At 45.7% G+C, this 71685-nt stretch overlaps 4 protein-coding genes and 2 pseudogenes across 7 annotated transcripts in view; 1 reads left to right on the forward strand and 5 right to left on the reverse strand.

The window, feature by feature from the left end:
* LOC103651612 (CTP synthase) overlaps positions 1-1184 on the forward strand; it is a 5971-nt gene extending 4787 nt beyond the window's left edge. For both annotated transcript variants that reach the window (XM_008677278.4, XM_008677277.4), the window contains 4 exons: positions 1-46; positions 146-226; positions 305-398; positions 504-1184. The exon at positions 1-46 is cut by the window's left edge and continues 3 nt beyond it. In XM_008677278.4, coding sequence (XP_008675500.1) covers positions 1-46; positions 146-226; positions 305-398; positions 504-700 — 418 coding nt within the window. In that variant the 3' untranslated portion in view covers positions 701-1184. The remainder of the gene's footprint in view (positions 47-145; positions 227-304; positions 399-503) is intronic.
* A 147-nt stretch (positions 1185-1331) lies between these two features.
* LOC100278618 (uncharacterized) lies at positions 1332-2184 on the reverse strand. The gene has a single exon (NM_001371662.1). The coding sequence runs from the start codon at positions 2174-2176 to the stop codon at positions 1481-1483; it is 696 nt and encodes a 231-aa protein (NP_001358591.1). The 5' UTR covers positions 2177-2184; the 3' UTR covers positions 1332-1480.
* Positions 2185-7223: 5039 nt separating this feature from the next.
* On the reverse strand, positions 7224-9492 carry LOC100191490 (uncharacterized). 2 transcript variants are annotated; one of them, NR_159728.1, is made up of 2 exons: positions 7924-9492; positions 7224-7780 (listed from the first exon to the last, which is right to left on the reverse strand). NR_159728.1 is itself a non-coding variant. In NM_001367169.1 (1 exon), the coding sequence occupies exon 1, from the start codon at positions 9405-9407 to the stop codon at positions 8292-8294; it is 1116 nt and encodes a 371-aa protein (NP_001354098.1). In that variant the 5' UTR covers positions 9408-9475; the 3' UTR covers positions 8129-8291. The 2 variants fall into 2 exon arrangements, 1 of the variants encoding a protein (NP_001354098.1); NM_001367169.1 differs by lacking the exon at positions 7224-7780 and having other exon boundaries at positions 8129-9475.
* Positions 9493-19309: 9817 nt separating this feature from the next.
* LOC103651613 (E3 ubiquitin-protein ligase AIRP2-like) lies at positions 19310-19872 on the reverse strand (annotated as a pseudogene).
* Positions 19873-22664: 2792 nt separating this feature from the next.
* LOC100278460 (uncharacterized) lies at positions 22665-23302 on the reverse strand. The gene has a single exon (NM_001291681.2). It carries the CDS (start codon positions 23179-23181, stop codon positions 22993-22995), a length of 189 nt encoding a protein of 62 aa, NP_001278610.1. The 5' UTR covers positions 23182-23302; the 3' UTR covers positions 22665-22992.
* Positions 23303-63686: 40384 nt separating this feature from the next.
* The window catches only part of LOC103651614 (pectin acetylesterase pseudogene), a 9809-nt pseudogene continuing 1810 nt past the window's right edge, over positions 63687-71685 (reverse strand). Inside the window, exons 4-15 of the transcript NR_157227.1 lie at positions 71682-71685; positions 71442-71561; positions 71239-71325; positions 67499-68034; positions 67043-67172; positions 66894-66962; positions 66738-66803; positions 65803-66086; positions 65608-65717; positions 65337-65482; positions 65148-65261; positions 63687-63938 (exon numbers count right to left, since the gene is read on the reverse strand). The exon at positions 71682-71685 is cut by the window's right edge and continues 111 nt beyond it. The product of NR_157227.1 is annotated as a pectin acetylesterase pseudogene (transcript). The remainder of the gene's footprint in view (positions 63939-65147; positions 65262-65336; positions 65483-65607; positions 65718-65802; positions 66087-66737; positions 66804-66893; positions 66963-67042; positions 67173-67498; positions 68035-71238; positions 71326-71441; positions 71562-71681) is intronic.

The raw sequence follows: 71685 nt of genomic DNA on the forward strand, positions 1-71685 counted from the left end.
TGGCAATGTCACTTATGTTGATGAAAGGCACCGGCACAGATATGAGGTTTGTTTATTGAAGTTCACCAGTTTCCTAAATGTGCATTTAAATGCTATGTCGTTCCTACACCTTCATGTTCTTTGGACTGAAGTTTTGTCTTCACAGGTGAACCCTGATATGGTTCCAGAGTTCGAAAAAGCTGGGCTTCAGTTTGTTGGCAAAGATGATACTGGAAGGAGGATGGAGGTCTGACTCACACTGAGACTTGCTTTACAATTTTTATTTTCACGAAATTTGCCCCTTAACCAACTTGCTATGTTCTAGATGATTGAAATACCCAACCACCGATATTTTGTTGGCGCACAATTCCATCCTGAGTTCAAGTCAAGACCTTCAAAACCTTCTCCCCTATTTGTGGGTAAGATGCTATCTGACGCTGAAAATTCTGCACTTGTTCACTTCACAAGCATTTGTGCTGTACTTTTCCATAGAATATATCATAACCAATTTTATGTTTCTGCAGGACTAATTGCAGCTGCATCTGGGCAGTTGGATAGGGTGCTGCAAGACCGCTGCAATGGTCATGTTGGTTCAGCTAAACATGTTCTGAGCAATGGCTCATATACATCCGCAGTACACCAAAATGGGAACCCAAAGAAGCTCACCAATGGTCTCTCAAACGGAACATACTATGCCAATGGCAATGGTGTGCATGCTTAGACCATCAGATGGATGGATCAAGGATTTTGCAACTCTTTACTTCAATTATGCGGTTCCTAATGCATCAGTTTTGTCCGTTCGAGGAAGAAAAAGTTCTTGCGCTCGATGCAGACTGTCTGCTGGGAATAGTGCTCGTTCGGTGGTTTTTAGTTAAAGAACTAAGCTGGATCTCTTTGGAAGGCACGAGACTGGTTTCTGTGTTCGTCTCTACCCTATTGTGTAAGCTAAAGGAGCAGATTTGGGACGGAAGAGTTTACAAGTTGTATATCCTCAAAGAAAAGCTGAATATTTTTATTAACTTAAATTAGGTCTTCAGTGAGGTCGAGAGCTGATGCTTAAAAGTGGGCAGCAGTGCAAGTGCAAGAGAGAGTATTTCGAAATCAGGCAACTCTGTATTTTGATTTTGGACATTTTTTTTGTTTCTTGTGCGCAAATAAGTTGATGCACTGTTGCATGATCATATATCAGTTTTGACTTTAGAATCCATCTTGAGCGCTTGCTTCTCATAATTCCTGCGACTTGCATTGTGGCAATCTAAAACCTATTTAAACCGTGATAAATAAGCTAGTTTATTTTTAACTAAGCTGTGATATAAATTAAAAAGAACGAAAGGGGAGGGAGTGTCTGATACGCAAAATCATCCTATATCACAACAATTTCGAGTTTTTTTTGCCGAGTTGATCGAAATTCCTTGCGGTGCAAAAATACACGAGCATAAAACTTTGCCATCAAGAATCTATCTATGAAAACCGAAAGCTCAATCCGTGACCGTGCAACGGCTCAGGGTTCCCACTCTGAGAGAAGCTTGTCAATCAGCTCCACCAGCTTCCCTGTCTCCTCCGGCTGGCGCATCGCCTGCTCCAGCGCCCACGCTTCCTCGATCCTGGCGTCCTGCAGCATCGCGTCCCGCACCGCCTCCCGCAGCTCCCGCGTGGCCTGCAACCCGTCCGTTGCCATCTCCCTGAGCGCAGCCAGCGCGCCCCTGGGGTCCTCAAGGCGGCAGAGCCCCTCGACGGCGTCAGCGTAGGTGGCGGCGTCGGGCCGGCGCGGGGAGTCCGGGCGGCAGAGCCAGCGCAGCACGGAGGAGGCGTCGCGCGCGCGGCGCAGGGAGAGGAGGCTGCCGAGCAGCGGCGACGCCAGCAGGAGCGGCGAGGGCCGGGCCGGGTGATGGCGCAGCGCGGTGAGGAGCGCGAAGGCAGCGGAGAGTGTCGGAAGCGAGGCAAGGTGCGCGGCGAGGGAATCGAGGGGGAGGCCGTCCTGGGAGCCCGGGAGGAGGAGCGCCGCGGAGAGGAGGCGGCCGGCGGCGGGGACGTGGCCCGCGTAGAGGAGGCGCGGGAGGAGCGCGGAGATCGCGTCCAGGTCGGACGGGGAGAGGGGTTGAGGTGGGGGCTTGGATTGCGGCAGCGCGGTAGCGCAGATGCCGCGAAGGACGCCGGCGAGCGGCGGCGCGAGGCGGATGGGCAAGCGGGGCAGCATCGTCTTCTGGGCTCGGCTCACTCAGGAACGATTCTGAGTCTTTTTTTTCTTTCTGCAGGAGGGCGCGCCGCCGTCAAATGGACGAGCGATATCTCAGATCGAGCGAGAGATGGCCAAACTGGCCGCCGGGCCCGGCCCGGGCCCGGTGAAGCACGGCCCGTTTTGGGTCCGGCCCACTATGCACGGTTAGGAAACGGGGTCGAGCCTTCTAAACCCGCAGGCTCGATTCTCTGTCTAAGCCTGGCCCACAGCGGGCTTAAACGGACAGGGCCGACCCATTTAGCACGAAAAAAGCGGGCCGAAAGCGAGCTAAGCGGACCAAAAAGCATGTTTTAGTGCAAAAAAAGCGGGCTCAACGTGATTAAAGATAAACGGGCTGTGCCGGGCTAGCCCACCATACCTAGTTTCTTGTCCGAGCTCGGCCCGCTTATTCGTGCCGGGCCGGCCCGGGCTCGCATAGAACCGGACCGTGCTGGGCTCGGACCGGACCCAAACAGCGGACTTCGTATCGTGCTCACGGGCCTCGTACTTATTGGCCATCTATAGATCGAGCAGACACTATCAGCTTCCCTATTCTTTGTGCAATTAATGAAGGTGGTCTTTGGTTTTTCTAAACTAATAGTCTCTATATATAATTTTATTTTAATATTTAAATTGTTAAATATAGAAATTAAAACTCTATTTTAATTTTCGTATTTAGCAATTTAGGAACTAAAACACTATAAACATAGTCCATACGAGACACTTTATGAAGTCACTTTTAAATTATCTTTTTGAAAATATTTATATAGAAATCATTTTCTATATATTCTCTGATTCGAAAGTTTTTCTATACTTTGTGTATACTTTAAAGCAAGTACAACAGACCAGCTAAACATCTCGTGCTCGGTAAAATAAACAAAACCCTATGAATATGGCCTCGAACAGGCTTGGTATCAACCTCGTCACTTTATCCCGCTCGGTATCGCCTTGTCGTAGCTGACCATCTTTGGCTAGCCCTCCGGACTCGCCATCGCCCGGCTGTGCGGTCTCTCGCCCTCTTGCTCCCTTCTGTGTGCAACCGCTTTAGTTTCCCGCGTCTTTGTTGAGACCTTGTTGTAGGCTCATGAAGTTCCTTGAGATGGCAGCGTTCCTGAACTGCACGGCTGCACCTAGTGCAACGCAGACATCACGAGGGAGACGGTGAGCAGGGCGCAGCCCAGGAGGCCGCGACGACCGCGAACAGCCTGAGGTCACAAGACGTGACACTCAATCCCACGCCAGCCCTCGACGGATGCTTCTGACGTTGGTGGTGCTTCCTCTGTCGCAACCTCCCGATGTTGGTCACGCCTGGCCTCCAGGGCCGGCCCTCAGGCCCCCAAGGTCTACAGGTTCCTGTTTATTCAGTTTATATCCAAATATATATACGTTACAGATAAATCTCTATTCTCGTTCTTTTGTTGGGTCTATTTGATTTTTTTGAAATCATCTTTTTAAGGTCACGCAACAGTCTGCTTAATGACGAATACTAAATATTGATTAACGTGAGCAGGACGGAAGGTATTGTACACTTGTGCTTGTCGCGTTGCTTAATTCTAGTCTACCAGAGGGCCAACTCTAATAACCTATGTTGCTTAATCATTGTTTAGTTTGTTGAACTTTGTTTTCAGAAAATTTGCTCTAATGTATTAAGATTTGGTTTACTGTGTATTTTAAGGTTTAGGTTAGTTTGACAAATTAAAAGTAAAAATACTCGCTCTCAAAAGTCAAAACAAATGCAGAGTTATATTACATAATTTGTATAATTTTACGACTCATAAAATATTATAAAAGTTTCTTCAGTCATATCATTTTCAATAAAATTGTATAAATTATTAATTTTTTATTTTTCAGATATTATTTAAAAGTTAAAAAATATCATATTTAAATCTTCGTATAGATCCTCCATATAGATTTTTGCTTAGGGCCCCCGAAATATCAGGACCGGCCCTAGCCTCTCGGGCTTCCGGCCTCGGCTCCCCTGCACGGCAGTTGCCGCTGGCGAAGAAGAAGGACCACCGACAGTGGAGGGCAAAGCACCGTCCATTCCCGGCCCATGCTGCTCAGTCAAGACGACTGAGGTGGCAAAAACAGTGAGGTTGAAAAACAAAAACCCTATATCAAATAGAGAGTCTGTTGGCACATCATCCTTTAAGCAAGTTGTCTATTTTAAATAGTCATCTCTAAACTATATATTTAGCTAGTATTTATAGATAAACTGTTAGAGTTGCTCTTATAGAGCAATTATTGCTTTTAACGAACATTTATATTTAACTAGCCAATTTAAAAACTGTTGGAACACAATTTTTTAAATAAAATCCCTATTCGTGACAATTAGAAACGATGGCATTTTAAGGCTGTTTGAATCTACTATAGGTAGACAATAGACTGTTTGGATCCATTGGTTAGAGAAAAGGAACTGATTGAGGTCTTGTTTGGAAGTCACACAGTTTTAAGAAACTATTTTTTATCTTTTAAGTAGTAGAGAATTCAATTTCTATAAATTAAGGCATAAACTGGTATGTTTGAAACCACCTCAATTTTTATAAACCAATTTTTTTAAAAAACCGGATGCTTCCAAATAGATTCTAAGATACGACCTTGGAAACTAGAAGTGTGAAAACACCATTCATTCAAAAAGTTAGAATATAATAAATTAGGGATAATTGTGATTATAGTCTTCGCTGCCCTTGCAATTACGATTTTATCCTCTATTTTTTAACTCTGTGATTTTACCCCTCCGTTTTAAGAAGGAAGCTCTGTTATACCCTTGCGCTATTGTGTGCAGTTAACAGCGTTAAATCTAATAGAAAAGACAAAAACATCAATGCAGTTTATTGTTATTTTACCCCTCGTTTCGATGACGTGATAAAAACATGGGTAAAATCATAAATATATAATATAGCGCGAAGTAAAATCATAGTAAATTATATGGGCATTTTTGTCTTTTCACATCGATTTTAGCATAATCAACCACACATAACGGCGCAAGGGTATGACAGAGGATTGTTTTAAAAACGAAGGGTAAAATCACAAAGTTGAAAAATAAAGGGTAAAATCACAACTACAAGGCCTGGAAGGGGTATAATCACAATTGCATGTCTAGAAAAAGGAAAAAGCAAAACAAGTAGAAGTGAGTAGGGTCAACAAGATTACAAGTGTGACGAAGGACATTTTTATGTTATCCAAATTTATCCATTGATTGATTACTTGTTTTTAGAGCTATATTCATTCATTTACGTATAAAAACTCTCTTGCATTTTCTTTTCACTTAAAATTATCTAAAACAAGATCATTTTAGTAACAACATGCATTATAAAAAACGGAAGAAATCTATTGAAAAATTATATCATGAGAATATAAGTTCATTTAAAACTATATTATCAATATCTCTAAGAATATTCGGGACTAGTTATTACATTGAATCGAAGGAAGAGACATGAATCCTTATCCCAGAACAAAAGAATAAAAAAAGGAAAACATTTTTTATTATAAAAATAGGTGTTTGGAATATAAGGACATGTAAATATGTTTTTCTCGCTACTAATAAATAAGGAATTGTTCATCTCTATGTCTACATGTAGGAAAACATTTTACAAGGTTAAAAGATGTTTAATTTTTTTATTTTGTAAAGTAAAACATGCCTTTCTATAGAAAAAAGAAAACTTCATGTCACAAATCAAGTGGTGTACATGATCAAATTCCTGCAATTCTCATTTGACATATGTGTCAACATCTAGAGAACATTATACCCTCCGATCACCAAGACACATTCAAATATTCTGGTAAAAGAGGCTATCATTGAGCCAATTATATGGGGACAAACAACACCTAGGATACCATTGCTAGAGGACCTCCCTCTCCCTAACATAGGAGCCCCTGACAGGTTCGCATCTCATAGGGCCTTTGCTACTTCATCGAGGACATCCACACCAGGGTACTTTCCTCCTTCCTGGATTAGTTAGAGCTCCTCTAAATGTTTCACTTTTTTTCTCTTAGTTTTGAGAAACTTGTGAAAGACGCCTAGAGGGGGTGAATATGCGAAACCTGAAAATTATAAACTTTGAACACAATCTTTGTCCGAGATTAGCGTTTGCAAAAAATGGCTTCTCATCTCATAAACGAGAAATAAGTACCTCCTCTTTGTAGTAATAATAAAAATGTCATGTGTCTCTACTATCTGTAAGCTATCCCAATCAACTTTTGGCATATTTCCTGCAACCTCAAGATCATACCTAAACAAATGTAATCATTTATGAAATACATGACATGATATAGGACACAAGCACATGCTTTCTTCATACTTGTTGTACTATACAGCTGCGCAGGGTGTGGGCAGGGCCTGTCTGGCGCTGGGAAGGTTGTGGCCAGCCTAGCGGCGGCGATCGATTCGTCAATCACAGGTTCGATCCTCCCGTCCATGGCGGCGCAAGCAAACACGATCTCAACGAACACTGAGAATCATGCACAGGGGTAAATGTGTCTCCTCAGGTGCTAACTACATGCAAATGGTTAATGGTTTACAAAAGAATATTATACGGTGGAAGGCAGTATACTCAATTGGAAGATCTTTGTAAACCCATTTTTGCGAGATAAATATTTGTGATGGCATTACTGCGTGTTTAGAGTCCTAAATATGCAATTGTCTCCCAAAATACAGTTCAGTCAGTCCTATCTAATAAGATCTTGCGAACAATGGTCTCAAACATACCGACTGATTGGTTAAGTGTGTCCGTGGCTGCAGGATGACCCGAGCCTGGCTGGTCGGATACCGGCGTTTTGGCGGTACGAGCGGATGCAGTCAATTAGCCTCTAAATGACTTGTTTTGCATCGGCTCGTACAATCCGCGTCTTCCACGTGCAGGTAACCAAATACACGCTTAGTCAAAGTCAATGCACGCAGTAGTCCAGAATAAAGCGATGCGAGCAACCAATCATATGGATAGTGTCTTTCACACTGACACTTGAGATTCCACCAGAGTTGCTGCATAAATGACGTAAAGCAGAAATTGTGTGATAGTATGTCCTTGCAATAAACATGGCATTCTCACCGTGAGCAGTATAGTAATCTCTGCCACTTTCCTCCTGTATTGCTTCTACTACAGCCTCCTTATCAAAGATAGGCCCCTCCTTAAAAGTAGCAGACACCATTTATCAAAGATAGGCCCCTCCTTAAAAGTAGCAGACACCATGTCATCGATGTAGCTCAGACAATTTGTCAAACACATGAAGGGCGCACTAGTGTTAAAGATACTATCAAATACGAGCTCCACGTCAAAGGCAGGGTGCCCGTTGAGGACGCCGGTGTGTGCAGTCGAGGAGCCATCGTTTCCTTGGTTGAACACGGCAAGCACGACATCATGGACCGGCTCGGTGTCAAATACCGACAACGACCTGTCCGAGTCGGTGTCGAAGACGGTGAACTCAGAATCACCGACCATGTCACGGAGACGGTGATATGGTCGGTGATCGAATCAGTGTCGAACACCGGTCCCTTGTCGAGCTCGGCGAGGTCGTCGAAGTTGGTCTCAATGTCCTCGAACACCACATCGTCAAAAACGGGTTCGGCGCTGAGGTTGTCGGTGTCTGAAGACGGGTGCAAGGTCGACGTGGAACAGCTCCCGGTCAAATATGGTTCTCCCGACTGCTCGGATTTGAGTGGAATCGAGAGAGAAATAGGGTAGGGTAGGATGGGAAAATTTTCTCCAAGGAATGGAATGGCTCAATACCATTTGTGATGGTTCCACCGGGACGTGAGCGCACCGCAAGCTGAATCCGCCTTCGGACGGAAGCCGGCGACGGAAGGGGATAAGACCCGATTCTTTTCTTCTCCCCTCCCCATCTCTCTGATGCTGCTCTTGTACCCATCTCCGAGTTGTGGGCCATGGGACACCAGACCAGAAACAAGCCATGTGTTACAGTGAGATACGACGCTAGAAGATTAATACCAGATTAAACGAGTAAATTTCCAAAGAACACCAAATAGGATGAACAAGTAGCTAATACTCAAATGTTATTGTGGTACTGTGAATTTGCTTATTTGAATGATGATGCAACGCTGCCATTCAAAACCGATTTCGCCAGTTGCCACGAACGCTCACGCCACGGTGGCCCTTGTCATCGCAAGCTTCTCGTCGGCTCCGTCTTCAACATCACCATCCTCCTTCCCGGAGGAGTTCAGCCCGGCCGCCACCTCAAGCTCCCTCCACGGCCCGTCGAACATCTCGGGGAACTTCTTGCACAAACCGACAACCACCCGCCTTGCCGCTCGCCCCTTGCCAGCGTCCTTAAGACCGCGCACCAGCACACGCACCGTTCCAAGGTCGGCCACCTTCCGGCGCTTCACTCCCGCGTAGAACACGTCCTCCGCCTCCGACCACCGCCCTGCGCCACAAAGTGCGCCCACCACGCAACTATATGTCGCGCAGTCCGGCACCACGTCCGCCTTCTTCCCGGCCTCCAGGCTGCGGTACACCTCCACCGCCTCATCCAATCTTTTGTGCCGCGCCATCGCCCGCATCAGCGCGTTGTAGGACCCGACATCCGGCCGTAGGCTGGCCTCCTCGCGCATGACGCGGATCACCTCCTTGACCTCATCCACGGTGCCGTTGGTGGACTTGTAGGTGAGCAGGGCGTTGTAGGCAGCGGTGTCGGGGGCGATGCCGTGGTCCTGGACCATGGCGCGCCACATCTCCTCGGCGCGGTGCGGGAGGCGTTGCTTGTAGAAGGAGTCGATGATGGTTGTGAAGAGCTGGAGCGACGGCGGCGCTCCCGACGAAGGCTTCCGGAGGAGGTGGAGCGCGGAGTCGGCGCCGGAGGTGAGGCAGAGCGACTTGGCGAGGATGCTGTCCGTGACGGCGTCCCGCGGGACAGAGGCATGCGCGGCGAGGATTGAGGGCACGAGCCCGGCCAGGCGGCGGCGGCGGAGGAGTGGACCGAGGACCGCGTTCAGGTGCGCGGTATTGGGCGACGTCATGGTGCCGAGCAGAGCGGAGGCGCGGTCGGGGAGGCCCAGCGTGGAGAGGGCCGAGAGCGCGGCGACGGGGTGGGAAGGGAACAGGGGCGCGAGAGTCGCGTCGATGTCGTCGAGGCGGCCAGCGCGGGCGAGCTGGCGAAGACGGGCGATAGGGACGGGGAGCTCGGTTTTCTCTGCCGCTGCCGCGGCGGTGGAGAGGAGCCGGCGGCCGGCGGCGGAGAAGGTTGCGGCGGCCATAGCGGCGGAAGTGCGGAGCGAAACCAGTGGCCCTGTATTAGGGTTTCGAGAAGCCGACTGCAATAGTGATCAGACTTCTTTCGCGGGTTCGGTCAGGCAGGCCTTGAGAATGTGGAGCTGGGTAAAACAGCCCGTTCAGCAAAATTCTCTGCGTGCCCTTCCTGTCCATACATTTTTAGTCCCAATTTTATGTCTGCGTTTCCTATTAACCTCGTCCGATTAATCCACTTTTAAAAATTAAAAGATCTCGTAAACAATAAATTGAAGGATTTGATTACTCAATATTTGATTGAAATAGATTCATAACAATTCTAAAAAATATGAATTTTCTATTTCATAATCATTCCTAATTTCATTCTAAAAATAAAATAAAGAACCTATATTATAATATGGTTTCTGTGATTAATATTTATTACTTTGATTCGTTAGAACAACTTCCATTGAGTCTCTGCACCTCCTTTTCCTTTGGGTTCTAGTTTAAGAACCACTTATTTTTTAAAAAAAAACAGATTTGGCTCAGGATTCCCATTTTCCATTCCAAGGTTTCTCTGAATTTGGAAGTTACCATTTAGCAGGTTTCGATAACAAGGCTCAATAGAATCAAGTTTGTAGCGTCTACCGATTTCTCCATATCCCCGTTTTACTTTCCTTTGAAACCAGGATTCCTGGTATAATTTTTCCATCTCTTAGTTTTTTTTCGAATCATTGAATTCATTATTCGGCGTAGTCTAGCAACTCATCTGTATTTGAGACACCCCGCTTGCTTATTGCAATTCAGAATTGCATTGATTTTATCGTTAATATATTTGCAATTCAATCGGAATGAATATATCCAAAAGTTTTTCTCCCTCCTACCTCCCTCCTTCCTTTTTAGAGTATTCCAAATCATACTATAACGCTTGATATTCATTCTTTTTTCTAAACTGAATTAGAAATTTCATTTGCTATGATTCTATCTTCTCCTCAGTGAACTATTTATCCTTAAATTATTAACAAATAAAAAACTTGGCATTTTCTCTTTATTATATTATTCATATATATTCTTCTTTTCTATGTATTAGATTATTCCTCCAAGCCATATCAAATTGAAAATATCTGAAATCAAATTCAATATACAATTTAGAATATATTTTTATTAAAAATCCATTTGTGAATTAGAGAAATAAAAATAAAGTTCAATAAATTCTATAATCCTATTTAAGAATATCATTTAGTTAAGCATATCGCTAACTTTATCTTTATGAAATTCTAGTATTTTTTCTATCTAAGTGAAACTTCCAATTTAGAACTAGTTAATAATTAAGATATGACATTTTACATATTCCCTATATATATTTTATTTGTTACAATTTTCTATTATGTAAACCCCACTTAGCTCAGAGGTTAGAGCATCGCATTTGTAATATGACGGTCATCGGTTCAAATCTGATAGTGGTCGACTTTTTTCTATCGATGTTCTATGAATAAGAATTTCTCTTTTTCTCCAAATAAAATGGGGAATCCAGAGTCTATTATGTCGTTTCACCTTACAATTTTGCTAGATACAAAGTATACAATTAAATAATATATATATATACAAAAAAATCCAGATGTTGATGAAATTCCATCTTTTGTGTTACTTTAGTAGATTCTACTCTATTTATGCTTTAGTTTAATTCTGTTTGAATTTCAATGTATTCTGTAATATAAATAGAACAAAACTTATTGTGTAAAATGATATATCAATAAAATAAAAAAGGAGTCTTTATGTCTCGTTATCGAGGGCATCGTTAAAAAAACATCATATGGGAGCTTTACTAGGACTCACTAGAAAAGCGCATAAATTCGGAAGTAATCAGAAAAAGAAATTCCATTATGGGAAAAAGAGTAATGTCATATTCATCTTCAAGACAACAGAAATTGTGTTTTCATAATTGTCTGACAGACCGACAATTACTTAGATATGTATATATCACTGGAAAAGCAAAAAGATCCACATGTCAGGTTTCACTACAATTACTTGAAATGTGTTTGGATAACATCCTTTTTCAATTGGTATACAATTTGCCTCCACGCCAAATTTGTTTGGAATCTAAGATTGTTTCAGGAACTTGCAGCTCATGAGACCTATCTGGCAAAGATGGAACAACGAAAACATTAGCTCCCACTTTTGGTTTCAACGGTGATACATGGAAGATGGGGTGAATGCCACATCCCATTGGAAGAGCCAATTCATATGCCACCGCATTGACCTAACAAAATCACTGTGAAAGGCCTAAAAACTTGAATGCCAATTTAGGGTTAATGCGTGAAGCGACATAGGACTGATAGTAAGGTTGAAGTTTGAGGAACACTTTGTCCTGCTGTAAATTTACGATCAGTTCGGCCTTTGTAAGCTTGTATTTTTTCATTCTTTCTTGAGCTCAGTGAAGATGTAATTTAATTTGCTGCAACACATGTTGTCTCTCTTCCATCATTGTCTAAATGTCTGGTATTGTATGCTTCCCAGAGATATCAATACCAAAGTGTAAAGGCTTATGACCATACAACACTTCAAAAGGGGATGTTCCAAGTGCTGAATGGTGACATGTATTGTACCAAAATTCTGCTAATGGCAGCCACAACGACCACTTCTTTGGAAAAGAATGTAGGAAACAACGATGGTACATTTCCATACACTAGTTCACTCGTTCTGTCTGACCATCAGACTGGGGATGGTAAGCACTGCTTAAACATAACTTCGTGCATGCTAAACGAAATAGCTCCTGCCATAATTTACTTGTAAACACTAGATCTCGATCGGATATCATGGCCGCTGGCAACCCAAGTAGCTTGTAGACCTCAAGCAGATACAGTTTGGCCACCAAAAAACTATGAATGGATGGCTCAAGGGCAAGAAGTGAGCATATTTAGAAAATTTGTCCACCACTACTAGTATACAACTTTTTTGGTCTAATTGTGGAAATCTAGTGGCAAAGTCAAGACTAGCAGTGTGACATGCATGATTGGGGACTGGTAATGGTAGAAGAAGGCCTGGATATTTTGCCCAATCCGACTTAGCCCGCTGACATGTGATAGTGGATTGCACAAACTCCTTGACATCTTTCTTCATTCCCGGTCACGTAAAGGTAGCCTTGAGTCTACTGTATATCACTGGAAAGCCCGAGTGTCCACCCACTGGATCGTCGTGCAATGCTGCCATGATAGTGTGCTGCAGTTCAGTGTTTGATCCTAACCATATTCTACCTTTAAATCGAATCACACCATTGACCAGACCGTATTGCTCGTGAATGCCCCATGTAGTCAGTAACTACAATATCCTCTGAGCAACTTGGTCCTTCTCATACCTTGAACCACTTGCAACAGCCAAATAGGAACTATAGTGGACACATTGACTTGATTCAACTGTAACTCGGGTACATCCATTTCCAATCCTGGTCACATTGATAGTGCATCAACTACGCGATTATTAGTCCCTTTCTTATACATAATTTTATATTGCAACCCCATAAGTTTGGTCAGGGTTTTTTGCTGCCACGCAGTGGAAACTCTTTGATCCCCGAGATGAATATGTTGGATTAATGTGGGCTTGGCCCAATTAATATTCAATAATAGTCAATGTTAATTCCAACTCATGTCCTTGGTTCTAGCCTCCATAGATTGCAACCAATATAGAGCCGAGCCCTGAAAATGCATGACTGCCACCTGGATCCACATCTCCATAGGAACAACATAGTATTCAAAATAAGTTTCACATTGACTCTTCCACAAATTGGGATTGGAACCATCAAACAATGGAAAACTTGTTTGGGGTAAATTCACTCCGGACCCTTGAGACCAACCCTATCGACGCGAACTGGCTTGCAAGTGTTTGCCCGAACAACCATGGGGCATAAGGAGGAGGCATGACCATACCTCCCGTTGGTTGAGGAATTCGATTTACATCCATCTCCATGAATGATCGCCGAAAGGGATCGGTTGTTCAGTGCAAAGTAGACCCCAGCGGCACTTATCCAAACGTCGTGTTCGATGTCGTCGACGTTGAAGAACTTGTTCCCACTAGAACAACACCCCGATGAGATGGGTGGTGGAAGTCTCGTAGCCTTCTATGCCATCTTGTCCATCTGGGTGTGTGTGCTTGCCAACACTTCCGTTATCTCCCCAACCTTCTTCTCGATTCCCGGCCTCCACCTCTAAAACTCACCCCGATCGGTCATCAGACCTTGCACGGTGAGATCCATCTACTCCATGGTTGAGTGCATCACATCCATATGTCGTCACGTCTCCTTGTTACCCTCATCGATTTTGGCGATTAGCTGCACCAACGAATCCTCCACCCGTGGACGTGCCATCTCTCTAGCCTTGGCTTGAAACCTGGTGTTGTACGCGTGGTGAGGATCCAGATCGGCTCCGATTACCAACTGTTAACACCACACAATCACACAATCTCGCAAACACTCACATGCTCGGATAGTGGTTGGGTTTATTCTTTCGTGTGTTCCAAGTTCATCATCAGCCAAAAGCCAGCCTTACAATGGATTACCTTTTTCCCTTTTAAACCCCGCTAAGACTCACAATATTCCTTGACTTACAGACAGGTGAGACCCCAGTTACACCCAGCTATCACCATCATACTTCGAATTCAGCTTCCTCTCCCGATGGTTCCTCAGCTTCTGGTCCTCAACAACTCCAGCTTTTCCAAGTGGCTTCTCTTCCCCTGGCTTGGTTGGTTACTGTGGTTTGTCTGGCATGACGGTTCAGTTTATCATTATGACGCATGAGCTGTTGACAATTGTCCACTAAACCAAGCCAACTCAAGTGCCCAAAGTTGACTAGGCCGCCCTCCAAAGACGGCCAATTCGATCACAGTGTCCGACCCTGTGAAATCCAGTCTAGCTGATAGGGGCGAAGCCAGGTTACCTTTTTGTGGTGCACAGGACCAGGGTAAAATAAAATCTTGTTAATATACTAGTACGATGCACATGTGTTGCGACGGCATATAAATTATTTAATAAAATGTTTGTGCACAACGATTACATGAAAGCAAACAACACATATATTATCATCGACTTCAATATCTCATAAATTTCACAAATTGTGCCAACAACCAATCTCTACTATAAAGCATCAATTTACACATGCTTTTGGTGGAACTCTAAAGTCATCTTCACAATCAGAATATCATAACCTAAAGTCCAATTCTTATGGTGACTGACAATATAAATCTACAAAAGAGAATCAAATGCAGGTACAATCTCAAGAAGAATATGGTCCTTGAAGATGACATAAGCAAAGCTGTTTTTTTTAACATATCTTACCTTTATGTAGAGAAAAATACATAATATAAAGCTTCCATAAACAAGAGCAGAGTATATCTCCCCAAGTGATCATACGCTATTGGAGGGTTAAATATACCGAACCTGACACAAAAGTTTCTTCGTGTTAGCATGTTTAATTGTGGACAAATGACACATCGACATACACAATTTAAGAGCGCCAACACCCCAATTTGGAAAGGAAATTGGAGGGATAAAGTAAAGTCGATTAGTTCATATGCTTATATATAACAAAAGGATACATAGAAATGCAAGCAAAGTTGAGAATATCAAAAGGATAGAAAAACTACAAGCGCATACACAAGGATTATCAGTTTGATGACCATAAGATCAAAGGTTCCAGAACCTTATTTTGTTCTATTTATAGGACTGATGAATAGCCAAGATGTGTGGCAGAGCGTTGATAGAAGGTAAATCACAGGATGCCAGCATTTATTCATTTCATGCATGCCCTTCAACATCTCCTGAAGAGGAAGAGAAATGGAACCAAGTTAAAATTACACGAACAACAGGTTGACTATAACGAAAAAGGATAGTCTTACCACCACAAACCAAGGTTAAGTTATCAAGGTCCAATATAGTATACTCAATTGATCTTCCATGTTTATCTAGCTGCTAGTACTTATTCAATTATTATTTCTCTTCATTAAGTTCTTTTAGTCTTTCCTCTAAGTGAGAGCACCTAGAGGGGGGGGGGTGAATAGGTGATCCTGTAAAAACTTGAAACTTAATGCCACAAAACTTGATTAGGAGTTAGCACCATAAAGCCAAATGGCTAGAGAGGAGTTCTTTCACAACACAATAACCACAAGAAGATCAACACAAATAGGCACAGTGGTTTATCCCGTGGTTCGGCCAAGACCAACACTTGCCTACTCCATGTTGTGGCGTCCCAACGGACCAGGGTTGCACTCAACCCCTCTCAAGCGGTCCAAAGACCCACTTGAATACCACGGTGTTTTGCTTTGTTTCACTATATCCCGCTTGCGAGGAATCTCCAAAAGTTGGAGCCTCTCGCCCTTACAATTTGATGTTCACAAAGAAGCACGGAAATAAGGACGGGATGAGCAACGCACACAAGACACAAAATCAGAGCACACACACGCGCACAAGTCACAACTCAAGCTCACAACACAACCCAAAGAGTTCTCTACTCAAATGGAGCTCTAGTTGCTATCACAAAGAATCAAATGCGTGGAATTGGAGTCTTGGTGCTTAGGAATGCTTAGAGAATGCTTTGGTGTTCTCCTCCATGCGCCTAGGGGGCCCTTTTATAGCCCCAAGGCAGCTAGGAGCCGTTGAGAGCATTCCAGGAAGGCAATTCTTGCCTTCTGTCGTCTGGCGCACCGGACAGTCCGGTGCACCACCGGACACTGTCCGGTGCGGATTTCTTTCCTGTTTTGGCGCAGCCGACCGTTGACGATTTGGAGTCGTTGGCGCACCGGACACTGTCCGGTGCACACCGGACAGTCCGGTGCCCCCTTCAGACTGTTGGCCTGGCCACGCGTCACGCGCGGATTGCGCGGCCGACCGTTGGCTCGGCCGACCGTTGGCTCACCGGACAGTCCGGTGCACCATCGGATAGTCCGGTGATTTATAGTCGTACGCCGCCGACGAAACCCGAGAGCAGCCAGTTCGCCAGAGCCAGCCTGGCGCACCGGACACTGTCCGGTGCTCCCAGACTGAACTGTCTTTGGCTGAACAAAGCCATCTCTTTTCCAAATTGATTTCTCCTATTTCCAGTACTTAGACACAATACATTAGTCCTTAAAACAAAGTACTAAGTCTTAGAAACATACCTTTATGTTGATTTTCACTTCTTGAGTCCTTGGCATAATTTAACACTTAGGCACTTGTGTTGGACACTTAATCACCAAAATACTTAGAAATAGCCCAAGGGCACATTTCCCTTTCACTAAGTAGTGGAGACAATTTGATCAATCTGTTTCCCTTTGTTGGCTTCTTGTAAGTAAGGAATTGTGTCTCAACATGCTACTTTGATATTTGTTAAGATATATTAAGAATTATGGAGATTCAAAGTTTCAAACTACTTGTTTTGGTCATTATTTTCAAGCTCTCCTTCCGCCTATCTTCAAATATGTGTGCCACCAATCTCTTTGGGATGATATAGTTGTTCAGAATCTTTCATCACTTCATCAGGGTAAAGGATGCAATCTACTATTGACAAATGTGTCCACGTAATATCTGAACAGATTGAATACATGGATAAGTAAATGGTGAGTACTTGTTACCTTTCCTTGCTAGACAATGTAGTATGGATTACAACGAGAGAAACCGGTACTGGGAGTGAACTTTTAACAAGAATGAAACATTAGACTCACCCATGGAGTTCAACAAGTCTGTTAGTAAGCTCGTACACATAAGAGTAATAAAAGTACATACGAGATGCCAAGACATCATTCAACAGTTCTCCACTTTAGATTCTTCAGGTGAGTAATGCTCACACTTGCACATGTTTTAGCCTTAATACAAAAGCAGTCAAAATATTATTTTACACATCAAACATAAGGAAAATCAGCGTTTTAGATGTACCTCATCGTATTTCTTCTAATCAATAAGAAAAATCAGTACAAGCAGGTAGCAATATATTTCAATCTCAAGGATACCATGTTTGATTGAAATCAAAGCCACAACATCAACATCCATCTTAGTATCGTCTTCCTGAAAGAAACTACAAGTGAACATTAGGAGTTATAAATGTGATATTTTTTTCTAAAGTGGATACATGATAGAAATTGAGGAAATGAGTTTGTGTCCTTATCAAGTCAAATTTGGGTATTGTTTATTCTCTATATATGAAGCCACTTAGATCATCCCAAGATGGTCTGTTTTAAGATAAACTTAAATCTTACAGGACATACAGAAGCAATAGACTTTGCCACTGGAACGACCTTGTCATCAATATAACTAACAAAACAATTGCAGACAGGACACCCTGCAATTAAGCATTTGAAAGAAGCACTCAGATTAGTGGGGACAAGGATGGCATGGAACTAAATCACATTGTTACAATGCTCCAAATAAACATACCAGACTTGGGCATATTACAACAATTTGCTTCTCCAGCAAAACTCCAACGAATAACCCTAACACCTTTAGGAAAAAATAACTTTATGCAAAAATGAATAGTCACGACAACAATTACCATTTATATTATACCCCATATACCAAATGTATGATCTTAAAATGGGTTAGTAATGATCGTACTGAACAAACAGAATTGCATGGATGTGACCTATATTTAATGTGGTCTTAATCACCTATATTTTACACAGCAAAATATATAGTGTTTTGTGATTCAAAAAGACCAGCTTCCATTCAAAAAGTTTTGTTTCTCACCCTGCTCAGGCTTTGTACAGTCTTTTTTGTTTGCTCTCCTTTTTTGTTTTGTTTGTGCAATTGTTTCTTTAGTTCTAACAAACTTTTATTATAGTGCTATACTGTATTTACAGTTCAAAAATGTTTGGTTGGTTCAAGAACTAATGAAATCTCTCACTTCACTTCTTCCTGTTGATTAAGAAAAATAACTCACGACATAGCATACAGGTCTTATCTGTGGAATTTCACAAACAACAAAAAAATAAAGATAGAAGAAAATCTTGGTTGTCAATATTATATCTTAGGAAAAGGTCTTGAGTGTTGAGCTTCTTCTGCAGTCACCAAATGTAAATTGATCTACATTCTAAGTTTCAAGATTAGAGAAATGGATGAATGATACTGCAGGCTATAGTCATGATAGGTCAAGTATCTACTTTAAATGTCCAAATCGCCTCTGCAAAACCCAACAAGGGTAATCCAGACCAGGAGTATTTCACAGGTTGGACATGTTCAAGGGTGTGGAATACAAGTTCACCACCACGAGGTGGTTGAGGAAGAGCATGATAACCACAAACAATCTGTAGAGGTTCATTATTGTGTGCCTAAAAACGATAATGTATATGAACAATAAGAATTCAAGCCATCTTAAGGTATTTGAGAGGCATGAATATCTAAAATGACCGGCACCGGTTTGTCCTCCAAAGTACTACTATAAATTTTTTTGTACACTTGTACTGACGGTTATCATGGGTAAAACAAAAAAAAAACACAGGGCAACTCTTAACTAAATGCTCATACTTTAATGGTCTAATACAACTTATTTTAGCAGTGTATTATCTTGATTTGTCCTGCAGAGATATGGTGCTTTGTATTTGTTGGCAGCTTCTTCAATTACTACTGGAATGTCCATGAGCTGGAGGTCTGTGGCTGTTTGTCTATGTTTAGGTTATCTCCATCAGCTTTTCTATCCTACATACCATGTCTCCTAAAAATGCTCCAAACCGACCACATACATTGAAACTGCTTCATTAAAAAAACATGACACCAATATTTTTTAAAAAGACAACACTTCATAATTTTACTAAAAGCAAATTTGTCATGTTTCTCGGTCCATAGTTTCAACACGAGAAGTACTTGACTATAATTCTGCTTCAGAACCCATGAGAAATAGTACTTTTCTGCTGTCCATAAGCTAACATGACCAAATTTGTTTAAATGTGGAGCCTACAAAAAATCAAACTTTCTGCATTATTTTAAGCTAAGAGAAAAGAGCTATTACTAATACTCAAAGCACAGCATGCAGAGCCCACACTCGAGCTCCCACTTTGTGTCCACTTCTGATAAATGCTCATCCCTGCTCCTAAATTTTTTCAGGCACAATTTCCTTTGTTTCATGTCATCCAGCTCGGTGATGCCACTTAGAAGATGCAGCAGCGACGGGAAAACAATGTCTGCCATAGCGTAACGCAGTCAGAATCGACACTTATGGGCAATTATTCAAGGAAGAAAGTGGGTGGGTTACCATAAAACTCCATGATGATGGCCTCCATCTCCCAATCAGGAAGCGCCGACGAGCCATTTGCGCACACCTATCGGAGAAACAACAACTCTACAGCCAGCTCATGGAGTGAAAACCTAATCGAGCACGACCACGAGCTAGGGTGCAAGGTGATACCTTGTATAGCATAATCTTCAGGAGGTCGAACACGCCCGTGAGCTTGTGCCTTGCAGTCGGTACAGTGCAGGAGGAAATGAGTGACGACGTTGTACGCCACCCACATCTGGATGACCGAACCATCATAGTCCCTAAGGAATTTAGGCCCCCTGCTCACACAAACAATCCCGAAACAAAAAATGCGCACACATCATCCATTCACGCTGTTGGACCTCATGGACAGGGGCAGTGGCGGTGTTATCGACACCGCACCATCATGTAGGCTGGCATGACTCTCGCTGGACAGATGTGCGGTGGTCAGTGCCTGATCCAGACTTCTCCTCACCGCATCGTCGCGGTCTTCCTTCCCATGCCTCGAAAGCATCGCGGCGCGCGCGACGAGGGAGGAGCTCGGTGGCGCCTCGGTTCGGGCGATACAGGGGCGAGGGCTATGCGCCTGTGGGGGAGGGAACACGCAGCGGGGCATCAGGAGGCGGGCGTGGTGGGCGGGGGGCATAGAGGTAGGAGAGCGGGACGGGGGCACGGACGCCGATCTGGGGGATGGGGGCACGATATTGCCGCGCGGGAGGGCGAGCTTGACGCGGGGACGCTAAGATTGCCGCGGGGGAGGGAGATTGCCGCGGGGGAGGGTGAGCTTGCCGCGGGGGACGCCAAGATTGCCGCGGGGGACGCCGAGATTGCCGCTGGGGAGGGCGAGCGCCGAGATTGCCGTGGGGGAGGGCGAGGGGGAGCGTTTGCCGAGGGCGCGCTGCTGCGATGTCAGGCGAAGGCGTGGTGGATGCCCCCGCTACGTACATATGGTGCAGCAGAGATACCTTAAATTTATCATGTATTTCCCTTTAAATTGTATACTTTTTTTGTGTTTGATAGAGTGTGCACTAGTGTTATTTTTGAGCTGGCTTCATCCTTGCTAGTAGACTTCCAATGTCGTCTAGGTTGACTTTAGCTCATTTAGAGTCGATTATTTCCAAATCGTTTTTGGATCTATTTCAGCCTGGAAAACTTGAAGAACAGATTTCGGATTTGTTTTTACTAGGATAAAACCACCTATCTCTGATTTACGAATCGTAAATAAATATTTGAATCGTGATCTATTACCACTCCCATTTGTAAGCCCATTTGTAAACCGATGTCTCCGCCACGTAAGTGTCGACAAATCCTTCAAGCGAGAGGGATTGAGGGAACGACGACTTGATAGGATCATAAAACCTTGGGCTTAAGAGAGACGACAACGGGACGCTTGAACGAGACTCCTCGCTGCTGGTACAGCTACAGCATATCGGTTATCGGGGCCATGCTCACGCACGACCTGTCCGCCTCACTAGGCTGTCATGTTTGCCCGTTGGTGTCTCGCATAATGGAGGAGATGGAGATGGGGAGGAGAATAGACAGGGGTTAACTTCCTGATGATGGCTGGCCGCCCATCATTAGTTGAGCAAAAAGAAAAAAACGAGAGGATATGCTTCTTTTTACGTTTGGCAGTCGTCTGGACTGGACCAGAGAGAAGGGAAGCGCAGCTGCAGACCAGAGAGGCGCGCTCGGCTCGACCGCATGATGGAGGTTTCACGTGCTCTCTCTGCCTTTTGGCCTTTCGTGTCTGGTGTTGCATGGACCCAACCCTGACGGCTTCACTACAGGTACAAGGGTAGTAATGGTTTGTTACACGCTTCAACTCCCCCTCCCTCGTCTCGACACGAGCTGCCAGATCATAACTGTATTCTTTGTTGCCTGGCTTGAGAAGGAAACGAAGCTTAAGTACTCTTCTCCATCAAACCACTGAAATGAAAAGAAAAAAAAAGGAGGGGGGAGGGCAGGAAAGGTCTGGGTCAAGCTGAACCAGACCGTCCAAAGGAGGAGAGGGACAGGTCAGTGCAGCAAGCAAAAAAGAGAGGCCCCCATATGGCTCCATGCCTTTTAACAGCGATCATGTGCTGCTCCTGCTCGCCCGCCAGTACACGCAGCGACTCATCGCGGTCATGTTTATTTATTTTTGCCAGGATTGCTTTGCTAAGAATTTCTTTGGAACTCGCACTGAAATGAGATCGGCATTTCTGCCGCTGTCGCATTCAGTTTAATAAAATACGACGATGATATAAAAAGGAACTCGGCAAGGTTGGGCTTGGGCATCACGATTCATTCATGGTGTGAGCTTCTGTTTGCACGGATACGTCTAACGACTAGGGATGAAAGTGGTAATCCGAACTGTTAGAACAAATTTAATATTTTAAAATAGATATGTATAAAATTTGATGTTGATCTTTTCTTATGTTATCAAGCACATTAGTACAAATATGGATAAAATATTATATAAGTTGTTTTATGTATTATTTGCTCTCTACAACACAAAAAGTTGAAAAAATTACCGAATTTGTTTCCGAATCCATACCAAAGTTTATATCTATTATTTGAGAAAATGTAGGATGAATTTGAGGTTTACCTTTTATGAATCTTAACAAACTGGATGTTAAAAATAAGAATACAAATTTGTATTGTATATTCTATATCTTATTTATTCGCAATCAAAGAAAAAACTGATTACCGAATAAATACCGTTTCCGACCGTTTTCATCCCTACTAACGACCCTCATAAATGAGATGAGATGCCCAAATCTTCGCCAGCGAAGGAAGAGCATTAAACTACACACGCCCCAAGGTTCATTCTCCTGCCTGAGAGCAGATCGAGAAAACACACCTGAAGGAGATATACTCCTATTTTAACCAGTCACTCTTTTCAGATGGTCAATGATTTATTTGATTTTTTAAATCCTGGCTACATCCACAGAAGAACGGAAACGGACCTGCGTCGATGCAACGCGACGCGGATCCCTAGTAGAATCAAATCTAACGCGTCACAGACAGCGACGCGAAATTCGCAGCGAGCGATGGAGCGATGTATAACGATAAATCAAGCGCAGAGAAAGACGAGACTAGCAGCAACGCATATCTCAAATGGGACCAATATCAGTAGCAAATATCAACCAGACAGAATCACCACTCACGATCACGACGAGATAGCAGAGTACTATCTACAAGGGGGGGATGAGATCACACAACCGACACCGCGACATGGTATAGAAACCCTCCCTGCACCAAGGAAACCAGATCCGACCAAAATGCGACGACGACACGACAGCACCGAACAAATCTCACTACTACTAGTACTACTGGATAGCACTCCAATAAATAGATCTAGGCGGCGGCGGCGGCGGCGGGGGAAGTACTGCTAGGTAGCCTGCAGGCACGAGGCCCCATCGGCTCAGTGGCGGACGGCGGCGAAGAGGAAGGCGGCGGCGGAGGCGACGAGAGCCGCGGCGAAGGGCGACGACGCCGCGACGGCGGCGGAGACGGGGCTGGGCGCGGGCGCCTCGGCCGCGGCGGCCACCGAGAAGGAGACGGCCGCCAGAACGGCGGCAACGGCGAGGGCCTTCGATCCGACTCCGGCCATTGCTTGCTTCGCTTCGACGGGTTGTGGATTGTGGTGTGGCGGCGGCGAGATGGTTCCAGAAGGCTGATGCGTTGCTGTGCAGAATAATAGTGGCGAGCACGAGATCTATGCTGGTGCCTGGTGGTGGGGAAAGGTGTGGAGGGGCGAGTATTTATAGAGGACAGGGGTTGGAGTCGCGGGCTAACGGGTATGGCTCGCTGGTGACAGCTGGTATTGGTATAGAGCTTTAGGCCAACTCCAGTAACTGTATGTGGATGTATAACAATGTTTTCATAGTAGATACATTATTTGTATTTGTAGAGATGGGTTAAAAAGTGTGATAAGAAGTGGGATAAAGAGTCTGCTGTAGATAGTATTTACGAATCTAAGGCCTTCTTTGGAATGCGGTAATTTTTTTAAAATTTCTAGTGTTTTTTTGTGAAGATGAGATGATTCCTGTAAATTTAATGTATAATTTTAGTGAAATTCCTGCGTTCAAAGTAGGTCTAAAAGTATATATTTAGAGTTTAGTTCAAATAACGTCACCCACTGCGAATTTACTAGAATCAATTATATTTTTAAAAAATAGATAAATAATACACATTCGTGAAATACAAAGTTGCCAAATGAAAAGGCCCATGCATGAGAGTCAAAGTTCAAAGACTACTCGATGTCAAATTTATCGAACCAATCAACTATCCAACATGACTCGTTAATGTAATGATGGTCAAGAAAAAGAAGCCAACAAGCAAGATCTCTAACACCTACATCAATAAGGTGGACAAAAAACAGCTACACCATACCTAATTAATTAAGAAGAAAAAGAATGAAAATGTGATAGTCATCAAAGCCAACAAGGGAAATGGGACCAAATGCATCTGGGTGTCAAAGGAGATTATCTCAATCATTAAAATCATAAATAAGGTTTGGGCCTCGAAATGGAAGTGAGAAGTTCGAAGGACTTCGAGGAATTTAGAGACTTGGCAAATAGTGATGTATATCATGTGATACATCACATCGGATCAAGAAAATTAACAAGTGGGTTAGTGAACACTTTGGACCCAAATTCCCCACCTATGATTAAGGTAACTAGTTTTATTGCTTCCTTGTCTTTAGATACACGTATCTATTTTTTTAATATCTAGCTTACCTTTCATGCCTAGTTCTACATGTGGTAATTATCTTCATCAGCATGCATACTAGGTATATAGTAGAAATGCTTGTCTTTAATTCATACTTCTTGAGCAAACCTACATGGTTTAAAAATATGAAATAAAGCACGACACATAACTTAATTAAAATTCCTAGATAAATGACACTATCGAATGTTTCTAATGTTATATCTTTAAATTGGTGTCATTTTGGCTTATATGTGCCAAAAGTACGGATTATAGATAATTTACCCCTCTTGATCTTAAAATCAATGTGCATGTATCCTACAAGTATTCAAAACTTATATGCACACCTTTAGGGGAGGTTACTATATAATCTAAGTCTTTGAGACTAACACCGTTTTTCAAAGCCTATTATGTGTGTAGTAGTCTAATTGAAGGAAAATGGAGTCCCCGGAAAAAGACAATAAGCTTCCACTGCAAATCTTCAAGTGGTTTCATTCCACGATTGGTATCACTTTCATATCTTCTCCAATTGATGAATAGGCCGATTTATTTCTATCTTATGCCCCCAATGTTGCCTCATATGCATATGTTGTTAAAATATATCTTTTAACTATGCATAGTTTTTCTAGGGAGTTAATCTATTTTCATCATATCTTGTTTCCTCATGTATTCATGAGCTTTTTCTTAAAAGAGGGTCTCCAATAGGGGGAGTATGTCTTCTTTCATACAAAGGGGGAGAATACTCTTCCGTAGAGGGAGAACTTTCTTTTAGGGAGTAATTCTTTTTAGAGGGCAAGTACTCAATTGCTTTCTATATGCTTATCATGTCTTCCTTTTCGGTGTTTGATTCCAAAGGGGGAGAATTTTATGGACCAAAGCAAACCAAAGTAATCAAATACCAAAAACCACTATTTTTTGATCTTACAAGTGGTTTCTTATGATGGATTCTATTCCAAATAGGGGGTATGTGGATTGTGGAGTTAGGGGAGCCTTAAGTCCATAATCACATTAGGGACTAGTTGCATTTGCAAGTAACGTGCTTAATTCTAAATTCATCACATATCCTATTGAATAATTATACGATTTTCAGATTAAATTCCGAATATAAATCATGACCAAATTAGAAGAACTGAAGTAAAAAGTCAAATCAGATGATGCGTACTGATCAGACATACTGATAGATGGCGCGGGCCCGAATCAGTAGGGTCGACGACGTCGAAGCAGCGGGGTTGAAGATCAGCGGAATCAGTGAGCAGTTACGTGAGGACGCTTCCCAAAAACCTTATTCGCCCTCTCCCAGTGTAGGATCTCGAAGGCGAAGGGTTCCGGAGACCTGCTCTTCCGATCGTAGATGCACGTCGGTGGTCGGGATGAAAGCAACTGAAGGCGGCTCAGTTGTGAAGACAGGCGAAAGCGAAAACTGGGATGATCTGGATGCTGGCAAAAGGGAGCCACGCTCCCGCAAGGCGAGGGACCGAATTTCGGCGGACATTCACGCGTATGTCGTGTGCCCGCGTCCTTCGCCCTGCCCCGCCCTGGCAAGGCGAGCGAACGCGCGCGTGTGGCTCTCCACACACTCTCCTCTCATCCATGACTTGGTGAGTGAGTGTGACCTCCATATTTAAACTAGTTCCACTCCACTTGGACTAGCAATATGGTAATATTGGTTCCACCATTCCCTAGCCATACACATATATGGGCTTTTGAGATTTTCCTGGGATTTAATTGAATTTCTCAATTGGGCCTAGCCCATAAATCCTAACATATCCTACATTTGGTATGATAAATATCTTGCTTATGCATATGCATCAATAACAAGTAGATTGCATATTTTAACTCAAGTATTTGATTATTTGCTTGTTTTGGTTGTGTTGTCATCAATCACCAAAAAGGGGGGAAATTATAAGGAAAATGGACCATGGCACATTTGATTTTGGTGTTCGATGATGAACATAACCTTGTGGAATAATATTTTATGAGTGTTTGTGTTTTATAGTCCACAGGATACAAAGTGGATTGGACTAAGGCTCCGAGGGTGCAACACCTCAAAACAAGACCTAAAAGACACTTAGAAGATCAACAAGTATCAAGCATAAGGACAAGACATAAGACCAAAAGAGACCAAAGAAAAAATTGAAGAAATCAATAAAATGACAGTCAGTTAGTATACTGGTGGCTCACCGGACTGTTTGGTGAAACCGCTGCACTGTCCGGTGTGTGCCGGAGTGTCCACCGTGCGCTCGTGCCGTGGTACAAACAAGCATGTGTGAACGAACGGACGGTCATGTGTCGTCAAGTTATCAGAGGGAACGCGCCGACGCCGATGCTTGGCTTTGGCTTTGGACCCGTACGTGATTTTTTTGCTGGCGCAGTCGCGTTTGCTTCGTTGCCAAGGGAAGGGAAGGGGATCCCAAAGGGGAGCGCACTCGGCGGACCGGGGGAAAAGGCAGCAGGCAGAGCCGCAGAGGTGCGGCTGCGCGCGTGCCACCACACCACAAGCGTTCCGGCCGCGCCCAAGGAGTAAAGGAGGTAGCACCACCAACGGAAACGGATCGGTACGCGCGCGCGCTGCAGTCCCAGTCCCTGTCTCACAAATAAAAGAGGACTGCGTGCTCCTCCTCGTACATTTATTTGGCCTTGTTTGTGAAGTGCACTCCCATCCACACAAACGGCTCGGAGGCCCACTCCACACATGTGCTGGTCGTCACACATGGCACCCCGCCCCGCCCCTTCCGTCCGAAAACGACCCGTCGATGCATGATGCGTATCATGCACTATTTCGCATGCGATTCCCTCGTTCGTTCGGTTACGCTGTTCCCTTCTCAAGCATTGGCAGACTGGGGAAGGCAGCGACGTTTACATGAAGTATAGTAGTCTAAAGTCTGTTGGAGAAAGAAATCAGATGAAAACCTACACAGGGAAGGGACAGGCACAGGCACAGGCACAGGCAGGCATTGCCGCGAGGCGAGATATATACGGCTACCTACTACTAGCCCATCCGTGTAATTTAACGCACGCCAGCAAGCAAGCGAGCATAAAGCTTGCAACACACGACACATCAGCAATAATGGTATTCCATTCCTTAGCTAACTTGACTAGGACCCGATTAAAGAACTGGCCGGGGTTCATTTCTGGTACTATAGGTACACTACACCTTTCCAGCTCCCATCCATCACTGTGTATATATATATATACCAATTAATAATTCAATCCAGCTCCGTCCATACATACATGCATCTGCTGCATATGTATGTATGTATGTATCGGGTAGCTGTAGCTAGTCTGCTAGTGTGGTGGTAGTTGCAACTTTGGTGTCACTGCTAGCTGTCAAGCCAAACCCTAGCTACGACCCGGCCGCCCGGCCTGCACGGCCAGCTCGTCCCCCTCTCTCTCTCTCACGTCTCACCTACTAATAATCAGTAATCACCCAGTTAATTACACCACGCAACGCAACCAATCATTTCACACCACCCCCACACAAGAAGAAGCTAGGCCCAAGTCAAGCCAACTACATACAGTACACCTCCCAATCATGCACTGCTCAATAAGCGTCCGTCCGTCCGTCCGTCCGTCTAAATGCCGCGCACCACTAGCTAGCTACTTTCTCTGTTAATTAGTCGGGCACCACTTTCTAGTCGTGGGGCGATAGTTTCACTTTCCAACAGACTCTACTTTAGTTTCCAGCCTAAAAACGTCTTACAATATTTGAGATCAACCATGTGCGTGGTGGCCACAGAACAGAAGCTTCTGCAGATCCTTTCAGTTAAACTAGACATAGGTCAGTACTCTACTCCAGTAGTACAATTACTGAGCTGGGCCGTGATATCCTGTCGCTCACAGAATTTAATCCTTGCGCCTAACCGGCGGCCCTGATCAGTGCTTTAACTATCTATATCTATACTACTCTATTAAAAACATAAAATGGGCACCTGGGGCTACCATAACTTTACTCTCCTCACGCTCAACGCGCACAAAAAAAAGTGCAAAGTGTGTTAGAAATATAGGCATTTTCCATATCATTTTAATTCCATACATTAACATTATGATGATGACATATAAAATATGTTTAATCATAGAAATTGCAATCTCAAATATATCCATAACAATATGGATCATGAGAACATAAAGCATATGAATCATATAAATATAATAAGCATATAAACATGGAACATGTATTATTATGGAACAACTGAAAATAAACAGATAGCAACATAAACAGCATGACTGTAAAATTAAAACAAACAGATTTAACATATTACTAGTATGAACAGACATCAGACATGTCACGATATAATACGATAGAACAGTTTGGATAAATTCATGGCTATATATGAAACATCAAAGATGAACATATGCAACATATATAATCTGCATAACGTAAAACAGTAAAGAACTGAATTGATCATACCCTCTCATGCGCTCCGAGGATCCTGATCCTTGTCCAACTTCCTTTGTCATCCGTACGAGATAAAGACGCCAGGAACCAGCGATGAAGACAACGACGGACGTTGGGCAGTCGCGTAGACGCTCCCCAAAAACCTAATTACCGATCCCCCGTTGCAAGGTCTCGAACGGCACCGGCTTCGGAGGCACCTGCCCTCTCGCTTCTCTGTGCGCGTAGAGCTACGAGATGGAAACACCCACACTTGCGGCTGAACTGTGATTCTGAAGGTTCTGCTCCCGTGTACCAAGTGCCAGGGGTTCTCCTCTATTTAACCTCTCGCAGAGGGAAGCTGAAGGAGAAGAGTCGCATGCGGCGCACCAAGGGACGGACAGCAGAAGGGTCTCGCATGCGGCTGACGAAGAGACGGGCAACTCCCGGAGTTGAAACTCCCGCGATTAATGAGTGCTAAAAATTAACACAACCACGCCCGCTCGCGCGCCTGCCTGCCTCACCTCGCCACGCCCGACCCGATCCTGGCCCGGCCGGCGGCGGCGGCGGCGGCGCGCGCGCGTGTGGCATGCCCTTGTCCATTTCTTGACTTCTCAAATTAAGTGGAATAATTCCCACCATATAAGTCAAGCCAAAAGATCCTTGGACTTCCAATATGGTACTATTGGTATTCCCCACCATTACACACCATAGAGTTTATTGAATAAATGGGCCAAGCCCATAAAAGATCCAACAATCCCCACCAAACTCTAGGGTTTGTAATGATGAAGTATCAGAATCACAATCCTTTGATATACCAGTGTTTCGATGGAGACTGTTAAGTTGAACATCCATCTAGAATAAGAGTTTCACTCATTCACAACTGAACAATGGACTAAGCCTTGAATTGACAGTTTTGTGCGAAGTGAGATTCACTCAAATCCTTTGCTGATACTAGGCCGCAAAAGGGTATTCCCGCTGTTTAGAAGCATATAAGTCACACTTCAGTGCCTTTCATGAGTATTTAGGGATTACCCAAGTCCCATAGACTGTGACCAGCAGTCTGACTCATATAGGTGTACTCCTCAGAGGATGTTCTGTAGGACAACATCTCATCTTTATAAGACTCTTGGAATACATTAAGGTAAATACCATCCTGCCTTACAGATAGGAAAGATGTGCATCAGAAATGAGTTAAAGAAGGGATCTTTCCTCACAATCTACTCCTAGCTTGTTTCTCCACTCTACTTCACGGGATCTCCGATCACATAGAGCAGGTTACCACTAGAGTAGATTTCACATGGGTCTCATACCCATTTCTCTCGATGCACTTTCTATCACATTGCGTGACAGACCCTTAGTGAATTGATCTGCCAGATTATTCGATGTGTGGACATAATCCACTGTAATAACTCCGGAGTTTTTTAGCTTTCTGACAGATTTCAATCTCCTCTTAACATGCCTTGTAGACTTCATGTTATTCCTAGAACTGTTAACCTGTGTAATCACCGTTTGGTTGTCACAGTTCATGGAAATAGCCGGTATCGGTTTTTCAACTACCGGTAAATCCAATAGGAAATCACGAAGCCACTCAGCCTCAGCCCCAGCAGTGTCTAATGCTGCGAGTTCTGCTTCCATTGTAGACTTCGTTAAGATAGTCTGCTTGCAAGACTTCCAGGAAACAGCGCCACCTTCAAACAAAAACACATATCTGCTTGTGGCATAAAGCTCATCAGCATCAGAGATCCAGTTGGCATCACAATAGCCTTCCAACACTTTTGGGTTTCCAGTATAATGAATACCGTATGTCATAGTACCTTTCAAGTACCGCAACACTCTCTCAAGAGCACGCCAGTGATCATCTCCTAGTTTCGACACAAACCGACTCAGCTTACTCACAGCATAAGAGATGTCTGGCCTTGTTGCACTTGCAAGGTACATGAGCGAGCCAATGATCTGGGAGTATGTCAATTGATCCCTTGCTATTCTCCGATTCTTTCTCAATAGCACACTAGGATCATAAGGTGTTGGAGTAGGATCACAATCACTAAAACCAAAGCGACTCAATACCTTTTCCACATAATGGGATTGTAACAAAGTTACCCCACCATCAGCTTCTCTAACAAGCTTGATGTTTAGAATGACATCAACCTCTCCCAAATCTTTCATCTCGAAATTGCTCGATAGAAGATATTTAACCTCCTCAATTACATTGAGATTTGATCCAAAGATCAAGATGTCATCAACATAAAGGCACAGCATAACAGACTCACCCCCACCATACCGATAATATACACACGTGTCAGATTCATTTACAGCAAAACCAGCGGCTGTAAGAGTATTATCAAACTTTTCATGCCATTGCTTAGGTGCTTGTTTTAGGCCATACAATGATTTTATCAACCTGCACACCTTGTTCTCTTGACCATCCGCAATGAACCCTTCTGGCTGATCCATATAGATCTCCTCATCCAACTCTCCATTTAGGAAAGCTGTCTTAACATCCATCTGATGAATGATAAGACCATAAGAGGCTGACACGGCTATTAATGTGCGAATCGTAGTCAATCGAGCCACTGGTGAGTAGGTATCAAAGAAATCTCCACCCTCTTTTTGGGTATATCCTTTGGCCACAAGCCTTGCCTTGTACCTCTCAATTGTACCATCAGGCCTAAGCTTTTTCTTGAAGATCCATTTGCAGCCTATAGGTTGACAACCATAAGGACGGTCAACGACCTCCCAAGTTCCATTAGACATAATAGATTCCATCTCACTCCTTACTGCTTCCTTCCATAAGTCAGCATCAGGAGAGGAATATGCCTCACTAATGGTAGTTGGTGTGTCTTCCACAAGGTACACTATAAAGTCATTACCAAAGGATTTTGCAACCCTCTGTCTCTTGTTCTTTCGAGTGACTATAGTGTCATCCTCCTCAGGGATGTGCACATGAGAATCCTCAGCATGATCTATAGGAATAGACAGTTCATGCTCATGGAGAATTATAGTCTCATGACTTGTATCACTAGGTGTATTCTTCATGGGAAACTCATTCTCAAAAAATGTTGCGTCTCTTGATTCCATGATAGTATCAACATACATATCAGGCACATCAGATTTTATAATTAAGAACCTATACCCAGTGCTGTGAAAAGAGTACCCTAGGAATATACAATCAACAGTTTTAGGCCCAAGTTTACGCTTTTTGTTGATTGGCACATTCACTTTAGCCAAGCAACCCCAAGTGCGCAAATATGAGAGATTTAATCTTCTCTTTTCCCATTCCTCGAATGGTGTGATCTCTTTGTTCTTTGTTGGAACTCTGTTCAGGACATGACACGCTGTCAAAATCGCCTCACCCCACCATGCCTTGGATAAACCCGCTGTACTCAACATGGCATTCACCAAATATGTTAGAGTGTGGTTTTTCCTTTCAGCAATCCCATTGGATTGTGGTGAGAATGGCGGTGTCCTCTCATGAATAATACCATGTTCCACGCAGAACTCATCGAACACATTAGAGAAATATTCTCCACCTCGATCAGACCTTAACCGTTTTATTTTCCTCTCAAGTTGGTTCTCAACTTCAGCTTTATAAGTCTTAAAATAATCGAACGCTTCATCTTTTGTTTTTAAGAGATACACATAGCAAAATCTAGTGGAGTCATCTATAAAAGTGAGAAAGTATCTTTTACCACCTTTGGTCAAAATTCCATTCATCTCGCACAAATCAGAATGAACAAGTTCTAGAGGTGCCAAACTCCTCGCCTCAGCAGCCTTGTGAGGCTTGCGGGGTTATTTTGATTCAACACACACATGGCACTTAGACTTTTTGACCAAGTTAAATTTAGGAATTAGATTTATATTTGCTAACCGCATAAGACAGCCAAAGCTTGTATGACAAAAACGTGAATGCCAAAAATCTGACTCATCAGAAAAATGAACAGAATTCACCATTTTATTACACACATCATGCAGTGATAAGCGGAACAAGCCTCCGCAGTCATATCCTTTACCAACAAAAGTACCATGTTTAGACACAACACATTTATTAGACTCAAGAACAACTTTGTATCCATCTCGACATAGCATAGAAGCGCTAACGAGATTCTTCTTGATAGAGGGCACATGCTGCACGCTCTTCAATGGCACCGTCTTTCCCGAAGTAAACTTCAGAATGACCGTACCAACACCAAGAACATGAGCACGCGACCCATTTCCCATTAACAAGGCGCCAGACCTCTCGACCTGGTAGGAAGAGAACATAGAGACATCAGCACACACATGAATGTTTGCACCACTATCCATCCACCACTCAGGTGAATTACAAACTGAGAGAACAAATGGTAAAGAATTACCATACCCAGATGTTCCATCTCTAGTTTCAGTGGTTACAACATTAGCTAATTTCTTGTCCTGTGTGAACTTGTGATCAGGGCACTCTCTAGCCAAGTGTTGATCACTGCCACAGACAAAACATCCTCCCTTTCCTTGTTATTGTTGTTCTTCTTTTTAAACTGTGCTGTTTGAACAGGTTTATTTGTATTCTCTTGTTTGTTCTGGTTTTTCTTCTTGTTAAACTTGCGGAAGTTTCTCTTCTGCACCACATTAGCAGTAGAGGTCTCCACACCTTTTCCATTGTCCTTTGTTCTAGCCCTTTCCTCAACATCAAGAGTACCAATGAGCTCTTCCACATTGAATTCTTGTCTCTTATGTTTGAGAGAGGTAGCAAAGTCCTTCCAAGAAGGTGGCAACTTGGCGATTATACCGCCAGCCACAAACTTGTCAGGCAAAGGACAAGGAAAAAGCTCGAGTTCCTTAGCTAGTGCCTGAAACTCATGAGCCTGTTCCACTACAGATCGGTTCCCAACCATCTTGTAGTCATATAGCTGCTCCATGAGATACAACTCGCTACCAGCGTCAGTAACTCCAAACTTTCCAACAAGTGCATCCCACAGCTCTTTCCCTGTGGGAAGGATGATATAGCTTTTCTGGAATTTTGTGTCAAGTGCGCTAATCACTGCTCCTCGAAAGAGGTTGTCATCAGCCTTAAACTTAGCCTCATCCTCAGGAGGTAAGTGAAAGGGAAATGTGCCCTTGGGCCATTTCTAAGTATTTTGGTGATTGAGTGCCAACACAAGTGCTTAAGTGTAAATCTATGTCAATTGATGGACAAAGTGTAAATCAAGTCTAAAGGTATGTTTCTAGACTTAGTACATTGTTTTGAGAACTAATGTATTGTGTCTAAGTGCTGGAAACAGGAGAAATCAAATTGGAAAAGAGATGGCTTTGTTCAGCCAAAGTCTGCTCAGTCTGGGTGCACCGGAGTGTCCGGTGGTGCACCGGAGTGTCCGGTGCGCCAGGCTGGCTCTGGCGAACTTGCTGCTCTCGGGACTTCGACGGCGGTGTACGGCTATAAATCACCGGACTGTCCGGTGAGCCATTCACAGGTGAACTCGTCGCTCTCGGGAGATGATTAACGGCGTACGGCTATAAGTCACCGGACTGTCCGGTGGTGCACCGGACTGTCCGGTGAGCCAACGGTCGGCCGCGCGATCCGCGCGGGACACGTGGCCGAGCCAACGGCTAGAAGGGGGCACCGGACTGTCCGGTGTGCACCGAACAGTGTCCGGTGCGCCAACGGCTCTGAATCTTCAACGGTCGGCTTCGCCAAATAAGGAAAGAGATCCGCACCGGACTGTCCGGTGCGCCAGGCGATAGAAGGCAAGAATTGCCTTCCTGGAATGCTCTCAACGGCTCCTAGCTGCCTTGGGGCTATAAAAGGGACCCCTAGGCGCATGGAGGAGCACACCAAGCATTCTCTAAGCATTCCTAAGCACCAAGACTTCGATTCCGCGCATTTGATTCTTTGTGATAGTAACTAGAGCTCTAGTTGAGTTGAGAACTCGTCGGGTTGTGTTGTGAGCTCTTGTTGCGACTTGTGTGCGTGTTGTCACTCTGATTTTGTGTCTTGTGTGTGTTGCTCATCCCTCCCTTACTCCGTGCTTCTTTGTGAACATCAAAGTGTAAGGGCGAGGGACTCCAAGTTGTGGAGATTCCTCGCGAGCGGGATAAAGTAAGCAAAGCAAAACACCGTGGTATTCAAGTGGGTCTTTGGACCGCTTGAGAGGGGTTGATTGCAACCCTTGTCCGTTGGGACGCCACAACGTGGAGTAGGCAAGTTTTGTACTTGGTCGAACCACGGGATAAACCACTGTGTCTATCTGTGTTGATCCTCTTGTGGTTGTTGTGTTTTGCAAGAACTCCTCTCTAGCCACTTGGCCTTATTGTGCTAACGCTTAATCAAGTTTTTGTGTCTTTAAGTTTTCAAGTTTTACAGGATCACCTATTCACCCCCCCTCTAGGTGCTCTCAATTGGTATCAGAGCCGTTCTCTTCAAGAAAGGGACTAACCGCCCGAAGAGATGGATCCTAAGGGCAAGGGGATTGTGATCAACGATAAGGAGAAGGAGTCCTTCGTCAACGAGCCGAAGGATGACAAGCCTACCGACTCGGGCTCGGGCCACAAACGTAAAGATGGGAAGAAGAAGAAGACAAGGCGCATCAAGGAAATCGTCTACTACGACGACAGCGATGAGTCCTCTTCTTCCCAAAAGGACGACGACAACGACTACGAGAAAAAGAAGACGGTTAACTCAAACTTCTCTTTCGATTATTCTCGTATTCCGCATAGTTCAAATGCACATTTGCTTTCCATCCCTCTTGGCAAACCTCCACACTTTGATGGGGAGGACTACGGATTTTGGAGTCACAAAATGAGTAGTCACTTGTTCTCTCTCCATCCAAGCATATGGGAGATTGTTGAGAGTGGAATGAAATTTGATAGTACTGATAGTCCTATGTTTATAAATGAACAAATCCATAAAAATGCACAAGCTACTACTGTCCTTTTAGCATCTTTGTGCAGGGAAGAATACAATAAGGTGAGCGGCTTGGACAATGACAATAAGCTACTCACCTGGTTCACCAGATTGCCTCCGCTGTCCATTGATTCGTGGAGAAGTCTCAGGGACAAGTTCCTTCTCAACTTCCAAGGGTACCGCCCAGACACCGACGCTTTGGCCGAGCTCTCGCTTTGCAAACAGCTGGAAAAGGAGACCCTGCGGGAGTATTACCGTAAATTCTTAACGCTCAAGTCACAGCTGCCCTCCGTCGATGATCAGATCGCTATCCACTATGCCATCAGTGGCCTTCGGGCCGGCGTCCTCTACAGCCACTGTATCAGAGATCCACCCAAGAACCTTCAGGAGCTATATCAGCTCTTTGAAAAATATGCCAAATCCGAAGAGCTTCACCAGCGCAAAGTTGAGTCACAGCGGAAGCCCAAAGATGCCCCGCAGTCCAGCCGCACATGGACGAGGACTCCGCAACCAGACTCCGGTCGAGATGGCCGCAGTCAACAGCAAGTGCACAACATCCCAAACCAGCAGCCTGCTGCTGACCCCCCTCGTCGCCAGGAATATCCCCCCCAAGGTCGCGGAAACGGAACTCGTGGCAGGGGCCGAGGGCGCGCGCAGCCGCCGCGCCGGTTCTACTGCCTTTTCCACGGCGAAGACTGCGCCCACCAAACCAAAGACTGCCCCGAAACGAAGGCCACCAGAGACAGAATGGCGCGGGCGCAGCCAGCCGACAATCCCAGAATTGTCGCGCATAATTACCAGCCACCCCCTCCACCATATATCCACGCTCCCGCTCCGCATCCACCGCACCACGCTTACCAACACCATCAGGAAGTACAAATCGTACCTCCTCCACCCCCACCACCACACCAGCAACACCAAAACATCCCCCATGCCCCAAAGCAGGAAGACTTCGCCGATCAACCATATCGCGGAGTCATTCACATGATAACAGGGGGGTCCAGCACTGACTTCGACACCAAGCGGCAGAAGCGGGACCACTACCGCAGCATCAACCATGTCGCGGTCACCGGCCCAGTCGTGCAGACGAAGTGGTCCCACATACCGCTAACCTTCGATGCACGAGACGTCGACCTGCGCAGCGCCCCCCACATCGACGCTATGGTCATCAATTGCAGCGTGGCAGGCTGGGACCTACACAAAGTCCTAGTCGACAACGACAGCCAGGCGGACATCATCTTCCTCCACGCCTTCGACCGCATGGGTATAAGCCACAGCCTGCTCAAGCCTTCGGACAATCCGTTGTATGGCTTCGGCGGCAAAGGCACCTTTCCCGTTGGCAAAATAGAGCTTCCCCTCTCCTTCGGTGTAGCACCCAATGCCCGAAGTGAGCAAGTAACCTTCGACATTGTCGACATGGTATACCCGTACAACGCCATCATGGGCCGGGGTTCCATCAATAAGTTCGAAGCTGCCATCCACGGACTGTACCTATGTATGAAGATACCAGGTCCGCTAGGCGCTATCACGATCTACGGCAACTAGCAGACGGCGCGCAACATAGAGCGGGACTTCGTGCCTGGTCAGAGGAACGTACACTGTCTCACGACCCAGCGCGAGGTCCCCGCGCCTGCCAGCCCAACCGACAAGCAGCACGAGAGGGCACAGTTGCAGAGCCAAGACGGAACCAAGACTGTTCCCCTTGATCAGGCCACGCCCAAGCAGACAGTCACTATCAGCGAAGACCTTACGTCACACGAAGAAGAGAAGCTTCTCTGCTGCCTGGCCAAGAATAAAGATGTCTTCGCCTGGTCCGCCCTAGACCTGGTCGGAGTCAGCCGATCCATAATTGAGCACAGCTTGGGAATTGACCCTTCGGTGCGACCAAAAAAGCAAAGGCTCCGCAAAATGTCCGACGAAAAGACAGAGGCCGCCAAGGCGGAAGTGCACCGCCTCCTAGAAGCTAAATTCATCGAGCCAGTGGCTTACCCCACGTGGCTCTCCAATGTCGTAATGGTGCAGAAAAAAGCGGGAAATGGCGAATGTGCATAGACTTCACCAGTCTCAATAAGGCCTGCCCGAAAGACAATTTCCCGTTGCCGCGGATCGACAAAATAGTCGATAGCGCGACCGGATGCGAGGTCATGTCACTCCTCGACTGCTTCTCCGGCTATCACCAGATATACATGAAGGAGGAAGACAAGTCTAGCACCAGCTTTATAACACCCTTCGGCACTTATTGCTTCATCAGGATGCCGGAGGGACTCAAGAATGCGGGGTCCACCTTCTCCAGACTCACCAAAATAGTACTCGAAGGGCAGGTCGGTAGAAACATATTTACATATGTGGACGACATCATCGTCGCCAGCAAGAATAAGGAGGACCACCTCGCCGACCTCGCCGAAACATTCGCGAACATGCGAGATGCACGACTCCGCCTGAACCCGGAAAAGTGCGTCTTCGGTGTTCGCCAGGGCAAGATATTGGGTTACCTGGTGTCACACCGCGGCATCGAGGCCAACCCAACCAAGATCCAGGCCATCGTCGACATGTCGCCTCCGCAGTCCGTCAGGGACGTCCAGCGTCTGGCAGGCAGATTGGCCGCTCTCAACAGATTCATCTCCAGGTCCGCCGAGCGAAGTCTCCCCTTCCTCAAAACACTTCGTGGTGCGAAAGACTTCGCTTGGGGGCCGGAGCAAGCAGCGGCCTTCGCCTCATTAAAACAGTACTTATCGGAGCTGGCCATCCTCACAAGCCCCGACTCCTCGCTCCCCCTATTGCTCTATGTCGCGGCTTCGCCGCACGCGGTCAGCGCGGCACTAGTGCAGGAGCAAACTGTTGAAGGCACAGTCAGACAGTGCCCTATTTACTATGTCTCCGAAGTCCTGACACCGTCCAAATGCAACATGACAGAGCTGGAGAAGATCGCCTACGCAGTTGTTATGTCCTGGCGCAAACTGCGCCATTACTTTGAAGCATTCAAGGTCCGAGTCACCTCTGACAGAGGGCTCGGCGAACTATTCAGAAACCCGGAGGCATCGGTGAGGATTGCCAAGTGGGCAGCCAAACTCTCCGGCTACCACATCAGCTTCGAGCCCAGGACAGCCATCAAGTCGCAAGTCCTGGCAGACTTCATCGTCGACTGGACTGGGCCAGTAGCACAGCCGGACCCGTCCACAGAAAAGGTCTGGACCATCCATTGCGACGGCGCATGGTGCCATGCGGGGGCAGGCGTCGCTGCAATCGTCACCTCACCAACCGGAGTCAAACACAGATATGCAGCACGCCTCAGCTTCGCTCTGGAGTCCGACAGATGCACAAACAACATCGCAGAGTATGAAGCGGTTATCCTCGGCCTCCGCAAGCTAAGGGCCCTCGGAGTCACCACATGTATCATCAAGACAGACTCCAAGATAGTTGCCGGCCAGATCGAGAAAGACTATGCAGCAAAGGACCCCGCGCTCATGCAATACCTCGCGGCTATCCGAAGTCTCGAGAGACAGTTCAAGGGATTCACCTTGCAGCATGTGGATAGGGCCAAGAACGAGGAGGCCGACGCATTGGCCAAGGCTGCCGCCAGGGGCGAGCCCTTGCCCTCCGACGTGTTCTTTCACACCATCGGCACGTCTGCCGTCCGGAGCCCCGAAGGGCTCCAAATAACTAATGATAGCGAGGGCCACCGTATAGTCAACCTAATCATGACCGAAGACTGGCGGGCACCAATAACCCTGTTCCTACAGGGGTACTATCATCCAACTGACGACAGTGAGGCAAAGCGCCTCAGACATCGAAGCCGGGACTTCGCACTGATTGAGGGCCAATTATACAAGAAAGGGGTCAGTCAGCCAATGCTTAAATGCGTCACCGAAACCGAAGGCATGCACATCCTACGCGAAGTCCACAGTGGCACGTGCGGCTCGCACGCAGGGCCAAGGGCCCTGGCTGCCAAGGTGATCCGACAAGGGTTTTACTGGCCCGCAATGATCTGCGCCGCAAATCGGGTCACAAGGTCCTGCGAAGCCTGCCAGAAGTTCTCTCCTCGGTCAGGCAACCCCTCGCAATATACAAAACTGATTGCCCATACTTGGCCTCTCCAGCGCTGGGGCCTAGACATCGTCGGGCCCCTGCCCACCGCTCAGGGGAACCTTAAGTTCGCCTTCGTAGCCGTCGAATACTTCACCAAATGGATTGAAGCAAGGGCTGTTTCCACAATCACATCAAAGACTGCCCAAAAATTCTTCTGGCAGAACATCGTTTGCCGCTTCGGAGTACTGTCCGAGCTAACAGTTGACAACGGCAAGCAGTTCGACAGCCAAGATTTCAAGGATTTTTGTTTCTCCATCGGCACCAAGCTTGCCTTCGCTTCAGTCTATCATCCGCAGTCCAACGGGGTCGTGGAGCGTGCCAATGGGAAAATATTCACAGCTGTCAAAAAGATGCTCCTCGATGAAAAAAAGGCAGATGGACCGATTTATTACCGGAGGCAGTCTGGGCGCTAAACACAACTGAGTGCAGGGCGACCGGGTTCACTCCTTTCCGCCTTCTATACGGATCGGAGGCAATGACCCCGCAAGAAATAAAGCATGGGTCCCCGCGTACAGTTCCGTCAGCCGTCCCCGACGTGGACGAGCCAACTTCAAAAGATCTCATTGACGGAGACCGGGTCTTCGCCCTACAGGCCCTAAACAAATACCAAGCCCAGACCAAAGCATGGCGCGACCACGCAGTCATCCCGAGGGAGTTCAGCGAGGGGGACCTCGTACTCGTCCGAACAGCTCGGACGGAGTCCAAGGGCAAGTTGGAGCCCAAGTGGGAGGGCCCTTTCATAGTCAAGTCAAAAGCTTCCCCCAGCGCTTACAGGCTCACAACGCCAAATGGCGAGGACCTGGAGCACTCCTGGAACATCGACAACCTTCGCAAATTTTTTGTTTGACCCATTTAGGGCTGATTTCGCCCTTGTAATTCGCTGCAAATAATCTTGTACCGGCCCGCACTCTTTTCCTCCCGGGGGGTGAGGTTTTTAACGAGGCGGAGCCATGTAATATATGTGAGAAAAATCCCCCGCAAAAACATGTGTCGAAAAAAGACCGCGACAACGGTCTTCGGCATTCGACCAATTCGAAGTCACCGCGAGGCTAAGCGCTAGCCACCCTCGCGTGCGACAAATCCGCGCAGAAGTCGCCTAAGGGTGCAGCCGGACCAAGCACAACAAGTGCAAAAAAATCCGATGTCTATCGCGAAGACTATCCGCGCAGAAGTCGCCTAAGGGTGCAGCCGGACTAAGCACAACAAGTGCGAGAAAATCCGATGTCTATCGCGAAGACTATCCGCGCAGAAGTCGCCTAAGGGTGCAGCCGGACTAAGCACAACAAGTGCGAGAAAATCCGATGTCTATCGCGAAGACTATCCGCGCAGAAGTCGCCTAAGGGTGCAGCCGGACTAAGCACAACAAGTGCGAGAAAATCCGATGTCTATCGCGAAGACTATCTGCGCAGAAGTCGCCTAAGGGTGCAGCCGGACCAAGCACAACAAGTGCGAAAAAATCCGATGTCTATCGCGAAGACTATCCGCGCAGAAGTCGCCTAAGGGTGCAGCCGGACTAGCACAACAAGTGCGAAAAAAAAACCCGAAGTCTATCGCAAAGACTCCGCGCAGAAGCCGCCTAAGGGCGCAGCCGAACTAGCACAACAAAAGCAGAAACGATAGCATCAAACCATCCGTGCTAAGAACGACTATAATCACAACAGCACAGCATAACCAACCATACCAGACAAAGGCACACAATGTCCTCGCAGGCACAGGCACGCGAGGGCACACAACTTCATCGTACAAACCCCCACACATATACAAGCGAGGGCACCACACTCTACATCGGCTCAACCTTAGGAATAAGTCCCATCTCTCTATAATTAAATAACATTATCCTAAGCTCCTCACCCGCAAAAAGACTTCGCAGTTCCCTTTCCCCTGTACTCGCAGCGGCCGGCAAAGACAACAGTTCCTGACGACCAGCCCTACTCACACGAAGCCGAGCCCCCTCCTCCGCGCTAACCCTACGTTTTGCAACCGCCCTTCGTCGCCGGCGCCCGGTGCTAGGACCTGACACGTCTGGCGCGTCCGCGGCGTGTAGCGAAGCCTCCGCCGCAGCCACGTCCAAGGCCGCAAAATAATCCAAGTCCTCCTCCGACGACTCCTCAGTCCACTCAACCGAGCTCCCAGAGTCAGTAAAATCAAAAAACTCAGCTACAGACCCACCATATTCATTCCCACCTTCCGCGGTCGAAGCCGCCAAAAACTCAGTAGTAGCGGTTGCGTGCGCAGGCCCAAAATCTTGAACCTGCGCAGCAACCAAAGTTCAGCACAGCATCCAAAAATTCCCCAACCCTAAACACCTACTACGCCACCTGCGAAGACCCTGACGCTGCGGGAGCCTCTGTCGTTGGCTCCGCCGCCACCGCCGCGGGATCTTCGGCACTCGGCACAGCAGCTGCGGGGGCATCAGGGCGCCTTCGGCCACCTTCGGGGGCAGGTCTTCGCCGGCCACAGCGGATGTGGGGGCAGCCGTCGCGATCGCTGCGGTCTCCGGGGTTGGCTCCAGGGTGACCCCAGTCACAGCCTCCGCGAGGGTCGGCTCCGGGTCTGGCAGCGCACTGTTCAGAGCCCCGAAGTCGTCCACCCGCTCGCCGCGCTCCGCCTAGGACAAGACACATAGATTCAGCAAACACACGCACAGCCTGCATACAGCAAACGCCAAACAAACAAACAACGTTACCTGAGCCCTCGCAGTCTCGGCCCGCTCCCTGACCACCTCACGACCGTACAGACCCCACATCCGGTCATAAAGGGCCCCGGCGGATTCCTTCACAACGGGGTCTTCGACCTTATAGATATCTCGCTCAAATTCTTCATCCGCCTGGTCGAAGGCCTCGAAGTGCCGGCACCCTTCGCGGGAGAGAGCGTTCATCGCCCCCTCGCAGGTGACCAGGGAGGCGTACGACATCAACCCCCCCGCGACGGCTGGAAGTTCCAGCAGCTCCTCCTGCACCCACTGCAGACAGCGAAGCCCGGGCTCTCGGTCCGGCACCTCGAAGTCACCGGTCCGCGCACCCAGCTCACGATATGTACCCATAAGCTGCGTGCGCGTCCGTTCGGCCTCCGCATGCATCGCGGCCTCGGCCTCCTTCGTGCGGCTCTCCAGGGCGGTGAGCCGCTCTTGCAGATGTTCGGCGAGCTCCTTGGCAAGATTGTCCTCCGCCCGCGCCAGCTTGGCCTCCGCCTGCGCAGCCTGCCCCTTGGCGACGGCCTCGTTGGCTTCCCTCCTCTCCGCCGCCAGCTGGCGCCGGAGGTCGGCCTTCTCCCTATCCAGGGCGGCCACCCTGTCCGTCAGCTTACGGCACTTGCTGTCGGAGGCCGACTTCTCACGGACAGCGTCAGCATGTTGTGTCCGAAGTCTCTCGACTTCGGCAGACACAGCTGCCGTGATGGCCCCCGATGCAGTACGGCTGGCGAAGTCAGCCACCTGCAGAGCACACGTAAGGCCATTGACGTAAAAAAAGAAAAGGAAGGGGGGGAGAGACTATAGCTCAGCGGACCTGACTCAACGCCTCCGTCGCCTGACTCAGCGCCTCCGTCACTCCCTTCAACCGGCGGGTCGCCACGCCCGCCTCGTCCCTGACCAGCGCGAGGGCCGACACCTCGCCTTCGGTGCCAAGCGCCTCGCCCCTCGCCTTCGGCACCATGACGGCCGTCGCGATCGCCGCGCCAGGCGCAGCTATAGCAAGCTGGCCCTCGCCCGGCCCTGCAACGCGTCAACAAATTTTAAAAAAAAATATAATAACAATAATAGGCCAGCGACTTACCACCAAGATAGTCGTCCACAGTAATATCGGTGCCGAAGTCGGCAACACGTTTGCCCGACAACGGCAACGCTTGGGCCGCCTTCGAAGCCTCCGCCACTCCGCTGGCCGGCGGCACCACCTTCGTTGACTTGGAGCCTCCGGCGCCCGCCGTCGCCTCCGGCGCCTTGCTAGGAGCAGCGGCGCCCGCCTTCGCCGCCAGCGGCGGCTTGCCTCCGCCGGAGGCCGCAGCCTTCGGAGCCCCCCGCTGCCTCTTCGGCCTAGCTTCATGCAGCCGGACAGTCGCCTGGCGTTTTTGCGCCACACCTTGGCGATCCTTGTCCATCACTGCCCACACAACAGCACCGATATTTCGCCCGTAAGGAAAAACTCTCCACCGATGAACCATACGAGATGTAAAACAGTCCTCCTCAGCCGCGCAGGGGATAGGAACATTTCTAGGCCAGCAGCCCCCGGTAACCCTCAGCATCCGAGCTGAAGACTCCCGGAGCTCGAGCGAAGACATCCTTTCCCCCGGGGCCGCACACGTCCTCATCAACTCTCTAGCAAAACTGTCAGACACCCCAAGTCCTCCCATCGCAGTACCTAATTTTCTCTTTTTCGAGGAAGGGGCGGCCGCCGGCGCAGGGTCGTCTCCAGTCTCCACCGCCGGTTTCTTCCCACGGCGGTCCGCTTCGTCTTGACCGGGATAGCCGTCGTACGGCAATTGATTTAATTCGAAGACCCTGTTCAAACGGTCATTTGACCCACGGATATCAAAGCTGCGCTGGCCCTCCGTCCTCGGCACGTAACGTCCCACGAGCCGCACCGCCAAGTCCTCCGCATCACGCACAAAGGCGGCCGGGTCACGGTTTCGCAAATTCAGTGCGAAGGCAGGACTTCGCACCACCCTTCCTCCGTGAAAAGGCATCTGGCGAGGGCACACTTCGCCCAACGCCCAGCCATGCGCCAAGGGCTAGACCTCGTACGCCACGAACTCTTCAACCAAATCACGCCCACTGCTCTGACCGGCGGCGCACCGAAGGGCCCCTTCGTCTGCATCCTCTTCTGCCACTTCAAAGGGCGGATACGCAGAGTAATAATGAGAGCACATCTCAGACACGGGGAGTCCCTCATGGTCTTCGACAGCACCCTCAGCAACGTAAAACCAAAATTCATTCCAATTGCCCCACTTGTTGCGGGCGCACGGAACCAACTCCACTACTGGCATTATGGTCTTGCCGGTCTTCGGCGTGAATGTGCATGACCCAAACTGGGCAACTCCGTCCCCAACCATCCTCTTCTGCCAATGCAAACAATAATTCTTCGCAAAAACCTCAACCGACGGCTGTCCGCCGTACGAAGTCGTCGCCCAGACATACTTCGCCAGCGCCACCATGGCATTCGGTGTCAGCTGATGTATTTGAACGTTGAATCTACGCAGGACTTCACCAACAAACCGGTGCGCAGGCAAGCGGAGACCGGCGGCGAAGAACGCCTCGAAAACGACCAACTCACCCTCCGGCTCGGGGACTTCCTCCGTCCCCGGAGCACGAGCAACTCCGCCGCCAAAGTAGCCCAACCGCTGCATATCTTCAACGCGGGCTGACGTCATCCGTGACACACCAAAATCAACAGAGTCGCCGGCGCGCAACTCCTCCACCATCAAGCTACTCAACGTCTCCTCAGACGAGGCGGCCGCCGGCGGTGTGGTGTCGGCGGAAGAAGAGGACGGCATTGCTACGTACCGTCGGCGGCGGCGGGCGGTCTGCTTCACTCGAGCCAGATCTCCGGCGATCAAGAGCACGGCGGGCAGACGAGCAGCAAGACGGCGGGCGGCTAGGGTTTTCGCGGAGCGCGGAAGGCAAAGTTCAAAAAGCACCGACCCCCGCCCCCCTTTTATAGACAGGGCGCGGCTCTTCGGGAAACCCGCAATCCGACAGGGCGCGGCGCTTCGGGAAACCCGCAATCCAACAGTACGCCGTCCATCAACGGTCACATCGAAAACCCCCGCGGAACCACTTCGAGCGAGGGCAGCGTCTCCGCCATCTAGCGACGTCTTCGGCACCAGGTGACTTCGTCGAACTGGTCCCTCGGAGGGCAAATGTTGGGGCGAAGGCAAAGACGCCACCCTTCGCTCGTCGACTTTCGCTGCAGTCGCTGGTCTGACAGACAAAACGGGCAGGGACACCCTTCGCTTCATTCAGCACCAGACGAAGGCCTGCGGTGACGTCTCCCCGCAGCACGGCCTCGTCCTGCTCTAAGGCCCACGTGTGATCTGGCCCATTGTAACGGGCCCCGCGTGGCCGCCTTTGTGTTACGGGCCTAGCTTGTAAAGACATTCTTGTAATTACAGCTTGTAACCCTGCTTTATGGGAATATTCTGGGGATAAACTAGGTGTCTGAGGGCACATGCGTCCTTAACACAAGGCGCTGGGCACTCAGATACCTATAAATACCCCCGCACAGTGCCCGTGAGAGGCTAGATCAACAGAGCTATTGCCCCCGTGCACGTAACCCTGTTGTCACCACCGTTCACCCTTGTTGGCCTCCTTGCTGCTGAGAGCAAGTTCCAACAGGTGCCAAACTCCTCGCCTCAGCAGCCTTGTGAGGCTTGCGGGGTTATTTTGATTCAACACACACATGGCACTTAGACTTTTTGACCAAGTTAAATTTAGGAATTAGATTTATATTTGCTAACCGCATAAGACAGCCAAAGCTTGTATGACAAAAACGTGAATGCCAAAAATCTGACTCATCAGAAAAATGAACAGAATTCACCATTTTATTACACACATCATGCAGTGATAAGCGGAACAAGCCTCCGCAGTCATATCCTTTACCAACAAAAGTACCATGTTTAGACACAACACATTTATTAGACTCAAGAACAACTTTGTATCCATCTCGACATAGCATAGAAGCGCTAACGAGATTCTTCTTGATAGAGGGCACATGCTGCACGCTCTTCAATGGCACCGTCTTTCCCGAAGTAAACTTCAGAATGACCGTACCAACACCAAGAACATGAGCACACGACCCATTTCCCATTAACAAGGCGCCAGACCTCTCGACCTGGTAGGAAGAGAACATAGAGACATCAGCACACACATGAATGTTTGCACCACTATCCATCCACCACTCAGGTGAATTACAAACTGAGAGAACAAATGGTAAAGAATTACCATACCCAGATGTTCCATCTCTAGTTTCAGTGGTTACAACATTAGCTAATTTCTTGTCCTGTGTGAACTTGTGATCAGGGCACTCTCTAGCCAAGTGTTGATCACTGACACAGACAAAACATCCTCCCTTTCCTTGTTATTGTTGTTCTTCTTTTTAAACTGTGCTGTTTGAACAGGTTTATTTGTATTCTCTTGTTTGTTCTGGTTTTTCTTCTTGTTAAACTTGCGGAAGTTTCTCTTCTGCACCACATTAGCAGTAGAGGTCTCCACACCTTTTCCATTGTCCTTTGTTCTAGCCCTTTCCTCAACATCAAGAGTACCAATGAGCTCTTCCACATTGAACTCTTGTCTCTTATGTTTGAGAGAGGTAGCAAAGTCCTTCCAAGAAGGTGGCAACTTGGCGATTATACCGCCAGCCACAAACTTGTCAGGCAAAAGACAAGGAAAAAGCTCGAGTTCCTTAGCTAGTGCCTGAAACTCATGAGCCTGTTCCACTACAGATCGGTTCTCAACCATCTTGTAGTCATATAGCTGCTCCATGAGATACAGCTCGCTACCAGCGTCAGTAACTCCAAACTTTCCAACAAGTGCATCCCACAGCTCTTTCCCTGTGGGAAGGATGATATAGCTTTTCTGGAATTTTGTGTCAAGTGCGCTAATCACTGCTCCTCGAAAGAGGTTGTCATCAGCCTTAAACTTAGCCTCATCCTCAGGAGGTAAGTGAAAGGGAAATGTGCCCTTGGGCCATTTCTAAGTATTTTGGTGATTGAGTGCCAACACAAGTGCTTAAGTGTAAATCTATGTCAATTGATGGACAAAGTGTAAATCAAGTCTAAAGGTATGTTTCTAGACTTAGTACATTGTTTTGAGAACTAATGTATTGTGTCTAAGTGCTGGAAACAGGAGAAATCAAATTGGAAAAGAGATGGCTTTGTTCAGCCAAAGTCTGCTCAGTCTGGGTGCACCGGAGTGTCCGGTGGTGCACCGGAGTGTCCGGTGCGCCAGGCTGGCTCTGGCGAACTTGCTGCTCTCGGGACTTCGACGGCGGTGTACGGCTATAAATCACCGGACTGTCCGGTGAGCCATTCATAGGTGAACTCGTCGCTCTCGGGAGATGATTAACGGCGTACGGCTATAAGTCACCGGACTGTCCGGTGGTGCACCGGACTGTCCGGTGAGCCAACGGTCGGCCGCGCGATCCGCGTGGGACACGTGGCCGAGCCAACGGCTAGAAGGGGGCATCGGACTGTCCGGTGTGCACCGGACAGTGTCCGGTGCGCCAACGGCTCTGAATCTTCAACGGTCGGCTTCGCCAAATAAGGAAAGAGATCCGCACCGGACTGTCCGGTGCGCCAGGCGACAGAAGGCAAGAATTGCCTTCCTGGAATGCTCTCAACGGCTCCTAGCTACCTTGGGGCTATAAAAGGGACCCCTAGGCGCATGGAGGAGCACACCAAGCATTCTCTAAGCATTCCTAAGCACCAAGACTTCGATTCCGCGCATTTGATTCTTTGTGATAGTAACTAGAGCTCTAGTTGAGTTGAGAACTCGTCGGGTTGTGTTGTGAGCTCTTGTTGCGACTTGTGTGCGTGTTGTCACTCTGATTTTGTGTCTTGTGTGTGTTGCTCATCCCTCCCTTACTCCGTGCTTCTTTGTGAACATCAAAGTGTAAGGGCGAGGGACTCCAAGTTGTGGAGATTCCTCGCGAGCGGGATAAAGTAAGCAAAGCAAAACACCGTGGTATTCAAGTGGGTCTTTGGACCGCTTGAGAGGGGTTGATTGCAACCCTCGTCCGTTGGGACGCCACAACGTGGAGTAGGCAAGTTTTGTACTTGGCTGAACCACGGGATAAACCACTGTGTCTATCTGTGTTGATCCTCTTGTGGTTGTTGTGTTTTGCAAGAACTCCTCTCTAGCCACTTGGCCTTATTGTGCTAACGCTTAATCAAGTTTTTGTGTCTTTAAGTTTTCAAGTTTTACAGGATCACCTATTCACCCCCCCTCTAGGTGCTCTCAATTGGTATCAGAGCCGTTCTCTTCAAGAAAGGGACTAACCGCCCGAAGAGATGGATCCTAAGGGCAAGGGGATTGTGATCAACGATAAGGAGAAGGAGTCCTTCGTCAATGAGCCGAAGGATGACAAGCCTACCGACTCGGGCTCGGGCCACAAACGTAAAGATGGGAAGAAGAAGAAGACAAGGCGCATCAAGGAAATCGTCTACTACGACGACATCAATGAGTCCTCTTCTTCCCAAAAGGACGACGACAACGACTACGAGAAAAAGAAGACGGTTAACTCAAACTTCTCTTTCGATTATTCTCGTATTCTGCATAGTTCAAATGCACATTTGCTTTCCATCCCTCTTGGCAAACCTCCACACTTTGATGGGGAGGACTACGGATTTTGGAGTCACAAAATGAGTAGTCACTTGTTCTCTCTCCATCCAAGCATATGGGAGATTGTTGAGAGTGGAATGAAATTTGATAGTACTGATAGTCCTATGTTTATAAATGAACAAATCCATAAAAATGCACAAGCTACTACTGTCCTTTTAGCATCTTTGTGCAGGGAAGAATACAATAAGGTGAGCGGCTTGGACAATGCCAAGCAGATCTGGGACACCCTCAGGATCTCACATGAGGGGAACGACGTCACTATGCTCACCAAGATGGAGTTGGTGGAGGGCGAGCTTGGGAGATTTGCAATGATAAGGGGAGAGGAGCCAACCCAAACATACAACCGGCTCAAGACCCTCATCAACAAAATAAGGAGCTACGGAAGCACGCGATGGACGGACCACGACGTCGTTTGCCTAATGCTAAGGTCTTTTACTGTCCTTGATCCACATCTTGTGAACAATATTCGTGAAAATCCTAGGTACACCAAGATGTCACCCGAAGAAGTACTTGGGAAGTTTGTGAGCGAGAGAATGATGATCAAGGAGGCGAGATACGTGGACGACGCGTTGAACGGTCCAATCCATGAGCCTCAACCCATTGCTCTCAAGGCAACAAGGAGCAAGGAGGCGCTACCTAGCAAGGTGGCGCAAGTTGAGGCGGCCGGGCTCAATGATGAAGAGATGGCCCTCATCATCAAGCGCTTCAAGACGGCGCTAAAGGGACGCAAGGGGCAGCCTAACAAGAACAAGACGAAAGGGAAGCGCTCATGCTTCAAATGTGGTAAGGTTGGTCATTTTATCGCTAACTGTCCCGATAATGATAGTGACCAGGAACAAGGGAACAAGAGGGAAAAGAAGAAAGTTTACAAGAAGGCTAAGGGCGAGGCACACCTTGGCAAGGAGTGGGACTCGGATTGTTCGTCGTCCGACTCTGACAACGAAGGACTCGCCGCCACCGCCTTCAACAAATCGGCCCTCTTCCTCAACGAGCGTCACACATGCCTCATGGCGAAGGAGAAGAAGGTATGTACTTGGAATACTACTTATGCTTCTTCAAGTGAGAATGAGTCTAGTGATGATGATGAAATAGATTATTCATGTTTATTCAAGGGCCTAGATAGAACCAAGGTTGATAAAATTAATGAATTAATTGATGCCTTGAATGATAAGAATAAGTTATTAGAAAAGCAAGAGGATCTTTTGTATGAAGAACATGATAAGTTTGTAGAGGCACAAAAATCCCTTGCTTTAGAAATTAAAAGGAATGAAATGCTTTCTAGTGAATTGTCTACATGCCATGACTCTATTTCTAGCTTAAAGAGCATAAATGATGATTTGAATGCTAAGTTAGAAATAGCAAATAAATCAACATCTTGTGTAGAACATATTACAATTTGTAATAGGTGTAAAGATTTTGATGTTGATGCTTGTAGTGAACACCTAGTTTCAATTTCTAAATTGAATGATGAATTGGCTAGTCTTAATGCCCAACTTAAGACTAGCAAGAGTGAAATTAATAAAATAAAATTTGCAAGGGATGCCTACACGATTGGTAGACATCCCTCAATTAAGGATGGTCTTGGCTTCAAGAGGGAAGTCAAGAACTTAACAAGCCATAAGGCTTCCATCTCCACCAAGGAGAAAGGGAAGGCCCCTATGGCTAATAGTGCTCAAAAGAACCATGCTTTCATGTATCATGATAGGAGACAATCTAGGAATGTTAATAGAAGTTATGATGCTTTTAATTGTCATGCTATGATTGCTTCTAGTTCTTCCTATATGCATGGTAGAGATATGTCTAGGAGAAATGTCATTCATCATATGCCTAGGAGAAATATTGTTCATGTTCCTAGGAAAGTAATTAATGAACCTTCTACAATTTTTCATACTTGCAATGCTTCCTTTGCTATTTGTAGAAAGGATAAGAAGGTAATTGCTAGGAAGTTAGGGGCAAGATGCAAGGGAGATAAAACTTGCATTTGGGTCCCTAAGACCATTGTGACTAACCTTGTAGGACCCAACAAGAGTTGGGTACCTAAAACCCAAGCCTAAATTTGCCTTGCAGGTTTATGCATCCGGGGGTTCAAGCTGGATTATCGACAGCGGATGCACAAACCACATGACGGGGGAGAAGAAGATGTTCACCTCCTACGTCAAGAACAAGGATTCCCAAGATTCAATCATATTCGGTGATGGGAACCAAGGCAAGGTGAAAGGGTTAGGGAAGATTGCTATTTCATCCGAGCACTCTATTTCTAATGTGTTTTTAGTTGAGTCACTTGGATATAATTTGTTATCCGTAAGTCAATTATGCAATATGGGATATAACTGTTTATTCACAAATGTAGATGTGTCTGTCTTTAGAAGGTGTGATGGTTCACTAGCTTTTAAGGGTGTACTAGACGACAAACTTTATTTAGTTTACTTTGCAAAAGAGGAGGCCGGTCTAGATGCATGCTTAATTGCTAAGACTTGCATGGGCTGGCTGTGGCATCGCCATTTAGCACATGTGGGGATGAAGAACCTTCACAAGCTTCTAAAGGGAGAACACGTGATAGGTCTAACTAACGTGCATTTCGAAAAAGATAGACCTTGTGCAGCTTGTCAAGCAGGTAAACAGGTGGGAAGTTCTCATCATACCAAAAATGTGATGACCACATCAAGACCGTTGGAGATGCTTCATATGGACCTCTTCGGACCCGTCGCCTATCTAAGTATAGGAGGAAGTAAGTATGGTCTTGTTATAGTTGATGATTTTTCCTGCTTCACTTGGGTATTCTTTTTGCAGGATAAATCTGAAACCCAAGGGACCCTCAAGCGCTTCCTAAGGAGAGCTCAAAATGAGTTTGAGCTCAAGGTGAAGAAGATAAGGAGCGATAACGGGTCCGAGTTCAAGAACCTTCAAGTGGAGGAGTATCTTGAGGAGGAAGGGATCAAGCACGAGTTCTCCGCTCCCTACACACCACAGCAAAATGGTGTGGTAGAGAGGAAGAACAGGACGCTCATAGACATGGCGAGGACGATGCTTGGAGAGTTCAAGACCCCCGAGCGGTTTTGGTCGGAAGCCGTGAACACGGCTTGCCACGCCATCAACCGGGTCTACCTTCACCGCCTCCTCAAGAAGACTTCGTATGAGCTTCTAACCGGTAACAAACCCAATGTATCTTACTTTCGTGTATTTGGGAGCAAATGTTACATTCTAGTGAAGAAAGGTAGAAATTCTAAGTTTGCTCCCAAAGCTGTAGAAGGGTTTTTGTTAGGTTATGACTCAAATACAAAGGTGTATATGGTCTTCAACAAATCATCGGGTTTGGTTGAAGTCTCTAGCGACGTTGTATTTGATGAGACTAATGGCTCTCCAAGAGAGCAAGTTGTTGATCTTGATGATGTAGATGAAGAAGACGTTCCAACGGCTGCAATACGCACCATGGCGATTGGCGATGTGCGACCACAGGAACAATTGGAGCAAGATCAACCTTCTTCCTCAACAATGGTGCATTCCCCAACTCAAGACGATGAACAGGTTCATCAAAAGGAGGCGTGTGATCAAGGGGGAGCACAAGATGATCATGTGATGGAGGAAGAAGCACAACCGACACCTCCAACCCAAGTTCGAGCGACGATTCAAACGAATCATCCCGTCGACCAAATTTTGGGTGACATTAGCAAGGGAGTAACTACTCGTTCTAGATTAGTAATTTTTTGTGAGCATTACTCCTTTGTCTCTTCTATTGAGCCTTTCAGGGTAGAAGAGGCCTTGCTAGATCCGGACTGGGTGTTGGCCATGCAGGAGGAGCTCAATAATTTCAAGAGAAATGAAGTTTGGACACTGGTGCCTCGTCCCAAGCAAAATGTTGTGGGAACCAAGTGGGTGTTCCGCAACAAACAAGACGAGCACGGGGTGGTGACAAGGAACAAGGCTCGACTTGTGGCAAAAGGTTATGCCCAAGTCGCAGGTTTGGACTTTGAGGAGACTTCTGCTCCTGTGGCTAGGCTAGAGTCCATTCGTATTTTGCTAGCATATGCCGCTCATCATTCTTTCAGGTTGTTTCAAATGGATGTGAAGAGCGCTTTCCTCAACGGGCCAATCAAGGAGGAGGTGTACGTGGAGCAACCCCCTGGCTTCGAGGATGAACGGTACCCCAACCACGTATGTAAGCTCTCTAAGGCGCTCTATGGACTTAAGCAAGCCCCAAGAGCATGGTATGAATGCCTTAAAGACTTTTTAATTGCTAATGCTTTCAAGGTTGGGAAAGCCGATCCGACTTTATTCACTAAGACTTGCGATGGTGATCTTTTTGTGTGCCAAATTTATGTCGATGACATAATATTTGGTTCTACTAACCAAAAGTCTTGTGAAGAGTTTAGCAGGGTGATGACTCAGAAGTTTGAGATGTCGATGATGGGCGAGTTGAACTACTTCCTTGGGTTCCAAGTGAAGCAACTCAAGGACGGCACCTTCATCTCCCAAACGAAGTACACGCAAGCCTTGCTAAAGCGGTTTGGGATGAAGGACGCCAAGCCCGCAAAGACTCCAATGGGAACCGACGGACACACCAACCTCAACAAAGGAGGTAAGTCCGTTGATCAAAAGGCATACCGGTCTATGATAGGGTCTTTACTTTATTTATGTGCTAGTAGAACGGATATTATGCTTAGTGTATGCATGTGTGCCAGATTTCAATCCGATCCAAGGGAGTGTCACTTAGTGGCCGTGAAGCGAATTCTTAGATATTTAGTCGCTACGCCTTGCTTCAGGATCTGGTATCCAAAGGGGTCTACCTTTGATTTGATTGGATATTCAGATTCCGACTATGCTGGATGTAAGGTCGATAGGAAGAGTACATCGGGGACGTGCCAATTCTTAGGAAGGTCCCTGGTGTCATGGAATTCTAAGAAACAAACTTCCATTGCCCTATCCACTGCTGAGGCCGAGTATGTTGCCGCAGGACAGTGTTGCGCGCAACTACTCTGGATGAGGCAAACCCTCCGGGACTTTGGCTACAATCTGAGTAAAGTCCCACTCCTATGTGACAATTAGAGTGCTATCCGCATAGCGGAAAATCCTGTTGAGCACAGCCGCACAAAGCACATTGACATCTGGCATCACTTTTTAAGAGACCACCAGCAAAAGGGAGATATCGAAGTGTTTTATGTTAGCACCGAGAACCAGCTAGCCGATATCTTTACCAAGCCTTTAGATGAGAAGACCTTTTGCATGCTGCGTAGTGAGCTAAATGTCTTAGATTCGCGGAACTTAGATTGATTTGTCGCATACATGTGTATTATGCTTTGATCATGTTCCTTATGCATTTTGTTGTTTCCTTGTGGTGCTCAAGTTGTACAAACACTCCCCGGACCTCACAAGTCCTTTTGCAAGTGATGCACATATTTAGGGGGAGATGTGCTACAACTTGACCCTTTGAGACTAACCGTGTGCTTGAGTTTGCTTGATTTAGTCTCAAAGGCGGTTTGAAAGGGAAAGGGTGGACTTGGACCATGAAAGACTTCCACTGCACTCCGATGAGAGGGTAACTTATTCCAAGTTCATCTCATGTACTCTTATTGCCTTGGTACTCTTATTTGAAGATTTTGGTGAGGCAATGGGGTTCGAGGGCCAAGATTGATCCCGTTTTGGTGCTTGATGCCAAAGGGGGAGAAAATAAGGCCAAAGCAATAAATGGATCAGCGACCACTTGAGAAATTTTGAAAATAGTAGAATAGAGCTTTTGGTTTGTCAAAACTCTCTTATTGTCTCTCTTGTCAAAAGTTGGCCTCTTCTGGGGAGAATGGTTGTTTATGGGAAAAAGGGGGAGTTTCTCTTGTCAAAAGTTGGCCTCTTGTGGGGAGAATGGTTGTTTATGGGAAAAAGGGGGAGTTTTTGAAATCTTTGATCAATTTCTCTTGGAACAACTCTCTTTATGTCTCTACAATTGTGTTTGAATTAGAGATAGGAGATTGAGGTTGATTTGCAAAAACAAAACCAAGTGGTGGCAAAGAATGATCCATATATGCCAATTTTGAATCAAAACAATTTTGAGTTCTCATTTGTATTGATGTTGCACTTCTTTTAGTTGCTTTTTGTTGTGTTGGCATAAATCACCAAAAAGGGGGAGATTGAAAGGGAAATGTGCCCTTGGGCCATTTCTAAGTATTTTGGTGATTGAGTGCCAACACAAGTGCTTAAGTGTAAATCTATGCCAATTGATGGACAAAGTGCAAATCAAGTCTAAAGGTATGTTTCTAGACTTAGTACACTGTTTTGAGAACTAATGTATTGTGTCTAAGTGCTGGAAACAGGAGAAATCAAATTGGAAAAGAGATGGCTTTGTTCAGCCAAAGTCTGCTCAGTCTGGGTGCACCGGACAGTGTCCGGTGCGCCAGGCTGGCTCTGGCGAACTTGCTGCTCTCGGGACTTCGACGACGGTGTATGGCTATAAATCACCGGACTGTCCGGTGGTGCACCGGACTGTCCGGTGAGCCATTCACAGGCGAACTCGTCGCTCTCGGGAGATGATTAACGGCGTACGGCTATAAGTCACCGGACTGTCCGGTGAGCCAACGGTCGGCCGAGCGATCCACGCGGGACACGTGGCCGAGCCAACGGCTAGAAGGGGGCACCGGACTGTCCGGTGTGCACCGGACAGTGTCCGGTGCGCCAACGACTCTGAATCTTCAACGGTCGGCTTCGCCAAATAAGGAAAGAGATCCGCACCAGACAGTGTCCGGTGGTGCACCGGACTGTCCGGTGCGCCAGGCGACAGAAGGCAAGAATTGCCTTCCTGGAATGCTTTCAACGGCTCCTAGCTGCCTTGGGGCTATAAAAGGGACCCCTAGGCGCATGGAGGAGCACACCAAGCATTCTCTAAGCATTCCTAAGCACCAAGAGTTTGATTCCGCGCATTTGATTCTTTGTGATAGTAACTAGAGCTCTAGTTGAGTTGAGAACTCGTCGGGTTGTGTTGTGAGCTCTTGTTGCGACTTGTATGCGTGTTGTCACTCTGATTTTGTGTCTTGTGTGTGTTGCTCATCCCTCCATTACTCCGTGCTTCTTTGTGAACATCAAAGTGTAAGGGCGAGAGACTCCAAGTTGTGGAGATTCCTCGCGAGCGGGATAAAGTAAGCAAAGCAAAACACCGTGGTATTCAAGTGGGTCTTTGGACCGCTTGAGAGGGGTTGATTGCAACCCTCGTCCGTTGGGACGCCACAACGTGGAGTAGGCAAGTTTTGTACTTGGCCGAACCACGGGATAAACCACTGTGTCTATCTGTGTTGATCCTCTTGTGGTTGTTGTGTTTTGCAAGAACTCCTCTCTAGCCACTTGGCATTATTGTGCTAACGCTTAATCAAGTTTTTGTGTCTTTAAGTTTTCAAGTTTTACAGGATCACCTATTCACCCCCCCTCTAGGTGCTCTCAGTAAGTTGGCAGGCTTGCCCTCAGCGGCATAATAACATGACATTGCAGTTAGCCACAATTCCATTTTAGCTTTCCAAATCAAGAAGTTTTTACCATCAAAAGGATCAGGCTTGAGCACAACAGCAAAACCTCTGACAAAAAATGCCTAACATTAGGTTTTTGGTTTGTTAGAAATATAGGCATTTTCCATATTATTTTAATTCCATAAATTAATATGATGATGATGACATATAAAATATGTTTAATCATAGAAATTGCAATCTCAAATATATCCATAACAATATGGATCATGAGAACATAAAGCATATGAATCATATAATTATAATAAGCATATAAACATGGAACATGTATTATTATGGAACAACTGAAAATAAACAGATAGCAACATAAACAACATGACTGTAACATTAAAACAAACAGATTTAACATATTACTAGTATGAACAGACATCAGACATGTCACGATATAATACGATAGAACAGTTTGGATAAATTCATGGCTATATATGAAACAACAGAGATGAACATATGCAACATATATAATCTGCATAACGTAAAACAGTAAAGAACTGAATTGATCATACCCTCCCATGCGCTCCGAGGATCCTGATCCTTGTCCAACTTCCTTTGTCATCCGTACGAGATGAAGACGCCAGGAACCAGCGATGAAGACAACGACGGACGTTGGGCAGTCGCGTAGACGCTCCCCAAAAACCTAATTACCGATCCCCCGTTGCAAGGTCTCGAATGGCACCGGCTTCGGAGGCACCTGCCCTCTCGCTTCTCTGTGCGCGCAGAGCTAAGACATGGAAACACCCACACTTGCGGCTGAACTGTGATTCTGAAGGTTCTGCTCCCGTGTACCAAGTGCCAGGGGTTCTCCTCTATTTAAGGGAAGCTGAAGGAGAAGAGTCGCATGCGACACGCCAAGGGACAGACAACAGAAGGGTCTCGCATGCGGCTGACGAAGAGACGGGCAACTCCTGGAGTTGAAACTCCTGCGGTTAATGAGTGCTAAAAATTAACACAAACACACCACGCCCGCTCACCGCCTGCCACGCCACGCCCGGCCCGAGCCCGGCTGGCGGCGGCGGCGCGCGCACGTGTGTGGCACGCCCTTGTTCGTTTCTTGACTTCTCAAATTAAGTGAAATAATTCCCACCATATAAGTCAAGCCAAAAGACCCTTGGACTTCTAATATAGTACTATTGGTATTCTCCATCATTACACACCATAGAGTTTATTGAATAAATGAGCCAAGTCCATAAAAGATCTAACAAAGTGAGCACTCGAACCCATAACCCATGCTCTAAAAAATTGAGCCTAACTACTATACCACATGTACTTTAGTGTTTAGAAACAAATAATATTTATATTTATAATCTAGACGCCCCTTCATCAACTCTTCCGCTTCGTGGTAACGCACGAGCACATAGCTAGTATATATATATATACTCTATAGAACAAACTCTATAGAACAAGAGTTGTCAGTGGTAAAGTGACAAACAGAAAGAAGACTCTGAGTGATGTTGGAGGCAACAAGAACATTTTTGAGGCGAAAGGGGCTGGGAAGGACCGCATCACCTACTGAGGTGATGGGGAAGACCGACCCATCGCCGATGACGATGGAAGAATGGAAGAGGGATGAGGTGGGTGAGTGGCGGATAAAGTACCAGTATCAGAGGTGGGTGGTAGGAAGCTCTAGAGTCAGCCACCCAATCTGAGACCGAGGTGGGTGGAGCGAGAGTCATGCTGAAAAACCTAGCAAGCGACTGTGCGTCCCATGAGTGCACATGAGAGGTGGGTGGGGGAGGAAGGTGACCCGACTAGAAGTGAGGCGGTGTCGGGGTCGTCGAAAGTGCCGAGGGGGGGGGGGTGTGGAGCAGCATAGAAGGTAATACAATAGAAGAACCACCACAGCGGCTAAACTACCACACGCCTGATGTTCTGAACCAACTCTTATATGTATGGCTGAACTAAACGATGGTGCTGACTGTTTGTACGTACTACTGTATCGTATCCCTTCTAGGCATAGTTGCAGTTGCCAGGCTGCCCCCAAGGCCCCAACGCAATGCAACAACAGAGTTGCTGAACCAACAAGGAACGCACCCTCTACTACTGCAAGCATGTCCATGACGCGGGATGAAAAACTCATGCTGCACATGATTCCATGCAGAATGAGTTCATTCTCCAGACCAAACACGCCATTAGCAATCCCTCCAGCTAGGTTATATAGGAACACGAGAAAGCAGAGCACGGTTGTAGCTGTAGGTGTAAAGATGGCGACATGGCGTGGCGTCGTACTTTGGGACCTACCAGCCGAGCCAAGCTTGTGCCCGAGTCACGAAATTATATATATATATATATATATATATATATATATATATATATATATATATATATATATATATATATATATATATATATATATATATATATATATATATACACGGCGACACTAAAATGCACCTGGGTGCATTCTCTATATTGAATGCACCCAGGGTGCAATAACACCCCGAGCATGCCTCCCCATAAGAGCACGCCTTTAGCCCTCCTGTACGTGCGCCTCCCTGCCCCCCCCCCCCCCCGCCGTGAGTATCCTTTAATTGCAAACTTAAGTCTCTGTTTTTACTCCTTGATTACCATTGCATGCTGTGTTGTTACTCCAGTTGCAACGTTTGTTGCTTGTTGATTGCAACTATGGGTATCCGCTAATTGCAAACTCATGATTGCGTGTTGTTCTACAGGATGCAAACATACTTGATGTGTTTGTCCCCAGGGTACGACAAACATTTGATACAAGGGAAGAAGCCTACCTCTTTTACCTTGACTATGCAAAGTTGGCTGGTTTTAGTGTCAGGACAAAGAGGTGTAATTGCAACTGCTGGTGTGGTGTGATTGCAACCCCGCATTAGGTGTGATTGCAACTGCTGTATAATTCTACCCAAATATCTGTTAAAAAAATATAAACAAAATGATTGCAACTGCTGGTATGTTGTAATTGCAACTACTGGTGTGGTGTGGATGCAACTGTTGAGTTGCTCTGATGTGATTGCAAGTACTGAATAACTCTGGGAAATTTTGTTAAAAAATATGATTGCAACTGCTGGTCTGGTGTAATTGCAACTGCTGGTCTGGTGTGATTGCAACTTCTATATAACTAGATGCAACTGCTGGTCTGGTTCGAAAATTGTAGCATTCTGTCGGGAGCGTGCGGGAGGGACGAAAACGAAGCGTCGATTCGGCCTGGGTGGGACGGTTGGCTCGGACTAGGTGCTCCTGACGCGTAGGTTCGACCTGGGTGCATTCTCTATATTGAATGCACCCAGGTGTAATATATAAATACAGTGTATATATATATATATATATATATATATATATATATATATATATATATATATATATATATATATATATCTATATAACAAACGCGGACGCAAAGCTCGCTCCTCAGTAAGCCACGTCATCCTTTGGTTGTGTAGCCGTTCGATCGTGCTTCGACGGTCCTGTGCAGCTCTCCAATCCGCTACGCAACGAGAAGTTTCCAAATGCTCCATCACCTCCAGCTAAACGCCCACCGTCCGGCCCTAGCCTGCGCGTAGCGTCGCCCATGAAGCTCCTCCCTCCCATGGAATTTCTCTCGTCGTCTCACTCGAGAACAATCTCGTGCCGACCGCCCACATCTTCTCGGCAATACTCTCTACCACTTCCTTCCGAACTCCATCCTTCAACACGGCGGGCGCCTTCTCTACGAGCTCCTCAGACCCAGATCCGTGAACGGAGGAGGTAGGCGCACTCCTAGAAGAGGACGTGGCGAGGTATGCCACGGCGGGTCGCCGTGAGCATATGGTCGACGCCGAGGCAGCCGCTCAGGCATCTAGGGAAGAGGCCACAAGGACGTACGGAGCCCGCAGGTCTCGTCAACAAGCATGGAGCCGTGTGGGATCGGGTTGATGGCGGTGGAGGAGGAAGCATCATCCTTTATGTGGAGGAGGTAGGCGCTGCTGGCGATGGCGGCACGTCCGCACGCGCCGTGGCTCTTGGCGGATTCGTGGGCGTTGGCGTGTGCCTGGACGAGGACGCGGCGAGGTGCATTGCGACGGCGCAGGTCGTCGGGAACAGCAGCACCTAATCCCTCCCAGTTTGTACTGCCGAATGAAGATGCACGGATCATGCAAAGAGCAAACCCCAAGCATTCGCACGGATCGACAGTTGTGTTCGAGCGTACAACAGCATGCGAGAACACTCCGGCATGCTCATATTTTCCCTCACGAGCTCCGCACGGTGTGATTGGGGAACGGGCGGGGCGACAACAGCGCACTCAGATGAGGCAGCATGGTCGCAGTGAGAGGAGGCGGAGGCAGAGGTCTCATTTCTATGTCCGTGTAAAGCTGGTCCCAATTTGAGGTATGCGCATATGAGGTTTTTATGATTTGCTAACTGAAATATTTGGAGTTCCAATTTTGCCAATGGCTCAGCCCAAATAGTATTTCTACTGTACAAAAGCTATCACCATGTGTGAAAAGTTTTGAACACGGAGTTAATTTAAATTAAGATTCACCAATTCAAATTATTATACTATTGTCTTCTTCTACTATTATACACGCATTTTCAAACACATCCAACCTTAAGTGCAGAAAAAATCTTCGCCTAATATATTGCAAGGTACCAACACTCCACGTTGGATTTCTCATACTATAACCATTTGTGTGAAGAGTTTGAAACTTGGAGTTCTTTTGTGTGCAATAACTTGGACCATATAAATGAATCCACGATGTCTAGGAAGCCTGCTTGGACCATATAAATGAAACCACGATGTTTGGGAACCTGCTAACCGATTCAAGTGAGACCACACACGCTCTGTAGGTGGCTCATTTAGGCTCCTATACATAACACAGCTAAGCTAAGTCGTACTGCACACTACTATTGCTACTAGCTTTCAAGTGGCAAAAAAGGTGATGTTTAATCATGCATGCTTATTCTATTTTTTGTCCATGTGTAGTGTTCTTTCAAATCCTTTTTTTGTCAGACTTCACCGTTTCCTCTCCAGTTATTTTCAGGTTTTATGACACTCATGGCAACAGGAAGGTTGCTTCTGATTACATCTGCATATTCTTGTGAGATCTGGCAATTTCATTTATGACATAGCAAGAGACAAAGGTTTGTATTCTGGAATTCTGGTTCGTTCTTTTGTTATCACACGACATAAAAAAAATTAATAATGTTGACTTGATTCCATCATCAGTGCCTTGAATGCCTGGAATTCCGTCAGTACAATAAGAAAATCCCTATGATGGATACTAAATGAAAAGCACTTGAACCTAAAAAAATCCATTAAACATGGCTGATGCAAACCTTTGAGGTTTGTTAATCTAATTTTGTAGAATCCCCCAAGCAGCATCACCACATGTACATATACGACATTTTCATTTCAACTACATCTTTTTTAGTAAAACGTCTTCATTTGCTTTTACTCATTTAGTTTTCCCTAAAAGTTATTTTTAGCATTTGTTGACAAAACACATAAAAGTGGTAATAGTTACATTGAAGGTGTTGACTCCAACAATGCATGTTATGGTGGGACAGCAATTCTACTGAAATGTGTGAATTGGGTCGAAAGCAACTCCTATGATGGCCGTTACAGTCTTGTCGTGCACAGACATCGCATTTTGTCATGCAGTCCTCCCTATAAACATCAGTTTTGTAATTTTTTTCTTTTAGAAACACATAATCACTTTCTACCATCTCTATTGACTATTGTGATGTTCAAGTTTATGCCAAAGGCCAGCTCGTCCAACAGGAGGAGGTGCTGCTATAGCAATGATAACTGGTCGTAATTCTCTGATTCCCTTCGACACATGGCTCCTGTTTATGATTTCTACAAACCTGATCTTGCAAGTGAATATCCGGTTAGTTTTCTATTGATAAAACGATTTATACTATTTCATACGCATTCACCTAATCTTCAGAGTTCAGACCCAATTAAATGTTTCTGGTTATCCATCTTAGAGTTCAACATTTTTACAACAGCACATTCATTCCAGGTTGCTGATGGTAAACTATCCCAACCATGTTACCTAATTGCTCTAATTCATGCTACAAACAGTTCTTCAACAAGTAAGTCGCTGCAACTTTTCTCCTTTCCTTTTAATAATGATTAGATTGATTTTTCTTAAAATTTCCCAATGCCGCACTGCAATTTCTGAAACTAGGTATAAGAGAATTGTGAGTAAACAATTATCAATTTCTAATGTAGAATAATTTGTATTCTATTCTCCATACAACAAGGTAAGATATAAATAACCAAGGGCTTTAAATGAAGACCAACAACCATTATTTCTGGAAGTTTTCTTTAAAGAGGTACGCACGCAGGGCGTGCGCCCAGTTACTAGTATATATATATACGGCGACACTAAAATGCACCTGGGTGCATTCTCTATATTGAATGCACCCAGGGTGCAATAACACCCCGAGCATGCCTCCCCATAAGAGCACGCCTTTAGCCCTCCTGTACGTGCGCCTCCCTGCCCCCCCCCGCCGTGAGTATCCTTTAATTGCAAACTTAAGTCTCTGTTTTTACTCCTTGATTACCATTGCATGCTGTGTTGTTACTCCAGTTGCAACGTTTGTTGCTTGTTGATTGCAACTATGGGTATCCGCTAATTGCAAACTCATGATTGCGTGTTGTTCTACAGGATGCAAACATACTTGATGTGTTTATCCCCAGGGTACGACAAACATTTGATACAAAGGAAGAAGCCTACCTCTTTTACCTTGACTATGCAAAGTTGGCTGGTTTTAGTGTCAGGACAAAGAGGTGTAATTGCAACTGCTGGTGTGGTGTGATTGCAACCCCGTATTAGGTGTGATTGCAACTGCTGTATAATTCTACCCAAATATCTGTTAAAAAAATATAAACAAAATGATTGCAACTGCTGGTATGTTGTAATTGCAACTACTGGTGTGGTGTGGATGCAACTGTTGAGTTGCTCTGATGTGATTGCAAGTACTGAATAACTCTGGGAAATTTTGTTAAAAAATATGATTGCAACTGCTGGTCTGGTGTAATTGCAACTGCTGGTCTGGTGTGATTGCAACTTCTATATAACTAGATGCAACTGCTGGTCTGGTTCGAAAATTGTAGCATTCTGTCGGGAGCGTGCGGGAGGGACGAAAACGAAGCGTCGATTCGGCCTGGGTGGGACGGTTGGCTCGGACTAGGTGCTCCTGGCGCGTAGGTTCGGCCTGGGTGCATTCTCTATATTGAATGCACCCAGGTGTAATATATATATATATATATATATATATACTAGGTGAGTGCCCGTGCGTTGCAACGGAAACATATAATAACACAACAACTTATGTACAAATATGTGTTATACTGTTCTGAGAAAAAATTTTGCAATTCATTTATGATCCTAGCCACATATAAATTTCATTGTTTTAATCTACCTATTTCACCACTACATTACAGTAATGACACCTGACATCCATGCACAGCAACGGGGGCAGTCGGATGAGAATCTCTGTATGGCTCAGGGTACCGGTCTTTGAAGTTTAATCTAGGATGGTCAGCCTGAAATGCAAACCAATACAGCCAAAATTACTTCTCAGGTGGAACAAGATCCATTCTGGTAATGTATACATGAATGGAATACCAGAACTTTGATGGGAAAAACGAAGTTTCGTTTGGAAGGAAGAGTCCAAGAACAACATCTCACCATTAAGAATCTAAAGGGAATTTCTTAAAGAAAGAAAGAACCTGAATATTCATTCAGATTTCCTCACATGGTCAAAACATGGAAATAAAAAAAATATGAATGCTAAGTCAGAAAGAATAAATTCAAGAAAACTAAAATAGCATTTTATAGTTTCAGACCATCATGTACAAACGTTAGATCTCAAATGTGCATAAAAGGGAGAGAAACTACTTCTGGGCATGAATATTTTAGATAAGAGAGCAGTTTTTGTGCCCGGGTGGCTGGCGCCCTGGATATCAGGACCATCCATTTCCATCAGCCTGATCAACCTTAGGCAGAGAGTAACCGGAACCAATGCTCCAGTTGTTCGGTAAAAACTCCCTAGCACAATTCAATATTTTTTATGATGTGGAATAAAATGACTACTCAAGTGTCTACACCATTGCAGAATTTTGTTTTTTTCACTTTCAGATACATCATGGATTACACTTTTTTCGTGGTCAATGTTCCATCTTCTATAAATAGCACTGAAATGTTCCATCTGAGGTAGCATTCCAATAAATCAGTCATCATAGAAATTTTGGAGAGCTTCAAAAACCATAATGAAACACATTCCAGTGCGTGGTGAGAAATTTTAACCACTGTACGGTAGAAAATTTTCACAGCGTGAAAACTTCAGTTAAAACGAATCATAGAAAACACAAGCAATGGCCTGGATATCAGGGGTGCAATACAAAGTATAGTCTAACAAGTAAATAGATTTTGTGTATATCACCAATTCAGCCAAAAAAGGCTACCAAGAAACAGACAACCTGGAACACACAACACAAACATGTTTCCACCAACAGATTGTACAATAGGGTGGTTTGCTATCTGATGCAAGTAACATAACATCATCAACAATTAGAAGAGTGTTTTTTATTATGATGATAATTGAGTATAATCGTCTGCCGAACTCCTAATACATCCTCAGTTCCTATGTCAAATGATGAATTTTTTGTCAGTTCCATTTTAGGCAGAAGAGTTACTAACCAGTAGAATTATTTTGCCAAAACAGTTAACCTCTTTTCACGGAAGCAACTAACCTTATCAATTGGTATAAGGTTGCGACAAGACTGTGAATCACAGGGATAGGCGCAGTCAATCTCCACGTCAGCTCCTCTTTCAAAGTACCAATCACCTACCACCTCTGCAATTTTCTGGAACTCTACAATGTTAGCCAAAGCACCACCTAAGGCTAAAATACAGCTCGTGTGCTAAAAAATTACATGTACCTTGTTATATATGGATGGAGAATTTGGTGCGAACCATGTGTCCTGTAGCTCACTCTAGCAATGCGCGAAGCAGGAGTTGATGAACACCCCTGCCTTCGGTTTGCTTTCAGACTGTCTCAGAGATGTCAACATTCCACTTCTCAGTCCTGCCCAAAAAAATCAAAATCAAAATTTGAATCATGCCATGAAAACAGTAGCTTCAATTTAGAACATCGCAGATGATTGTTCAGTACAATATGAATCTGTACCATCTGCTTAACAGAGAGTTAACCTTGGAGGGTTGCGATCTGTGTTGCGCTGCATCCACCAGGATCCGACTTGCAGCGGCTCCAATTGCCTCCAGGATCAGACGAAGGCGGCGCCAGAATGTGGTGGAACTGTCTGAAATTTTCCAAACCAGAATTATTACTTGCCACCTGGTCCAGGTGCCGAAAACTATATTGATCGATCACAAGTCGCATTTTACCCGATATACATCATAAGTTGAATTCAAGATGAAAACGGGGTTCGGATGTTCGCAAGCGCAAACTGTGAAAAGAAACACTGCGCAGACATGGATCATCAGAACTGGTGGACATATTGAGCTATTGACTAAGTGATGGAACAAGATTGTTTTATCAAGTAAAAGAAAACATAACTCAATGCCAAACCACCAGGATTGTGCCAGACTGCACTTGCATTGCCTGCTCTACCCACGGCCCAAAACCATGATAACCAAGTTAGAGGCCCAATAGCTACACCTCATGTGTCCTAGCATTGTTAAAAAATCAATACTTGTATCATATATGCAGCAAACATAACACAATTTGGAATTCACTATCCCAGGAAACATAACACAATTTGGAATGCAGCTAGTCAAGCATGCAAGCGAGCAATTAGAAACAGCAAAGCAAGAAATGGTAGAATTAGAAGTAGTATACTACAAAATGCTATATTGAAGTGCGTTGTGATTTTGACTCCATGAGCACATTCTGCATAGAATTTACTGCCCTCAAGCATGCGGATAAAAGGATTCAATGAAGCACAATTAAACACATAAACTCCATAACACAACGTCAAAAGGACTCAAAACAGGGGAACCTAGACAAACAGTTTGGTGTTACAGTCTACGGTCTCAAAGAGGTGCACTGTCCAAAACTCCAAATTGAAACCATGCAACAATTTTTGCACTGACAGTATCTCAAGCACATGATTGTAGAAACTCCCTAATCACGTTAGTGATACCACTTGTCCTCACCACTATATCTCAATAATTTATAATCATAATCCACATCAGCTAATATCATAACGAAAAAAAAGTATCAAGCTTAAACATATATTCATGCAAATGAAATCCATGAAGGTAGCAGAGTTAAAAACTTAAAAAACAGGTTAGTTCACTATATGGATTAAAGCGCTCACCTTAATGCTCAAAGTAAGGAACATTTCAATCCAATCAGAAACTGACAGAAGCTTAAGTGTATGTCCCTATACAAAATGCATGTAGTCAAATAACTGTCAGTGGACAAAATGAAGAACATAGTCAGATTGGAAATATTGTGGTGAGAAGAGACAAACAGTGGATGGAGCATCCAGCACTATACGCCTAAGTTTATCGGCCTCTTGCACTTCAATGGATTTTATCAGCTGCAAAGGATACACATCAATTGATGAGTAATTTTGGATAATGCATACGCAAACAATAAAACACACAAATACTTTCTTGCCTGGCCCAGGAAACAATGCCGACCGTTCGATTTCCTATGCCTGTGGTGTGGCTAGGATCATTTGCCTGCCAGGCAGTTGCATGGGAGGCTGCCATCCAAACACGCCCATATAGCTTGAACTTTATAGTTGCTGCAAAAATGCACCATAGATCAAGAACATCAGGAATAAAAAAATATATCGTTGACTGCCTATAACCTTATTGGTAGGCAGAAAATAATCAGATAATTCCAGGTTATGTCTGAGTGCATGGTCAGATCATGGAGAGAGAACATGTGGCTTTATTTTTTGTCTAAGAAAATAATAAACGTATTTGGCTAAACATTACTATAGGTGGCACTTATATTATAGAGTAGCAGCATAAGAGAGAAGGTTCAGGAGCATAAAACTAAGGTTTATAGAGTAGCAGCACAAGAGAGAAGATTCATGAGCACAAAACTAAGGTATCTAGAACTTACTGCCAAGAGAGTTTTTAGCTCTATCCCTCCTTACTTCAGTCTCGACAAGGTCATACCAGTAACTTCATTCAATCCTAAATGAACTATCAAGAACACAAACGCTGTTAGTAGACATATTGTATCGCTACACCTCATATCTTAACAAAAAAAGTAAAGAACTAAATAAAGGAGCATTGCAGAACTATGTTACAGAACCATATCAAGGAGCTTATATTTTAATCGAGGAAATCCCCAACAAGGTCCGGTGCGGCAGTGCTCGAGCATGATGTCAAGCTGAACTAAATCGGCTCTACCATCCTGACTTTCAGGTCCATGACGTCTGTGATCAGGCCAGGCCTCATGATCCTGTCACTCACAGCACACTCACCTTGCAGCATCTTGGCAACCATTGACATGGAGGGCTTGATCTTAGGGCTATCCGGGATGCACACAAGACCTATCTTAAGCAACCAGAGTGCTTCCTCGGTGTCAAAATCGCGCTTTAGTGTCCTATCAATGATGCTCTCGAGATCATCGAATTCATAGAGTGTCCAGACCTGACAGAACAATTGAAAAAATTCAGATGATTTAAACCAAAGTCTAAGAACTGATAGCAGTAGCACTAATAATAACCTTTTCCTATTCTGGTAGATGCCTTCACAAAATAAGAATATCCCATGGTATTAATAATAACTATTTCATTATTTAGAATGACAAAAAAGTGACTACTTTAAATCGTTTGACCTTTTCTTGTGCCCATTTAGACCTTGCTGGTTCTTGTGGGTTTTATCTCTTTTATGTGTTCCCCCGTTTCGTCGTTTTCGGTTCTCCTTTGCCTTTGTTTCCCCTGTTTTCTTTGGGGGTTGAGCTCTGAGGTTTTCATACGGGGTTTCATCTCTAGCCTACCCCAACGTGCTTGGGACAAAAGGCTTTGTTGTTGTTGTTGTTGTTGTATTTAGACTGAGTAAATACTCTCTGCTTGCGTTATTTGAGTGCGTCTCAAGTTTTTCAAAGCAACAACTTACACTTTCATATATATAATTATATATGATAGGTTAACTATAATACACATGCAAATTTTATTTTCTCTGTTTTTCTTTAACCAGTGTAGTAGAAAAAATAGCCACTAAGTACTGAAGCAAATCATCTGCAGAGTGCTATAGAACTGGGAGCAAGCACTTGGATAGGAAGTGAGAGATATGTACTGAAGCAAAGATCTATGTACTGAAGCAAATGATGGACAATACTATCAAGCCTAGTATTACTTTATCATCTGCAGAGATCTATGTACTGAAGCAAATAGCTTTCACATGTGTAAAAAACTAACACCAAATACATGTTACTTCTAAACCCTTAAATCTGTAATTTTTACTACTAATTATATTTAGCTACTTGTTTTAGATAATTTAACTGATCAGTTATGATGAACCATCCACTACTGTAGGATGACATGTAATTTGAAAATATGCAAAGATAGAAATGACACTAAAAAAGGTAGCATATGAAGTTCCAATAGTAAAACACTCATCATATTCTCTATTATAGAAAGAAACATTGTCTCTATTATAGAAAGAAATGCTCATCAGATAGAATAGATAACTACAACAAAAAAACACTCCATCCATCCTGAAATACAAGGCATCCAAGCAATTTTAGAACCAAATAAGGAGTCTGGCAATTAGACTAACTTACCCCTCACTAATTAGTTAGTTTGATTGCCAATTTGCTTAGTTTTCTGGTAATACATAGTTTGACTTAAGGAAAAAAACATCTTAAACTCTGTAACAGATCATACTGGTTGTGATAATTAAAAAAAATAAAACGAACAAATATTGTTTCCAGGAAATGAGCAACTTCAGAATCTGAATTTTGACACCCAAATTCACGTTACCCAGTTCCAAAACTAATACACAGGTTAATGTCTTGCTAGTAAATCAAGGTAGATAGTAGCGCCAAATTAATGCCAGTCAAGAGGAGTAGAAATCGAGGAGCTAATTGGCAACAGAAGGGGCAATGTGGTTGAAGAAGGCGACGGCCTCGGGGATCGAGACGCCGCTGTGGAGCGCGAGGAGGCAACAGAGGAGATGGAGCGGGAGGTGAGCCCGAGGCGGAGGCTGCTGCGGATTGGGGTAGAACCTGGGGGATCAGGACCAGACGAGCTAGGGTTTAGTAGGTACGACCTGGGGATCCGCTGATGGTGAGCACGTACTCCATGGACGGGCGAGCTCTAGGGTTCATGGAAGCCCATGGAGAGGAAGGAATCACGATGAAAAATGGAGTGAGTGCGGTGGAGAATGGAAGTCGGCGAGAAGGGAAGGGATGCCGCCTTAGAGCTTGCCCACGCGGAGGCGAGCCGTGCCTGCTGAGATCTACAAAGGCCTCGTCGTCGTCACGTCTGCCTCCGGGCACCTCGCGCCAGTCGCCGCTGTCCTGAGCTCCTCTTTCCTTCTCTTAGACAGCGCGGCGAGGCGAATCGACGATCACTGGCAGAGCCGCGCGGTGAGACGGGGGAGCCGGGGCGCGGGTGTGAACTGCGGTGGGCGCGTCGGCGAGATGAGCGGCCATCGCGTGGGGAGCGGGCGCGGTTTGGAGGCTGGGGGCGTCGCGGGGCGGAGTCAGGGAGCAGAGGCGGCGGTCACGGCGCCAAGGCTGCGTGGCGAGCGGGCAGGGCATTGTGCGGAGGCGCTAATGTCGGGTACGACACAGTAGGTTTTCGGGGAGCTGAGGGCTGCGGGATGCGCGGGGTCGGGCGGGGGCACGGATGCTGTGGACGCCCTCGTACCACCCTTAAGGATTAGTATATAAGTAGAGATAGGATAAAGTGATGTTTCCACCACAACGCCAGCAGTTCCTCCAGCTATGCTGCCTTCTGATATGAAACGATTATACATAAGAAAAAGATTAACGATGTTTTGTTTATTCTTCAAAATAAAAATTACCGATTTTAGGCTGGAAATTTTAGCAGTTTAACCAAATACATATGAATAGATATTGTAAAAGAGATATAGTTGGATCAATGGACATTTTTTAGATTTAGGAAATGCAAATAGTTTGTTATTGTACTGACTTGTTGGATGTCGGGTGATTATCTCTTTTAACTTTTGGCTATCTAGTCTGCTAGTTCCTTCTCATTTGTTTTGTTTTCTTTCGTTTACTTGAAATATAATATGACTTTGTTCTCCCCTCTGTAGCCTAAAGGAGTTGCAGATAATAACTACTTGGTTTAATATGTTCTTGCTTTGTTAAGCTCTGTTCTTTGTTACGGTGTAGTGTGACATGTTGGCTATTTCAGGCTAGGAAAGCAATATTTATTGTGACATATATAATTCTCATTTTTAGACAAATATGTCTTGGCTCTTCAACCTATCAAAATGATGTTCGATGGAAAACTGAAAATAGAGCTTTTTCTGCTATAACTTTTTCCACCATGGACTATTATCAAAATCCTACCAGCACCAAAACTCCCAAGTAAACTACAAGGAATAGTTGGAACAAAAGAATATCGTGATAAACAACTATTAGTAGGTTATGGCATTGTTCTAAAAAAGATTAAGAATGTACCTAAAAGAAGCTTTAGGAAAACTGAGTCCTAATGCATAGAAACGTGTACCAATAAATGGTTATACTGCTCCACATTGGAATTTGCTACCACACAACATGCATAACTCACAAGCATACAAGGGCACAAGGCTCCATTTGTTCTTTAGAAAGTACCAAGTAGCAAAAAGACTTTCAAGTCACTGAAAGTATAAAGTTCTTACCTTTACATTCCACTCTAACCAAACATTCTAGTGAGGAAATTGACCTACTTGATAGAGGCCTCCTGCATCCCATGCTTCAGCAATGAGCTATAAATACAATGAAGTAGTGAGAACAAGAACCAAGAAATTACAATATGCTGAGGCAGTTGATTATTATACAAACTGCTCTGCATATTTAACAACCAATCATGTTCATATATTACCAAAAAATTGGGTCATTGCTAATCATATCAATAAGTGGTGGGGCAACAAGAGGTGTCCCTGTTAATGAGGTAATTGACCTACTTGATAGAGGCCTCCTGCATCCCATCTTCAGCAATGGGCTATAAATACAATGGAGGAAGTAGTGAGAACAAGAACCATGAAACTACAATATGTTGAGGAAATCGATTATTATACAAACTGCTATGCATATTTAACAGCCAATTAGGTTCATATATTACCAAA

The sequence above is a fragment of the Zea mays genome, chromosome 3 (genome assembly GCF_902167145.1).
Source record: "Zea mays cultivar B73 chromosome 3, Zm-B73-REFERENCE-NAM-5.0, whole genome shotgun sequence".
Classification (NCBI taxonomy): Eukaryota; Viridiplantae; Streptophyta; class Magnoliopsida; order Poales; family Poaceae; genus Zea; species Zea mays.

Coding starts and splice junctions, on each gene's coding strand:
- LOC100278618 (NM_001371662.1), bottom strand. CDS start 2,176: ATGCTGCCCCGCTTGCCCATCCGCCTCGCGCCGCCGCTCGCCGGCGTC.
- LOC100191490 (NM_001367169.1), bottom strand. CDS start 9,407: ATGGCCGCCGCAACCTTCTCCGCCGCCGGCCGCCGGCTCCTCTCCACC.
- LOC100278460 (NM_001291681.2), bottom strand. CDS start 23,181: ATGGCCGGAGTCGGATCGAAGGCCCTCGCCGTTGCCGCCGTTCTGGCG.